The 72089-nt window shown below is 44.5% G+C and overlaps 1 protein-coding gene across 1 annotated transcript; it reads left to right on the plus strand.

Moving 5' to 3' along the window:
- The first annotated feature begins 1053 nt into the window (after positions 1 to 1053).
- Positions 1054 to 31475, plus strand: LOC148523705 (gonadotropin-releasing hormone II receptor-like). Its single transcript, XM_088473028.1, has 4 exons — positions 1054 to 1088; positions 4780 to 5333; positions 24617 to 24821; positions 31003 to 31475. Exons 1-4 carry the CDS (start codon positions 1055 to 1057, stop codon positions 31473 to 31475), a joined length of 1266 nt encoding a protein of 421 aa, XP_088329154.1. The 5' UTR covers position 1054.
- The last annotated feature ends 40614 nt before the right edge of the window (positions 31476 to 72089 follow it).

The raw sequence follows: 72089 nt of genomic DNA on the forward strand, positions 1-72089 counted from the left end.
ATAAATAGTAGATTTAACAATATAGATATAATGGTTTTAATAATAATAATAATAATTATTATTAATATTATTGCATTGTTATTATTATTATTATTACTACTACTACATTTTCTAAACCTGGAAAGTGGTTTTTATTTCTTACATGATACAATCTAGTAAGGAGCTTTAATAGCCCACAAAAGTAATATTTTCAGAACTGATATGAAAAGGGGCAATGCAAGCTGTGGCTTGATGAAGATGAATGAGTGATACTGTTTTACAGTAGCTCATTTACACGTAGCCAGAAGAAGCTGTACTGCAGGTGTCTGACATCACCATCATCAGCCCCTCTTGGAATAAATACAGCTCCTCACTTTATTCCTATTCAAGCACTGGAGATGAGTAGTTCTGCCTATTGCACTGGCTTCTACTTGAACACAATAACAATTTAGCAGCCTTCCAGTACAGATCATAAAAATAATTTTCTTTATTTCATGCTTTATCGATTACTATATATTTACATTATTATGCAGTTAGAATGGACTATTTTATCTTTGCATATGCATCACTAAATGATTAATTGGAGTTTCTAAACTCTCTTGAATAGTCTGTGCCATAGCTAATGCACATTAACACCTCTCTGATACAGCAATAAGGAGACATGGAGCTGAAAGCACACACAGAATAATGATTCTGAGGTGCAAGGACAAGGAGAGGTCTAGCTGACATTTACAAAGCTACAAAGAGAGGCTGCTGGCTGCTTTTTTTCCCCTAAACTTTTTCTTAACAAAAAAAAAAAAAATAACATTCAGCTTACAAGTTACAAGCAGACCATTTATGGACAAAGAACTTCTCATGCTTAAAGAAAAAGAGAAGTCTGGATGCGAACACTTTCCTTTATTCGTCTTCGAAAAATTCCAACTTTCCTTTATGGATACAAGTTGCATATTGCCCTGTTTTAATTCATTTTAAATACGTTTTATTGCACAAGTGGAATGATCCATCCTGTGAATTAGTGTGTAAGTTCCTTGTATACTTTTAAAATCTGTAAGAGAATTACATGTGATACTTCTGTATGGCATTGGCAATCCATCTGTTTCCACTAAAAGGTAAGCCTAACATTCATATTGCTACTTTTACTATTATTATATTGTCTCGGTAATATTCTGCATTGAAGTTTATGTGGCCACATATTTTTTACTTATTGATCATTCAGAAATGTAAAAAAAAGCTGGAAAATAAAAGAATTGTCACATTCTACAGGGGCTTAAATTGTTTATTTGTGATAGCTGTATTCCAGTAAGTAACATTTTGTTATACACATTTATCATGAGTGAGTATGATGAGTATCATACAGATTTGATTACAATTAAATGTTTTACCATGCCCTTTGAAGTATTAAAAATGAAATGTAACTAAGGGGCATATGTATCAAAGCTTGATGTGAGATAAAATTGTAAGATATATATCACCAACCAATCAGCTTCTAACTTACATTTTGCAGGCTGTGTTTAAGAAATGATAGTTTGGAGCTGATTGGTTGGTGATATATATTTCACAATTGTATCTCACATCAAGCTTTGATACATATGCCCCTATCTGTGGCATCACCAGGAATCTTTAGTTTAAAAATATCACCCCTACATTTTGAATGCTCTGTGCTATAAAAATATCAGCCGCAGTGGCTGACGTTAATATATACACATGAGACTATTCCTGCAATGCCATGTAATGATAAATGCTGCATTGTGGACAGTCCTTTGAAATGTTTCTAAAGTTCTGCTGCTGTAACATATTATTTTCTAGTAGGACAAATGACTGTACTTTGTTCTAGTTGGACTAGTCCTTACTACTGACAAATGTAATTATAAGTCTAAAATCTTGAACAGCTTGTTCCATCTTGATTGCCTTGGAAGGATAGAGTGTATTGTGTATTTTATTTATAAAGATAGTGAATCTCTAGTTCTCATAAACAGTCTATACACAAATACCTTTATCTGTGTTCAGCTACTCTATATGATTATTCATGCAATTTATTCAGTCTCTGACCTCACTTCAATGTTTTTTTAGTGAATCTAAATTTTGAGCTGAATTGCAAGGCTAAGCTGTGCTGTAGATGTAAGTGGTATAACGATTTACAACTGATGGGCGGATTGAATTAGCGGCGATAATATCGGCCAATTTTTGCAGAGTTTTTCGCCGATATTATTGCACCAGCGAGACTGAAACAGGCGAAAAGTTTTCTCCATCTCAGACCAGGAGAAAAAAATGCAAAATCCCTATTTTTGCCTAAAAATGTGGGGACTTCTTTCAGAACCCTTTGGACACTTCCCCTAATGAAAAATTACCCCAAAAATTATTCGGAAGTTGCGTACTTTGTTGAAAAACGACTGTGCAAATTTTGGGTGAAAAAAAAAAATCGTTGAAAATTATAGAAAGCTATTTTTTTTCCAGGAAATTACTGTTCCACGTAAATTGGGGGCACGTTAAAATGGGTGCAAGTATATTTTTGTAGCGCAAAAATGCAATTTTCTAAAAAATCAAAAAAACGCCTGCTGCGACCGCATACAAATTTTAAGACACTTGACGCATCTTTACCACTCCCCGAAAAAAAACATTTTCAAAAAAGAATTTTCACCCAAAATTTGCGCAGCCATTTTTCGCCAAAGTACGCAACTTATGAAAAATGTTTGAGGTCATTTATCATTGGGGGGGTGTTTTCACTGCTAATTGAATACGGCCTTATTCTTTTACTAGAATCAGGAGTACACAAGTAATTGCAGATATCTAACAACATATGTACAATAATTCAGAGGCAGAGGCGTATGTATAATGGGTGCAGGGTGTGCAGTGTACACCCTGCACCCATATTATCTAAATATACTTCTCCGAGGTCCGGCATCGGGTCTCTCAGCTCTGATCAAAATGGCTGCCACGGCTATTTTTCCGGCATTTTGCGCATGCGTTGTGAGGAAATCGCCAAGAAAATGCAGTAGACTCTACTGATTCTGCGGTAGCTGGCCAGCCGCATCAGAGAGGAAGGGGCCCGTGACAAGGGATGCACACTGGCCCCCTCCTCTCTAAAGCCCCCCCGGTTCAGAGGATGTTAGCACTTGTGCATGTGGACATCTTTCTCCATACTGTTATTTGGGGGCCTATTCATCATCACTAATGGGCTCGTTACACATGAGGAAACTCTAGGTATTACATGTTTTATGTCACAAGCTCATTCATTATTAGGGGCCCAATAGGGCTGCCTAGTATTCAGTAAAAGAGTTTGCTTGAGAGAACCAACTCCATCTTCAGATGATGCTGGTTCTCAGAGCCCAGCTCCTTCCTATGGGAAGGAGGTTGGTGGGCTGTGAGGAGGGATCCAGGTGGAGTCGGCCAAACGGGCACCAGTAAGTATCGCTGCTACGTCTGTAGCAGTGATACTGATCACAGGGAAAGCTACTTTTGGAGGAGCTATTCCCGCTAGGGAGCAATACTGAATTGCTCTGGTAACTGAGTACTCAGCACCGGCCCCCAATGATAGATAAAGGAGGCAATTATGAAATAAAACTTGCTCAATTAATGAAAAAAACAGTATTACCAAATGTGTGTCATAAAATAAAGATTAATACACGCTTAGTAATTCTAATTGTTAAATAAACTACACAATATATAAAAAGATCACTTACAACATGCAAAAACAGACATGGCAGAGAAAAAGGCCTTTTTGCACTTTTCGATGCCATTGTTATGTCTGTGCTGGTGTATATGGTGGCTTTGGAGAGCAGGCACAGAATACAGTTGGAGAATGAACAGGCAGTCAGTAAAAGGTAATCGCTAACATAGCACTCAGTGTAAATGAGCATGGAGAGTGGAAATACAATACGTATGTATATACAAGTGTAACATTAAATGAATAGACCAAATGTATGAATGACACCTAGACCCCTTATCCTTTCAACTGGAGACACAAATGAAATATGTATGACTCCACATCACCTGTAGATGTGGACGCTTAGCTCTGGAGCATACTCAGTTTGAAAACACTCAAGATTTTGCCTCAAAGCTCTGCAATAGCCCCTAAGTGTCAATAACCATACCACCCAAAATTACAATAAAGAACGGGAAACAATAAGCCCCATCTATAGTCCACCCAATCCATAGCCAGGTCCACCCAAACTAACCGCATTTGTATTCACATGAGGCCATGCTTCTCTGACTCCAAAGATTTTGATAGCCCGAACAAAATAGTGACTGCTGTAGTGTTCTGTACATCATTCTTACATATAACTACAGAAACATAAGTCAATATTAGTGCATGTGATGCCTCAATTGGAGATTGCATTGCCCTATTTATTTTCTAGTGTTTGATATCATTGAATTCTGCTTGGTCAGGAGTACATAGTGGTATATGACATTAGGAAACTCAAGGCAAGGGAAGGTCCAAGGGGGAGGTCCAATGGACTAGTGTGTGATGTGACAAGCCTGACATGAATTGTGTCATTGCATAGAATTGGGCAAGGCTAGGATGATGCAATTTGCATAGAATCACGTCATCATGGCCCCATCTACTTCATAAGAAAGTGAAGTGTGATTTGGGAGGCTACCAGACATTCTGGGGAGAAGGTAAGTCTGAGCTGAAGACAAACCTCTCTCGAGTAATTTACAATCTCCAGGACTCCTGTAGCCATCTCTCAGTCATACTTACTTGATGTGTTTATTTTTATTCTGTTCAACTACTTTATCTCAATGTTCACATTTCCAAGGTCTTTTATATTGAATAGTTAATAAAACTATATTTTTCTTTAGAAATGAATATCATGAACATCACAAACAAAGTTCGTAGGAAAAGCTGCAGTAATGCACCCTGGCTCAGCAGCTCATGTGAAGTGGATCTAAACATATCTTCAGCTAACGTAACTCATGATCATTCCCAGCTACCTACCTTCACTCCAGCCGCAAAGGCACGAGTGGTCATCACTTTTGTGATTTTTACACTCTCTGCATTCTGCAACTTGGCTGCTCTCTGGTCAACTACACGGACAAGCAGAAAGAGAAGGTCACATGTGCGAATCCTAATCCTTAATCTTACCACGGCTGACCTGCTTGTAACGTTCATCGTCATGCCGCTGGACGCTATTTGGAATATCACTGTGCAGTGGCAGGCTGGGGACATTGCTTGCAGAATACTTATGTTTCTAAAGCTTCTCTCTATGTACTCATGTGCATTTGTCACTGTGGTAATCAGCGTGGACCGTCAGGCTGCCATTCTCAACCCATTGGCCTTTAACGACGCCAAGAAGAAGAACAAGATAATGCTGTCAGCTGCTTGGTTAATGAGTGTCCTGCTATCACTGCCACAGGTATAGACATTTATAGCTTAATTATAACAGGTATAGACATTTGTAGCTTAATTATAATAAAAAGATGGCTAGCAATCACTGAATCATTAATGTGATGTAGCTATGCCTAAAAATAAAGACTTGTGTAAATGGGTAAACTCATACTTATCATTTTAATTTGATCTCAGTGGGAGAGAGGTACAGATGGGAGGTGCAGGGGATCACACTGTGCACTGTCCTGATATACAACAACAGGGGCAGAGCCATGATGACACAAATCACCATGTATTTCGTCATCAATTCACATTGACAGGATCCATTTTCTATGAAGTGGGCAGCAACTGGGAGACTACTCTAAACTCTCAGTCGTCCAGGAGACGTCCTAATTCATGAGTCTCCCTGACATACTGGTACAGTAGGTGAGTATGGGCCGTAAATTTCTCTGATAAAGGGATATTTTTTGTTTGTTACTTGTTTAAAGGGGATGTAGTCAGGATACCCTACACCCACATGCCGACATGGAACTAAAGATAGGCATTGAAATCCTGATGCTTATCATTACCCACTACTAAATCCCGACACCCGGCTTACGGAACAAAGGTAAGCCGGGTGTCTTAGCGTGTAGCCGCAGGGGGGGAGAGTTAGCTCTATCGACCCCTGGGGGAACTTAGGGTTAGGCACCACTAGCAGGGGGTTAGGGTTAGGCACCCCCCCGGGAGGATTAGGCTTAGGGTGCAGGGAGGGGGGTTAGGTTTAAGCACCAACGGGGGGAGGTTATGGTTAGGCACCACTAAGGGAGGGCTAGGGTAGGGAGAGGGGAGGGTTAGGGTACCTACCTTCTGCAGTCAGGATTTTGACCCATCGGGCTGCCACTGTCGGTATTTCATCCGCCGGCATTACATACTTGTTCCGTTTAAAGTCTACTATTACTGTAAATTCCATTTGAAGAATGATCACTGAAAAGCTCCGGTATATAATATATGATAAGAGCACAAAGTCTGCCTTTGTCTCCAGCCCTGAGTTTCAAAATTCTGGATCTCCGTCATACAAGGCCTGGAGGGCTCTATCCCTTATGCTACCTATGGCATTCCAAACAGTACACAGAATTACTAATACTATAAGTGCAGTCAGACACTATCACAGATATCCCAGCTAATTTGGAACAAAATTAGGTAGATTTCTACTGTGGTGTTTCTGTATTATGTTCATGATATTTTATGGTTCCTAGAGACTAATATTAGCACCCAATGTGGATCTATGTCTGGTATTTGAAGTTTATTCAAGATCAGGTTTTAAAAACTTCACCATGGAAATTTCATATATTGCTGTATTTTTCCTTTTTTCAGTACTTCCTTCAAGTTCCTTGTGTGAGTTGCTGCATGTAGAATTATAGAGTTTAAATGCTGTATAGTAAGTATATAACATTAGCATTCAAATTTTAATATTGTGTTCACATACAGATTTCAAGTCATTTTGGTTAGTGTAGTATCCTATTTCTGTATAGAATATAATTGTATTATAGTAATACATTACCTCCTAATTGAGCCAATTTTCGCGGTACAGTCCTGATTGGCGAGCTGCAATAAGGTCAAAGTTCATCTCAAAGTGGATAGTTTGGGGCGAGGTTTGGATGGATTGGGTCGGACCTATTTTGTCCCCATTGGCATGTGTAAATGTTCTGTGGTCTGATAATGTACAGTTGCCATGGTAAGTGTAATAGAAATATATTATGATCATGTCCAATGTTCAGGTCTTGCACCTCATTTAAATATTATGAAATCCATACACACTGCATAACATCGGACTAACTTCCAGGAAAACTGCATTTGCAAAGCAGGAGGTGCAGTTATGCCCTTATGCAAAGGACCTTGTTTGAGTTATCCCCTAAAGGCACCCATACACCTACACGATTTCTGGCCGATTGCACAATTTACGATGAGTCATAAGATGGATCTTGTGAAAATCGTGTATTATTTTAGTAAGATACGATCCGATGCGCACTCCCGCAGCTCCTATAATCGGATCTTATGATCAGATGTGCAGCACATCTTGTCCATCGTATCGTGTGCAGATGGTGCAGTTTATTTTGTTCATGCGATCCATCGTGTGTAAATTCAAGACATTTCAATGACTGTTTCCCTAATGAGCCTGTGAGACACAGAATTGATCTTACGACAGATCGTGTGCTAAGAAAAGCAACAAACAACAAACATGCTGCCGGGACTGCCAGGGAGCTCCGGGGAAATCATATGATGAATCTGATCTTATGCTGGTCGTGTAGGTGTATGGGCCACTTAACACACCCTGCTCACACCTGGTGGCATGAATGTTTTACACTGTTGGAACATGTAGCTTATTACATATTGTATCAATCTGCTCTCTGTGAAAGAGCCAAGTAACTAAATTTAGTCAGGAAAGAAAATGACTTCAATTCACTGCCTCTAATCCATTTATGTATTACTCCGCTATAAACAATCCATGCAGCTGTTCTAATGGAACATTTTCTACTTCCCGATAGACTCGGATAAAAATGTTGCTTTACAATAACATTAAAAAAGTGTCTGCAAAACTCACCAGGCAAATCTCAATGATTTTGAGCTGGAGGCAAAAGAAAAAGAGTAACTGCATCTGGACAAACCATGACACAATGCTTGGAGTGCAACTACTGTACATTGATATATTTACACTGTATATTTATATATCTATTTTGCATGCAGGGTAAATATTGGCTGCTGTTACATGTAACACGCAAATCCTGGGCGTCTTCAATTTAGATTTGAGCTACAGCACACCCTCCCAAATCTACATCTGTCTGCAACAGCGCATGCAGGGAGGGGGGTTTCTGAGTACTCAGAACCCCCTCCCCCCCCTGACAGAGAGCAGAGCAAGCACCACCATGTTATTAAGCCCCGCCCCCTTGCGACAAAATGCTATGATTCACGGGTCAATGGGGAGGAGGTGGAGCCAATTTGATGCAATATAATTATAATTGCCGAATAGCGGCATTTTGCTGTGAGGGGCCGGGGCTTATTGCAATGGTGAGTGCCCTCGCAGTTTTTTATTTATTTTTATATATATATATATATATATATATATATATATACACACACATATATATATACACTAGAAACCCCCTCTTAAAAATCCTGTTTTTCCCGGGTGAAAGTTATTCCTTTTTTGCTTCGCTCCCAATTCAGAATCAGCCTCAATGTGCACAATAACTGCCTGTAGGGTTTTAGGCCCCACTATCTACTACATTTGTAAAAGACCTTTTAAATAAATTAAAAAAATTTATTTTATGACTGTAATACCTGCTTTTAGGATGTTTATGTCCATTCATCAAGTTGAAACCAATCAGGTTACTGCAAAGGGGGGAGAGATATATGGGGTGTATATAGAAGTAGGCCTCCCAGCACCGCCCCCCTACCACCGGGTCACTCCAGGTCTTCTCTGTGTAACTCCAGGCCCACCATGTGTCACTCCAGGCTCCCCCTGTGTCACTTTTTCATAGATTATATTTTTTTATATAATACATACTTTCAACTAGTACGGACTATCTATATCTTTACTCTCATGTCACCCCTCTGTCTCTCTTCAGGCTCCCCTGTCTCTCCAGGCCCCACTTGTGTCACTCCAGTCCCCTTGTGTATCTCCAGGCCCCCCCTGTGTCACTACTCTGCATCTCTCCAGGCACCCCTGTGTCTCTGCAGGCCCCCTTTTGTCACTCCAGCCCCCCTGTGTCTCTCCAGGCCCCCCTGTGTATCTCCAGGTGTCCTCTGTGTTTTTTTAAAAAAAAACTGTGTCTCTTTAGGGCCACTTTTTCTCTCCAGCCCCTTACATCCCTCCAGCTCCAGCCTAGTCACTTACCTTATTATTTTATGGCTGCTGCTCCTCTTGCACCAGGCTGTGGCTCCTCTGCTAATTGTTAGTTCTAGGGACCCCTCACTATAAAAAATTGGGAGCCTACTCTACTGTTTCTGGGTCCCATCACATATTATTAGTGGTGAGGGTAGGCAGCAGTTGCAAACCCCTTTTACCGCAACTGCTACCTGCCTGGGACAGCGCAGGGGGCAGGTAGCAGTTGGGTAGAGGGGGTTATGGGCAAGCAGCAGTTGGTATAAGCTTGAAGTAAAGGCAGGGAGAAGTTAGAGTAGAGGGGAGTAAGGATAGGCAGTGCTGGGGGTAGAGAGGGGGTAAGTGTAGACAGAAGTTGCAACAGTGCTGGGGAATACGGAGGGGGCTATGGGCAGGTAGTGTTAGGGGTAAGGAGGGGGTAAGGGTGGTAGCATCTGGTGCAGTACTGGGGGGCAAGGAGGGAGTTAGGGAAAGGCAGTACTGGGGGTATGGAGGGGGCAAGGGTAAATAGCAGCTGGGTCTGTACTGGGGGAATGGAGGAGGGTAGGGGCATGCAGTGCTGGGGGTAGGGTGGGAGTAAGGGTAGATAGCAGCTAGGGCAGCATTGGGGGCAAGGGGGTGGTTAGGGGCAGGCAGTACTGAGGCACGGAGGGGGTTAGAGGCAGGCAAACTGGAGGTAGTGAGGGGGCAAGTGTAGATGGCACCTGGGGAAGTACTGGGGGGCAAGGAGGTGGTTAGGGGCAGGCAGTACTTGTGTTAGAGAGGAGTTATGGGTAGGCAGCAGCTGGGGCAGTACTTAGTGGCAGGCAATGCTGGGGGTAGGGAGGGAGTAAGGGTAGATAGAAGGGCAGCCTAAGGTAGTAGCAGCTGGTCCATCACACCCCCCCCCCGTCACCACCACCACCACTGTTTGCCAAATTGTAGTACCCCCTTCTGGCTACTCACCCACCACTCTTCACTTTAGTAGCAGCTGCAGGAAGTTACCCTCAGCCCCCCCCACCCACCACAGACACAGCACCAAACAGCCACTCGCTAACCTGCAGCACCCCCACCTATCACTGCACCAAACTAACCCCTACCCGTTTATTAAACTTACTTGAATTATCCTCCAGGTCAGGCAGTGCAGCAACAAGTGCAGACACCATTTTCTCCTCATAGCTCCTCGTGTAGTATGCGTGTAGAGCTGGGTGCCTGGTCCGCTTCCTCAATATGCTGCCGGGGTACGTGAGGACCACCCCGGTCCCCACGCTGGGTGCTGGGGCAATCCTCACGCTGAGTGCCAAGGCCATCCTCATGATATGTGCCGAGACCGCTTGTCCCTGTAGTGCCATGTGCCACAGCATCCAGAAAAGGCACTAAAGGGCTGCCTCCACCTCCACTTTGTATAATTCTCCCTGGCAAGGAGCCAGCAGATTGGCTGCAGCAGAGCGTATCCCTGGGGATCCACCCATTCTGCAAAAGTGAGTCCCCGGTCCACATTTTCACGTAAATACGCGCTGTAGCGCATTTGTGATCACTGAAATATTGTACTGTCGTTTGGAAGATTGCATAGTGTGTACGCTCCATATCATGTGTTCTGGGATTTAGCGAACCATTCCATCGTTTGTTACATTGTATAATGTGCACCCAGTTTTAGACCCAGAAATAATGTAATCCTCATAGGGAACATTGTACTGAAATGCAAATGCTTTCCATCTGAAATACTCATATTAATCTCACTACACAGGTGTTTGTTTGTTGTTAGTTTGCAAAGAGAAGATTGAGCTACAAGAACCCTTCCTAGAAAAATTACAAAGCAGCTTCAGCGGGCAAACCCCCCATACCCGTAACTCAAGGAAAGAGAGGAGTCTGCTGCTTACCTAGACCCACTACAGCCCTGCACACAGCAGCATGTGCTGGACTGGGGAGAGAGACTGCTGCAACAAAGCAGCAGCAGTCTCCTCTCCCTGCCTGATGTGCCACTGACTCAAGCCCCAGCTGGGCCCCTCTAGCTGGCCTTATTTTGGGTAAGTTGAGCTCCCCTTACCTTCTCGGTTCCCCTACGCATGCGTGAGTGGCTATTGCCAGGGAGAAATTCGTAGGATCCCTCTCCCGATAAATGATGCATTATGTTAGTTATTATATTAGTTAGTCCCATCAGTACTGAGTTTACATATAAGAAAGAGATACACATAGGGCTAAATAATTAATAGCAGATGCATATGGGATGTAGTAAAATACCGATGGCCGGGACGCCGTCTGTTGAAATCCTGGCGTCAGAATCCCGACACCGGATTTAACATAGGCAGCTAAATCCCGACGCCAGCCCACAGACCAATGCCGGAATCCCAACAGATGCCTTTCTGATCGAAGGTAAGCTGGGTTGCCCTTAGCTGTTAGTCGCGGGGGAGGGCAGCGTTAAGTTTTGGCACCATGTGGGTGTGGAGGTACAGTTAGGCTTTGGGGGGGAGGTTAGGGTTAGGCACCACTGGGGTGGTTGGCGTTAGGCAATAAGGGGGGATGGTTAGGTTTAGGCACCAAGGAGGGAGGGTTAGGTTTAGGCACTAATGTGGAGGGTTAAGGTGCAGGGAGGGGAGGTTTAGGAATTGGGTGCAAGAAGGGAGGATTAGGGGAAGAAGGGAGGATGCTTTCCCGACCACTGTTGGGATTCCCAGCATTGGATGCCGCTGTTCATCCCGTTGGGCTTCTGAAGCTGGGATTTCGATGGCCAGCATCCCGTCCACCGGCATACTAACTATTTCCATCTATCCATCTCTACACACACACTGCAAAGTGTTTGAATAAAAATATCCCATGAACAGTGCTGACCTACAATTATGTGTTCTTAGTCTATAGGGGCGATTCACTTAACCGCAATGTTAAATAGCCTCGGTAAAGAGTTCCCAGAGCTATTCAATTGACAGCTCTCTTAAGTCCAACTACAGGATTTGTCCACGTAAGCAGAAATCCAAATTAAGGGGGTCATTCAGACCCGCTCGCGAGCGCAGGACGCTCGCAAGCGGGTCGATGTTCCCCCACTGCGCATGCGCGATACCCGACGAGCGACGGGTTCTCCATCGCTCCGGGTCTCGCACCAAAGGGGGCGTGCTGTTGATGTTGATTGACAGCACGCCCCCTTTGGTGGGCGTGCCTGCCAGACGGAGGCGTTCCCATGGGAATGCCTACCGTCTGAAGCCGGCCCCACTGACATCACTAGTGATGTCAGTGGGAGTGATTTTGACTCTGATAGAGCCAAAATCACTCCTGGGCTTGCGGCAGCGAGACCCTACCGCAAGGTCTCCGTCGCAAGCCCGATGGTCGCGATGGTCAAGACCATCGCGACCATCATCATGAACGCTCGCATAAGCTGTTTGTAGTCACCCACAGCTATGCGAGCGGCCGGGAGGCCGCTCCATTTTCATGGAGGAGGGCCCTGTTTCAGAGCGAGCGCTCTGGTCAGAGCATTCGGCTCTGAATCAGGCCCTAAGTCCCAGCTGTGAAGCTGTTTTCCGGCTTAGCATGGCCTAACAGTCTCACGGCTGGCACCATAGTCAGAGTATGCAGTTGACCGCTACTAAACACCCAGCTTAAGGCGTAATAACTGGCATTCTCCAACTTAAGTGGTTCTTGTCGGACTTAACAGTGAGGTCAATTGAATAACTCTTGGAACTCCTTCCTGGGGCTGTTCAGCATCACGCTCCTGTGGCCGGATGCTGCGGCGCCATTTATAAATGTATTAACGGCGCTAGGCACCAGATGTTTTAAAAATTTGCTTTTATGCTTCCGCAGCCCAGATCCTCTCCAGCGGCCGTGGCAATGTGTTTAACCCCCGGTGTGCTGGGGTTAGGGGGCCGCGGCCATGAGGGAACCAGGCGGAGACTGCCACTGCAGCCCGAACTGAGTTCCGGACTGCCGGGTTAAGAGCTACACGCTGGGGACTGGGAGCTTAGCTCCCGTCGCCCCAGCTACACAGCAAGGCTGCGGTATTGGAAACCTACTGCCTGGAAGCGGGACCAAAGCTCCCGGCGCTCCAGGGCAGCAGGAAGCTGCTGCAGCTGGGACAAGTGTCCCGGACTGCAGGGCTAAGTGGCCGCCTACCGGGAGACGGGAACACTAGCTCCCGGTACCTCAGTACAGGGGGCAGGAAGGGTGGCAGGCAGTCACTGCAGTTGGGACAAGTATCCCGGACTGCAGGGCTGAAGGATACACAGGGGGACCTGGGTAGCCGGCTCCCCGCATGGCACCAGATAGCTGTGAGCTGTGAGGTGCCGGGAGATTAGCTCCCGACACCTCAGCAATCCAAGATAGTGTGGCTGCACACTGGGGGATCGGGAGAGACCGCTCCCCGTACCCCCAGTGCAGGGACGGCAGCCTGGACTTAGCCCCATGGCTGCGGACTTAGGCCTGATTCAGACCTGCTCGCTAAGCCGCGATCGTTCGCTGCCAAAAGGGGCTGGGTATGCAAATTCCGCAATCGCACTGGGTTGCGTAAGGATACCCTCTATGCCTTAGAGAGCGACGGCAGTGAGCACACGCTGGTGTATAAAGACGCCCACTTTTCTTTCTTAACACACGTCATCTCCAGGAAGTGTATGACTAATCGGTAACATCGAGAGCCATCGGAGCTGCTCGCAGCCCTTGAGGTAGCCCCTACCCCACTGCGAGCACTGCGATCAGTTCAGGCTCAAATACAACCAAGTGACGTGTTCAGTGATGCTACTTTGCTAATTATGCACACCCATTAAACTCCATTTTGATGGTCAGATACGCCTGCGTTTCGCACATCGACTCCCCCGTTCACAAGCACCTTCCCCTGTCACCACCCATAAATGGTGCTGTCACTCAAAGTAGCTTCCAGTCTGTGTACTATGAGCGCACGATTCCCAGCCGCAGTGACTGGTTCGCGAATGCATACTTTGATGCATACGCATGCGCAGATGTGAAATAAGTGCCCCTAGCGAGCAAGCCCAGCTTAGCGACCAGGTCTGAATCAGGCCCTTAGATGGCAGCAGGGGGAGCCCGCTGACGAGTGCCGTGCACTACTTGTGCTGCAGAGTGTGGGAGACCGGATGAGTAGCTCACGGTGCTGCCAGCACTGGTGTGGCTGAGAGCTGGGCATAGTAAATAAACACACATAGGTTTAAATAAAAATGTATTAAAACATATATTTCTGTGCAGCACTGCAGCTGAGCTGCAGTGCATTGGTATATAAGCCTGTTGCAGTGCACAGGCTTGGTGCAATCTATTTTAATGTGGTGTATGTAAAATGTGCTTGTATGTATTTTAAATGTATGTATTTTAAAAGTAAAGTGCACTTACCTGTGAATTCTCTGGACGGCCAGGGGATCCAGAGATCCTCCAGCCACTTCCAGAGAAATTAACTGTCCTCCAATGCCACCTCATGCCTAAAAGTGGTATGAGGAGGTGCATAGGAAGATGGCCAATGCAGCTAGCTAAGTATTTTTAGGGAGCTCCAAAGGGCTTCCACTCGGTGGGCAGGAGATGCTGCCAGGAGACCTGGGCTGCCTATCTCTGGAGCTTGGATTCAGGCTAGAGGTGGTGAGCTGAGTCCCTGGGCAGATTCCTGGAAATCGATTTTGGAGGGAAAACTTTGTCCCTTCCAGACGTGTCGGAGTTGAGGGTGTGCAGAGCTCTGCGGGTGGGCTCAGGCACTGGGGAGTGAGCACTCCCTACTGTTTATAGGGGACAATGTTAAACGTGTATGTGGCCAGCACGTGCACTTAAGGCGATTGGTTGAAAACCACAGAGCGGACTTACCCCCTGTGGTAATGTGTACTGGAGTGGCATAAAAGAGGGGCATGTGAACCCTGTATGTGTATATCTTTGTGAACATCAAGACTATTGTAACATCTCTGTATGCTGTACCCCCTTTAAGCAAAGGGGGAAGGGTCTTTTTCAAGTCTATTGAGCAATAAACATCCTTGCCTATACGACTGCATCTGAATCCTGCAACCAACAGATTTGTGCAAAACGCTATTACGTTCTCCGGCTGTTCTAGATTGAGCCCAGGTGCCTCCAAGCTCAAGCCCTCTGCCAGCTACTGTGCAGAACCTGGTCCATTGCAAGGGATCAGGAGGAGTCAGCCAACACCAATCAGGAGGTGCGGCGGAAGCTCGTCGACGCATATGCAGCATAAGCGGTTCCAAACGCCGATGGTAGAGTTTGGTGGTGGCACAGTGGGTGAAGTCAGTAACAGACGTTTACTGATGGCAAGCGGGAATCCCTGATACCCAAAGATCCAATGGGGATCAAAACCAATCTGTGATCGGACAGCAAGTGAGGTCATCCGGTCACAGCTCCCTATGGGGCCTATTCATTAACACATAAAATTCTTTGGAGGTAATTAGGTTTAGAACTTGCATGGAGTTCTACCTAATTACCGGAGGAATTCATCATTTCTCCTCCCCATAAGTATCTATTCCGAAAAGCTGTCATTTTTGCAATGGCAGCTTTTTGGGAAATAGAAACTTTTCACTGCCTGCTCTAACTTACCGCAGCTATAATCCGTGCTGCGCATGTGCTGTTACATGTGCCGTAAAAGCAGCACATGGGCTGCATGGCCTACAGCTGCGGCAATTCTGTCCCCTCAACCCCCCTCCGCTCACCTCTCCCCCTGTCCCACACTTACCTGGCACTGCAGCTGCCTCAGGCTCTGTCTGCTGTGCTGACACTGTGTTCTCCCGGCTGAGCACAATAAAGTTTAGAAAAAAAAAGTTTTTTTCTTCTAAACTTTACTGTGTTCTGCTGGGAGAACACAGTGTTAGCACAGCAGACGGAGCCTGGGATGCACCAAGAATGACGGAGGGAGCCGGCAGAGGACCTGCCCAGCTGACAGCAGGTAAGTGTAACCTGCTATATGCCACCTGACAGTGGCGTACAGTAATACCATCAAATTCCGAAAATACATAATTTTCGGAATTTGATGAATAGCATAATTTCCATATCCCCATACTAATGTCTGGGGAGTGTGGAAATTAATGCAGGCGGACTTAACCAGGAGATATCAGTGATATCTCCTGTGTTAAGTGTCTTCATGAATACTAAAATAACAGTAATTAAGGAAAATGTCCTTAAAAATTTTATTTTAGTGTTGATTAATAGGCACCTATGTGACTAATAAAACCATAAGTGTTAATATATATATAAAAAAGTGCAGTTATTAGGGATAATTAATATTAAGCCATTTGTTGGACCTGCTGGGGTCCCTGGCAGGCAACAACCTTTCCTTGTCTTACTGCTCTGTCTATTGGAAACAAGCTGATACCTCTCCTCCATGAGCTTCTCATTTAAACAAATAGAAAGTTCACAGAGGCAGTAGAGCAACTTTGGATCGGAAAAACAATTGGTGACACCAGCAGGTCCATGGAGCAGTGCATCTGCAATAAGCTTGCCCATTCTGGTGACAAAGGTAGGTATATAAAGACTCTTATCACAAATTGTCTAACGCTGATCCATGTGATCAACAATGGTTGGGGCGTGGCCTAACTGTCCATCGGAGCGGACGTGTTCCTCCAGAGGTCCTGCAATCCCCTGGGATATCCAACCTTCCCTCCGATCCATTACCTTCAGCTGGGTCCCTGGTGATCATTGCTCTTGCCTCCGTGCCCCGGGCCCCCGCTCCCTGCAAAAGGTGCCCTTCTAGCGGCACCCCCGGCGTTGCGGCCTACCCAACTACTTGAAGCCGCGGACTTTCCTAGCCGCCTGGAGCCGGTGCCGCGGACCGGAAGTCACGCGGGGACCGCATCGTGGCCGCAGATCTTGTTGCTGTTTGGGGGCTGCTGGCTACTGGAACTGCCAGGCAAGATCCCACATATCCCCAGAGGGCTCCTGCAGATACCCGCGGCTGGACCCGCGAATCGCGGGAAGCCGCCATATTAGCTGCCCTATCTGCCAGTGACAGTGGAGAACACAGGGAACAACCAGGGCACCTTTCTGTCATAGGTGCAGCAGCCTCACGTAACTCCTATAACCCTATCCACACTGGAAGTCTTCTATGCTACCAGGGTTGGAATCACTGCTCCAGCCTATTATTTGGATGTGGTGCTGAATGTGTACCCAACCTCCCGTGACCCGCTCCCTGCAGTTGGTGCTGACGAGACTACTGTGGTGACCCCCGGACCCACCCGCAGACCTGCAATACAGGCATCACCAGGAACACCTCACATCAGCGCACTCCTGGACACTGCGATAGCGGATCTCAACCTCCCTCCGCACCCTATCCGAGCATATCCTGCTGCTTACTGTCTCCTTGCAGGGAATCTGAGAGGATAGGTAGTTGTCCTCCAACAACTGCTCCTGGGGCTGTTCCATCCTTACCACACTGATACCGCCTTTATCAGACCCCCCCCACCGCACTACTCCCTCGGTCCCTTGCCTTCAGTACTAGTGGATTGACTTTTTTTTCTGTGATGTTTTTCTGGAGGACGTCTCCTCTGACCCCTGGGTGCTTGGATCCCACCCCCTCTTGCCGTTATCAGTAACATATTATATTGGTGATACCCAGTTTCCTATTTCCCTGGAATCTTATTTTCTCTCAATGGAAATAGCCCTCCTCCATGGTTCCTGCCTTGGTCTCCAAGCAGATGTCCGCTGCCAAACATCCCAAACAAGGAAGTGGTGATATCACCCAACACTTCAGAGGCGTTAGGTCCTCCCAACAAAGGGGCCCTCCCTCCCCTACTGTGGTCGCTATGGATAAAGAAGGTCCTTCACCTCCTGCCCCGTCCACTAAAGAGGACATTTTGGCCCTTCGCTCTCTTATTACGGAGTTTAAGGACTCTCTTGAAAACAAACTTGACAAAGCAGTGGCCTCCATCAAATCGGATATATCATCACTAGCCACAAGAACTTCCAAAATAGAATCTCGTCAGGACAGTTTCCAAAAAGCTCTCAACGAAACTGGCAGGGATCTGGATCACATTATAACTGAACTCTCAGACCTCCGCACAAAGAACGAAGACTTAGAAAATAGGGAGCGCATAAATAACATCCGCATATGCAACATTCCAGAAACAGTGTCCCTGGAAGCCCTGGAACCTTATCTTCACAATCTCTTTTCCTTTCTGATTCCGGATCTTGGAGAATGGAGAATACCCTTGGAAAGGGCTCATCGCGCTCTCCGGCCTAAAGTAAGAGATAACGACCCTCCCCGAGATGTGATTATGCGTTTCCTTAGTTACAAGGATAAGGAACTTGTTCTGGCTCCAACCCGGGGTAAGCCCCATATTCTCTTCAATACTGTTCATCTCCAATTCTATCAAGATCTTTTTCCCGTGACGATTGCCAAATGGAGAGATTTTCGGGATTTAACCAGAGCTCTACATAACAGGAAAATCCGGTATCGCTGGGGTTTCCCTTTCAAGCTCATTGTTGACCTGAATGGCAAATCGGTCCTGATCAGAGATCTTCGAGAGTGCAAGGACTTATTAACCCATCTAGAGGAATCTGGTCCCACTCCTGAGAATGATTCTTCTGATTCGTGAGCGATCTCCCTCCTATACTCTGATTATGACCTTGCTGTTTTTGTTCATTGTTTTTATGTTCCTGTAGCTCTTCCAAGGACCTGGTAATGTAATATCTAAGTATTTGGTTTATGATATTAGTAGATATATACGGTCTAGTGCTCTCCAATTCAATTACCAATATGTTATTTTCTGTTCTGTTCCTCATTTTGTTTCCCTCACCCCCCCCACCCACTTTTCTTCCTCTCTATTTTATTATTTGTAACTGATATATTAGAATTATCTCCAGTGGCAATGTTCTGATAATGGGGGTCATTCAGACCCACTCGCGAGCGGCAGTACGCTCGCAAGTGGGTCGATGGTCCCCACTGCGCATGCGCACGACGGAGGGAGCTCCGTCGTGCGCATGCGCGAGACCCGGCGAGCGAAGGACTTTCCATCGCTCCGGTCTCGCACCAAAGGGGGCGTGCTGTCGATGTTGATTGACAGCACGCCCCCTTTGGTGGGCGTGCCGGGGGCGTGCCTGCCAGACGGAGGCATTCCCATGGGAACGCCTACCGTCTGAAGCCGGCCCCACTGACATCACTAGTGATGTCAGTGGGAGTGATTTTGGCTCTGATAGAGCCAAAATCACTCCAGGGCTTGTGGTTGAGAAACCTGACCACAGGGTTTCACTCGCAAGTCCGATGGTCGTGATGGTCAAGACCATCACGACTATCTTGTAGCACGCTCGTATATGCTGTGGGTGGTGACCCACAGCTATACGAGCATCCAGGAGGACGCTCCATATTAATGGAGGAGGGCCCTGATTCAGAGCAAGCGCTCTGGTCAGAGCGTCCGGCTCTGAATCAGGGCCTATGATCTCATTGTTTTATTTTTATAAAAATTTTTGTCTATGCAATATTTAGTATTCTATTATTAATGGTTTATGATATTATTAGATGTTGCTGATTTAGGCTTCTCCAATTAATATGTTTTCATTTTCCTCCATATATACCGTTTTGCTACCCTTTCTCCAGACCCCCTCCTTTTTACTATTATTTTCCCTTCTCTCCCCCTCAGCACCCAGGGGACATTGCAGTCCCTCAAACATCTCTCTTCCTTTCTATATAAACCATTAGGTTTTAAATTATTTTTTCAAAGTAAATTATTTTTATTTATTTATTTTTTATTTTATTTTATTTTTCTCCCCTAGAGGTGCCACAGGCTATTTTTGCCTGCGCCTCTTTGGACGATTTTGTCCTAGTTTCAGTGTACTTCTCCCCAGTTTTTTGGTCGGGTTTCCGTACTCATTCCCACCTCCTTCTTTGTTCTTACTTTTTCTTTTCGGTCCCATTCACTTTCTCTTTTCAATTCTTTTCTTATTTTTTTTTTCTCTCTTCCAGGCGAGCCGTGGATTTTGTTTAAATATTTTCTGCACATTAAATTTTTACCTGAGTTTTTGTTTTCTCTTTTCTTTTTTATCATGCCTTTTACTATTGCTTCCATGAATGTCCGAGGTCTCAATACCCCCCAGAAACGTTCGCATCTGTTCCGCACCATCCGTAGTCTTAAGACCGATGTTGTTCTTGTACAAGAAACCCACTTCCGAACCCCTGACCATCCATCCTTGCTTTCTAAACAATTTTCCAATGTATACTACTCCTCCAGCACGACCAAACACAATGGAGTTGCGATCCTAATTAACAAAACTCCGTCTACACTGACTCAGACGGTCGTTATATTATTTTAACTGGTAGATTGGGACATATAGATGTCACCATTGCTAATGTCTATGCTCCTAATGTAGGTCACCAGCGCTTTTTTAAGTCCTTTTTTAGCTCATTGCATAAGCAACGTATTGGATATCTGTTTCTCGGCGGAGATTTTAACTGTGTTCTGGACCCTGCTTTAGATAAATCTTCCTTCCAGACACTCAATGAGACGCTATTAAAAATTCCTCACTTCCGAGCAAAGATCACAGATATTTTGAAGGACTATTTCTCCCTTAACGTGCCTGAATCTGGATGTTCTCCAATTACCTCTGAAGCTCATAAATGTGTCCTCCGGGGTCATATAATCAGTTATGCCTCACACAGGAATAAGGAACATAAACAGTTGGAATCTCTTCACAAACGTACCCCTACGGATGCCGTTTACAGACGATTGGTTGTAGCGAAGTCTGCACTTAACACTATTATCTCAGAGAAGATTGAGAAATCCCTCAGAAGATTAAACCAGCGCTTTTATGAAAAAAGCAATAAGGCGGACACTTTATTAGCCAATCGCCTGAAAGCTTGCAAATCTCTTCTAGCAATTCCGGCACTCAAGGATCTCTCTGGATCTCTTCAATATAATCCCCTTAAAATTAATTCTATTTTTAAGGACTACTATACCCACCTCTACAATCTTAAAAATTGTGACTCTCCCCAACCTGCCCCTTCTATTCCTACTTCTGAGTATCTTTCTTACTGTGCCCTACCTCAGATTGATTCTGTCACTGCTGTGGATCTTAGTCTTCCCATAACTGAAGAAGAATTGATTATTGCCCTTAAAACCCAGAAACCCTCAAAAGCACCAGGTCCAGACGGACCCCTTTTCTTATTATAAGGCCTTTCAAGGTTCTCTCACTCCCTACCTCACGACCTCCTTTAATCATGTCTTTGAGGGCAGCTTCTTTCCTTCAGATACCACTAGAGCCAAAATCTCGGTCATTCCAAAGCCAGGTAAGGATCCCCAACTTGTGACTAACTATTGTCCAATATCCCTTCTAAATACAGATCTCAAACTTTTTGCTAAAATTCTAGCAAACCGATTAAACCCTATCCTCCCTTCTCTCATCCACCCAGATCAGGTGGGCTTTGTGCCAGCCTGCCAAGCACTCGACAATACTAGAAGAACAGTAGACTTAATCCATCACGTCAATACCCTTAAGCTCCCCTCTCTACTTCTTGCCCTTGATGCCGAGAAAGCCTTTGATAAGGGTCTCTTGGCCCTTTATGACTGAAACTCTACTTGGTTTTGGCTTCAAGGGCAACTTTCTCCAAGCCATTAAAGCTCTCTACTTCAACCTCTCCACTTCTGTTCTAGCAGGAGGCCTTCTTTCAGACCCCTTCCCTATCTCAACTGGTACCAGGCAGGGATGCCCACTTTCCCCACTTATCTATGCTCTGATAATAGAACCCATAGCCTGTAGGATTCGAGCGAATATTGATATTTCTGGTATTTCTATTGGCAATTCCTCATACAAACTCTCTCTTTTCGTCGATGATGTCCTTCTCACCCTCACCAATCCCCTGATCTCTCTCCCAAATCTCTTCCAGGAACTATCTTTATATGGCCGCTTGTCTGGCTACAAGGTAAACCATGATAAATCTGAAGCCCTGCCTTTCCATATTCCAAGTGCATCCCTGGACCTCCTTCGTCTTAATTTCACTTTCTCCTGGAGGACAGATTCTATTAAATATCTTGGAATCCGTCTCCCAAAATCTTATCACAGTCTGTACAAAGCAAACTATCCCCTCTTATTCCGTGCAATTGAGCAAGATATTTCTCGTTATTTCTTGGATAGGACGCATAAATGCAATAAAAATGAATGTCCTTCCCAAACTATTATATATTTTTCAGACCCTTCAGGTCCCTGTACCCCCCCGTGTTCTCTCTTCTCTTCAAACACTCTACGGTAAGTTTATTTGGAACAACAGAAGACCTCGCAGCCGGAGGGAGATACTTATCAAAAGTTCAGTAACAGGAGGTCTTGGCCTTCCATAACTACTTAAATATTATCAGGCCTCCAGGCTCAGCCAACTGGCGGCTTGGCACTCCCCCAAAGGTACCAAACGATGGGTCGACCTGGAGTCTGAACTTTGCAAAGTCACATCCGTTTCTTATCTCCCCTGGCTTCTACGCAAACATAGGCCCACCTCAGCTCTCTCAGTTCCCTCAGCCATTCTTACTTTGTCTACTTGGGACTCTCTTTCTTCTAAATTTGCTCTGTCTACCTACCCCTCGCCTCAAACCCCTCTGTGGAATCATCCCTCTTTTCCCCCTGGCAATTCACCCCATATGGCTAACACCTGGTCAAAGATCGGCATTACCCGTTTCCGTCACATCATAGGTAATTTTGCTCCGCAAACGTTTGCCGACATTTGCGAGACACATTCACTCCCGCAAATCTCTTTTTATCAATATCTTCAACTCCGTAACTTTGTTACCTCATCCCTTCCACCCTCTCATTCTCAATGCAATCCCACGGTGATGGAACGCCTTTGTATTTACAGTTCTGCTGATAAAGGCCTCATCTCTCGTATCTATCGCACCATCCTTATCCAGGAACATCCACCTCTGGCGGGCCATGAACTTTCTTGGGAACTGGACCTAGGTATCTCTCTGGGGGATGAAACTTGGGAGGCCATCCGCCTCAATATATCAAAATGTTCCATCAGTGTTTCCATTAAGGAGAACTCATATAAGTGTACACCCGATGGTATCTTGTGCCGGAACGTTTTAACCAAATATATCCCGCTTCCTCCATTATGTGTTGGCGAAACTGCGGTCAAATAGGCTCCTTTCTCCATATTTGGTGGACGTGCCCTAATATCGTTCCCTTCTGGTCGCTTGTTCAATCACTTATGTCCTCTATAGTCCCACTATGCCCCCCCCCCCCCCTTTCCCCAGACTCGTTGCTCCTATGTGCCCCGGTATGCCAGCTATCCAAATTTGACAATAAAATTATTTTATTAAATAAAATGATGGTATATTTCCTGTGCGGCTAAATATCAAATCGCTAGCACCTGGAAAAACCCTTCCCCTCCAACTCAACAGGCGCTCCTCAATCGTGTTTGGTTTGTGTCCAAAATGGAGTATATTACTAGCCTTCAAAATAATAATGTGGACAAGTTTCACAAAAACATTTATGCTCTATTTTGGTGATAGTCTAATATAAATATATATATTTATATATTGATTTTATTTTTTCTTTTCTGTTGCCCATCTCCCTTCCCCTTTATTTCTATATTTAGTTATTGTTTTTCTCTCTCCCTTCTCTTTTTTTTCCCCTCTTTCTCCTCTTAGTCTTTCTCGTCTTTAATTTTTGTCCATTTATGTCTGAAAAGTTTTTGTAGTTTTCTTATTAATTTTCTGAATGTATTTATAGGATTTAAAGTTATATTTTGATACATTTTTCACGATAACTGGAGTTTTTTGGCTCCCATAACCAATACTCTGGTGTTTTATAATAACAATAACTGTTACTATTTTCGGTTTTAAGTTTATTTTCGGTTTTAAGTTTAAATTTATTGTGTTTATATGTTCAATAGTTGGAAGGAAAGAAGGACAAGAAATATATGGCATAGCAATGTGGTTTGGAAACTGTACCATTTAATTGTCTTTTTCTTTTTTCTGTTTTTTGATGATTCAGGATGTATATGTTTGCCTCTGCTATGTATCTTTGTCTCACATTTTGACAAATAAAAAGATCTTAAAAAACACAATGGTATAGGGATGCCTCCGATTTGGTACACTTAGGACATGCTGAAGAATCAGTGATCCCAATAATGTGACAACGTGTAGGAGATAGGTATCCCCTTTAAAATATTCAATAAAACATCTGTCAGGGCAGAGGTACCTTAAGAGAGGAGGGGACCCGTGTGCATTCCTCATCCGGGGCCCCCTCTTCTCTCCCCGGTGGTTTGGGCCTGTGTTCACCGCATACCCTGCACCCATTACAAATACCCTGCACCCATTACAAATACGCCCCTGGGGCTGGTAGCTGAGACATAGTGAATAGAATACTGAGGTGTACGATGGTAGCTTCACTAAAAGTGGGGATTTGTTTCTGCTATCTAGTAATACCCATGTTAAAAAGGCGTAAGATTAATTTTTAATAGTAACTAAACCAACTTCACCCATAAAGATATATATTTTTTTAGTTTTAGATGGAGTTAAGAAAAATACTGGTTAGTATGATTTGGAGTACGGATAGTTAATTTGTTTCCCTTTTTCTTCTAGCTTTTTCTGTTTCATACAGTAACTATCACTGAACCACAGAACTTCACCCAGTGCACCACCAAAGGCAGCTTCCCTGAGCACTGGTTGGAAACAGTGTACAACATGGTGAGCTTTGTGTGCATGTTCCTGCTTCCTCTGCTGATCATGATCTCCTGCTACTCCAGGATTCTGCTGGAGATCTCGAAGCGCATGAGCAAGGGAACACGTGAGTTCTAGCCACACTGAATGCCAGTTTTTACAGCAGTGCACTTGTGATGCATCTAGAACGCCATGGTTAAAGGACATACATTACTGTTCGTCTTTATGCTCCCACAAGGTATAACATCCATTGCTCCATTCTGCAGACACTGGCCCTGATTCAGAGCCGGATGCTCTGAGAGAGTGCTCGCTCTGAATCAGGGCGTCTTTTTTTTTTATGGAGCGGCCTCCTAGCCGTTTGCATTGCTGTGGGTTGCCACCCACAGCTAATGCGAGTGGCCAGGATGATGGTCGCAATGGTCAAGACCATCGCGATCTTCAGGCTTGCGACTAGACCCTTGTGGTAGGGTCTCGTGGCCGCAAGCCCCAGAGAGCTTTCGGCTCAAACAGAGTGGGGCCGCCCCCAGACAGTAGGCGCTCTCATGGAAACACCTCCGTATGGGCAGCCACCCCCCCGGCCCGCCCACCAAAGGGACGTACTGTCACTCAACATCGACAGCACGCCCCCTTTTGTGCGAGACCCGGAGCGACGGATTGCCCGTCGCTATTCGGGTCTCGCGCATGCGCACGACGGAGCCGGCTCCATCGTGCGCATGCGCTCTGGGCCACCATCGACCCGGTTGCGAGCGCTCAGCGCTTGCGGCCAGGTCTGAATCTGGCCCACTGTTAGCACTTTAGACCAATACAATCCTAAATCTTTACTAAGGTGTGCAGAATTAGAACATATACAACGATTCAACATACAGTATAGTCACTATTACAGGGGTTTTGCGATATCTACCTATAAGAAATGCACAAATACAGGTGATGCATGTTGAGCGACAAAGGTATGGGCTTTCCCATATTAAGTTTTCATTACAATAGTGCTATGTGCAGAGCCATAACTAAAAATAGTAGCACCTCTCCCCATCTCTTATTGAATTTGTTCCATATTCTTTCCGCCACCCACCCACATATTTTATTTTATTGACGCTTTGTGATCTTCCTCTCCTCCAGCCCCTCTCTATATGTTCTCTCCCCCACCCTATTCTTTAATATATATTTCTTGCATTCCTGTTATGAAATATTACATCCTATCTCCTTGCAAACTTGCAAATTGCTCTAGTTTTCAAAGGGGGTTCAGCATTCAACTATTATACACTACACTGCACATTTTTTTTTACTTGCTCAGCTAGTGGTTTGTCAAAGCAAATATTGTATTTAAGTAACAGAGAGGGAGCTAGTATATAGGAACTTAAGCAGATAGTGGAACTACAGTACGATTACAACATTGTAATCGCACAGTCGTTCCCCATCCCCTGTAGTGCCTACACTGAATGATACAGTCAGGTGCATAAATATTGGGACATTGATAGAATTTTCATATTTTGACCTCTATTCACCACCACAATGGCTTTGGAATGAAACAAACAAGATGTGCTTTAACTGCAGACTTTCAGATTTAATTTGAGGGTAATTTCATCCAACTCAGGTGAACGATGTAGGAATTACAACGGTTTCTATATGTGCCTCCCACTTTTTAAGGGGCCAAAAGTAATGGGACTATCAACTCAAAAGCTATTTCATGGACAGGTGTGGGCTATTCCCTCGTTACTTCATTATCAATTAAGCAGGTAAAAGGTCTGGAGTTGATTCTAGGTGTGATATTTGCATTTGGAATCAGTTGCTGTCGACTCTCAATATGAGATCCTAAGAGCTGTCACTATCAGTGAAGCAAGCCATGATTAGGCTGAAAAATCAAAACAAACCCATCAGAGAGATAGCAAAAACATTAGGTGTGGCCAAATCAACTGTTTGGAACATTCTTAAAAAGAAAAAACGCACCGGAAAGCTCAGCGCTCAGTAACACCAAAAGACCCAGAAGACCACGGAAAACAACTGTGGTGGATGACAGAAGAATTATTTCCCTGGTGAAGAAAAACCCCTTCACAACAGTTGGCCAAATCAAGAACACTCTCCAGGAGGTAGGTGTATATGTGTCAAAGTCAACAATCAAGAGAAGACTTCACAAGAGTGAATATAGAGGGTTTACCACAAGATGTAAACCATTGGTGAGCCTCAAAAACAGGAAGACCAGATTAGAGTTTGTCAAAAAAGATATAAAAAAGCCATTACAGTTCTGGAACAACATCCTATGGACAGATGAGACAAAGATCAACTTGTACCAGAGTGATGGGAAGAGAAGAGTATGGAGAAGGAAAGGAACTGCTCATGATCCAAAACATACCAACTCATAGGTGGCTTCCTACCAGAATTCCTACCAGAATCCTCGAGCCTTGAGGAAGATCAGAGTACTGACTGAAACGCATTGGAGGTATTGGTGTTAAGCAGCTATCCTGACCAGACCAGAGGAGGACGGTGCTATTTACATCGAAAAGGTTGGTGTATTACTGCGGGCAGTGAGACTACTCTTATATGCACAAAAAACCACTGGATTCTGGTAGGAAGCCACCTTCAACTTTTTTTGGATATATCAAGCTGTGAAACATTGCCATATTTTAAAATCGTTGGGATTTCATTATCTGGACACACTCTATTAAATATTCTTATTTTCTTTGGAAAATTGTCTCTTTTGTTTCAAACGTGACTCTTTTTTCCATTTTATTATGGATATGTGGACAGTACATATCTGAATGGATTATATACATTATAATTCGGGTTAAGCTATATATACACCCTTATATATTAATCTCCTTTGAATTATTGCACATTTGAGTGGATTTTTATACGTCTGCACTAGATTGTGTTTTATGTTTTATGTTCCCACATATTCATCAACATTGGAGCACATACTTCACATCTATTATATAAAGTATCCACTACAAAAGGAATTGAGGTTCAAAAAAATCGGAACATCATAATTAAGATAAGTAAATTTTATATTTTAAAGTGAGCGCAGAGTGGTATTCTCCAAATATTTGTTTGCACTATTGTACGTTTGGTGAGGATAACACCAAGGAGATTAATACTATTCTTTAGCAGCCTTCTTAGCGCAATTATTGGCAGATATCACTTTTCATATTCGAATACATACGAGAAGTAATTCTTATCTAATGGCCAAGCTCACTGCTCAGCAGCCCACTTAGGGCCTAATTCAGCAGTGCACGCAAGTGAACTGCTGAATGCAGATTCCCGATGATCAGGAATCTACATAGGCACATGACCCATTCTGTGCATGTGCAGAACGGGTCTGCGATACCGCATGCAGACTGCCAGCAGACTGTCAGTGATTGACAGTCTGCTGGCGTTTGTTAGCTGGGAGGGGGCAGCGATGGCCTCCGTTTCCCGAAACGGAGGCATGTCACCGCTGTTGGGTGGGAGGGAAGAGGCCAGGATCTCCGTCGGCTGACAGAGATTTCCTGGCCACTTACTCTAATCTGCGGCGGCCCCGCAGCCGGCCGATGGTCCGTAGAGTATCCGATGCTGCATTGGACAATGCAGCTTGGATACGTAATGCAACAGGAGGCGTGATACACACCACACACCCACCCCAAACGCACACCCATCTTATCCCACACACCCAGTACAGACCTACCTGAACCAGAATCATATGTACATGCCACATTAATCCCCATCCCGCATCGGGACCCCCCACAAGTCATGTCCCCTTAACTCCCCACAACCCATAACTGTTCGCCACCCTCCCCACATCCCAGACATGATTACTCAACAGGCACGAGTACACCCCATCACCATTCGCACACACCATCGCCTACCCCTTCAACCCCCCCCACTCCCTGCCAGTATATACACATGTTCCTAGCAACACCAACACCCCACCTATTTCAGCCCTCTACCAATTATACACTCATTTAACATGGCCCCGGACACCACGCACAGGATCAGAGGCACACTAATAAACATCACTACATCAGTTACATCCAGCATACATAGACAGGCACACTCACCGATTCCACAGCATCGGTAAGCCCTAGCGCACCTAACACCCAGTGACACACACCATGTTTCCTGGTCAGTCACATTAACATCCGTCCCACCAATATCACCACCATAATACACCTCAGGATAGACCGCTACATGAATCCAGATCCCCTTCCACACGCGTTACCATAGCAACGCCAACAATGCAGCAGCCCACTTACACCCCGCTACCATTGGATACCACCACCATGTGACCAACAATGTGACAGGGTAATCCCGATCCCACCGAACATGACATGTGTATCCATGGATACGCAGGCATCCCGCACAGCCTGGCCTCGCACCACATCATTGGCCACCACAACCCCCATGTGACACATACGTCACTAGTTAACACCGATCTCACCCCTCCTATATTGTCAGGTCCCATACACCACCCCCCCACACACGCATGATTGGTCAGTCACCCGCACGTGACCTCTGACACACCAGGTAACCCCCTTTAAAATACGTAATTCTCAGCACTTCAGTAACTCCTTGAGAAAGGGCTCGTGGACGAAATGCATTGGAGACCAACAAAGCACACCTACCACCGGCACTCAAGCCTAATTCACACAGCCCGTAACTGCACTTACTCCAGGCAGCAGGCAATCCAGTAAGCAACACCCGGCAGATCCTGCCTGCCCCAACAGTGACTCTAGACTGACCCCACGGGACCGTGGGGTCGAACCACATTGCGGCCCTCCGCATCAAACCACCACCAAGTTACCCCTACCCAGTGACACCAACAGCTGCATACCAAAGGGCGCCCACCCGCCAGGCACCCCGCGGGACAGCGGAGGTATCACAAACCACCTTGCCGATATCTGGGATCAGAGCAAGTACTGCTCCAACAGTGGACCACACTTCACCTACCGGTAGGTAAGCTTATCCCATATACAGTGCGGGATGCCGCCAACTGTTTGAACTCCTGGACATAATCACCACTGAATACATCTGCAGAACACAGGTCCAGCAGAGGAACGTGCAGGAGTAAGGACCGCACATAAAGGAGCCCCCTGAAAGGGTCTACCCACTTCCCAACCGAGGCTTGTACAGAGACAATATTCTCATCTCCATTACTGAACAGATCCACTATCTATCGAACCACCTAGGGAAGCATTGTGCCCTGCCCAATAAAATAGGTTTGGATTCCACACCCAGTGTCTGCCTCTTCATTCATTCACTCACACACACCCACTGACTCAGACCTCTCACGTCTCATCATCAACACTTCCCCCATCCTCTCCCCCACAATCCCTCCCCGCACTCCCCCCACAACACCCCACCCTATACACAGCACAGGAGTGCACGTATACCCCCAATTTACCAAAATCCATTAGCAGGCTCCGGTACTCCTGCTCTACGTTGCTACCCTCTTCCGATCCCGTCCCCCCTGGCATCCCCTCCCCCCCGGAATCACATAGGACCCCCTACCCCACCCCTTCACCACCATTTAAAGCGCGGCCCAACATATTTTCTTGTCTGTATCTCCATGTTCTGCATAGGAAAGCTTTCGCCAGAGGTAGCTGACGACACCTGGCACCAGCTATCACTGGCCTGGCAGCTTCTAACGGACTTAGGGCTTTCCTCCATTTCATAAACTCACCACAAAACCTCGAGCTACATATACAAAAAAAATCTCAATGCCCTTTACATAATCTCTTGATATTAAAATAGCTCAGCATTCTGTATATTACTGTGAAAGGTTTGAGATGTCAAATAAGTGTTTGGCAGCATAATTGAGATTTGACAAATTATTGATGTGCACATACGCAGGCAACCAAAAAGAGAAAAAAAAACATTGTCTACATCAGATAAACAATTTCCCTGTTGTCACTTGCTTCTCACAATTTCTATTGCTTGAGTAGTTGTGTTGCATTTAAATGAATCTGGAGGATTCAATTTGTTTTCTTGTAGCACAAGATCTAACTGGAAACAGAAAATTCCCATTCCCAATATATGCTAGAAAAATTTAATTTCTTACCTTAAATAAAAAACAAAATTTAACATGCTAATATATCAGCCACAGCATACAGAATGACTCCAGAGTCTAGATAATGCAGATCTAAGTAGCAGAAATGTTTCTTCTTATAGGCATCATACTGAAATGGCATGCATTTCTCAGTAAGTTAGACAGTCTCTAATATCTTGGGGATGGATTCGCTCTTAGCTCTGACTTAATTGCTATATTAATATTTTACAGTTGTAGGTGTTATGATGGAAATGTAAAAAAAAATATTTATTATTGTTTTGCTATATTTCAGTTTCCTCTAAAGAAGTTTACTTGCGGCGCTCCAAAAACAACATCCCTAAAGCACGGATGAGGACTCTAAAGATGAGCTTTGTCATTGTTGGTTCGTTCATCATCTGCTGGACCCCTTACTACATCCTGGGCTTGTGGTACTGGTTCCATCCTGAAACAATGAAAGAGAAGGTGTCACAGTCTCTCACACACATCCTCTTCATCTTTGGTTTGGTCAACGCCTTGTTGGATCCCATCACCTATGGACTTTTTACTATACAATTTCGGAAAGGCCTTCAGTGCTATTGTGGAGGCAGAAGGACAGCAGATCCTGACACAAGCTCCTCTGTGACTGGGTCATTTCGATGTTCAATGTCCTCTTTTCGTGTTAAAAAGATGACAGTTCTGAACCAGGAGTTGCAAGTACTGCAGTCTTACAACGGTTCTACAAACTCAGAGTTTAGGACAAATGGCCTCAGTGGCAGCTACGTCTAAGGTCTTCTACAGAACTCCAGATCGGACTTCCATCTAGTACACTGGGATTCACAGTGGAACACTAATAAGAACATGCCCTGCAGCATACTCTTAGCATAGTGCTTTGTACAGAGTTCTCCAACTAGATGCAAGATTATTTCTGCAACATAAAGATTCCATAAATGTTTTATGTGCTGTGAATTTTTATCTTTTAATTCCAGATATAGCCACATTTTGCCATGAACATATTTTTATTGCCTATATGAATATATATATCACATGTAGTTGATGGCAGGGCTGCCAACAGATTTTTACTGGGAGTTGTGGCCAAATATGTGGTGTCATGGCCACGGCCCTATTAAGAGTTCAAGGCACTGGTGTACTGCTGAATGAGGCGTGGTCACGCTATCTTGGCAGGCACCAGTCCCCATACAGGCCCAGGTTCTGTGTTCCTCACCTGCTCTCTCAGCAACCCCTCTTGATAGTGGCCACTCCCCAAACTGCAAATTTGCAGAACAGCCGAGGCACAGAGTAATAAAAGAATTTGCCAAGCTAGATGGTGGTTTTTGCGGTGGGAGAAAACATTACACAAGCCGATAGGAGGAGTTGGATGGAGTAAGGGCTGTTCCTTGCTCAGTAGAAAGCAGACACAGCATCTAACTTTGCGGAGAAGGGTAAAAATTAAATTTCATGATGCATAATGAGATTCCTGTCATTTGGTCATGGTGTGGAAAGGGTGCATCTTTAGTAACATGCCTTGCTGTTTTGAAGAGATGGCAGAGATCAGTTCTCATCATATTATATAATGGAGGTTACTTGCATCTTACAGTTGTACAGTGGTACATAAGTGCAGGGGCGTATCTATAGTGGGTGAAGGGCATGCGTTGAACACGGGCCCCTGGGTCCAAGGGAGACCACACTGCACACATTTATTCAATACTTACCTCTCCGGAGTCCCATGTCAGCGGTAGCAGTGCTGTGCAATTCACCGGTAAAATGGTGCAGTGCCCATTTCCCGGCGTTTTGCGCATATGCAGTAGGGAAATCACTGGGAAAATGGCTGCCGTGCCATTTTCCAGTAGACTCTGGCATAGCACTAGAATCTACTCTAGTGCCTGGAGTCTGCTGCGCTCAGTGTGCTGCCGGCCACCAGGTAAAGAGAAGGGGGTGCCAGATAGAGACAGCACACAGACCTTCATCTCTCTTAATACAACCATACATAAGTGTATTCATAAGTTTACTTTGCCCAGTGCAGAAAACACCTTTGAACACACAGGGGCTGATTCTGAATTGGAAGCAAAGCCAAAAAAATAAAAAATGCAAGGAACTTTGTATCTGGAATAAACTATGTTGCAATGCAAGGAATGCGACATTTATAATTTTGTATGCAAGGTAAATACTGGCTGATTTTACATGTAGCCCACAAATACTGGACAGCTTCATTTTTACGTTGCAATTTACATTTTAGTTTGGAACGCCCCTCTCATATGTAAGGCTGGGTACACACTAGATGGCATATTGTGCCTAAAAGTGATCAACGATATGTCTTAGCGACCACCTTAATATCTTGTGGTAAAATAAAGCTAGGTGGCATTGGTGAGCCACTGAATCTGTGCTGGGATGGTGGGATCCACCCAAACAAGATTAAAAAAGGGATCTGCAGCCCAGAGGATACAGCCCAGGTAGGGCTGTGGAAGCCAGGCCAGGATGCCAGTGAAGGCCAGGTCAAAGGGCCAGAAGGCCATACTTGCTAGAAGCAGGCAGGGCTGAGACTTTGTGGGAAGTTGTGTAAAGACTAGCTGCCATTATAGGGCTAAACAGGAGAGGTAGTGCCCTGAATGGGGACTAGGTTGTTTCTTATTCTCTGTTACTGTATGCTGAATTGCTGATGATATTAAAGTAGCATTTTGTTTGTTTTAACCCAGACAAGCTGTTTGGAGAAACTTATTTGAATACTCAAATACTGCACCACTGAACACTCTACTGTGCAAAATACCCCAGAACATCACATGACAGAAATGGACTGTCTTGATTGTTATGATACTTTTTTATTCAAAGAGTCTATCCTTAGGAAGTAATCCTCGTATCTGAAATCTGATCTTCTGCTGAGAGAGTCTTTGAAAACGTCTGCTCCCGACGGCAGTATCTTGGTCAGCAATGTCCTGCTGCAAAGCTTTCAATAGCTCATTGGGTATTTAGTCAAAGCAACTTGTTCTATTGATTAACGTATTTGAAATGAAGAGAAATTGGAAAGTCTCGAACTCCTGGGGACATTTACAGTCTGCGATGTTGCTTCTTTAATTCCAGACATCACAAAAAGTATGCAAGATGAAGATTCTAACCTCTTGCCTTCTGATATGGGGGAAATTGTTGAAGTTCTTAAATACAGTTAAAAAAATATGAATGCGGCTATAGAGAATGTTGGGCTAGAGGTTCATAATAATTGAAGTGGAGGAAGAAGCACAAAAGACTTTATCTGAAAAATGATAAAATTAAGAAAATTGATGCTATGTTTGAAAGCACAATCAAACAACAGATGGAGGATTAACATAAATCTATATATATAATTACCATAACGTCAGGAAAAAAAGAAATGCAGGAACTTGGAGGATGAGACTACCAGAAAGGGGTGTGACCACACTTATCTGCGGCCCAGAGGATACAGCCCAGCCAGGGGGCAAGGCCAGCGGGCAGTGGTGAAACTATAGAGGGTGCAAGGGGTGCGCTTGCTATGGGGCCCGGCAGCTTAGGGGGCCCGCCGGCCCAGCAAGCAACCCACTGCACCGTGCAGCCTTCCCCCCTCTCCACCGCTATTAAAACTTTGTGGCAGGCGTGCCAGGAGGGGGGGCGAGAACCGTGAGTTACTCGCAGACTATGCTTCCATTCCCATTCCCTGATGCTCCGCTGATGAGCTACTGGTAATGGTCTCGCGAGATGATGACATCATCATCTCACAAGTCTCTCTCCTCTGGGAGGCGGGCAGGGAGTGGGAGAGGATCGTGTGGTGCAGCAGCAGTAAGCGAGGAGCAGCGTCTGAGACAGTAAGTAAGTGACTGTCTGTCAGTCTGTGAGTGAAAAACTGTGGTGCGCTGCCTGCTCATTATATATATAATTTGCCCAGTAGTAAGACAGATATTATATAAAGTAACATATATGTGTATATATATATATATATATATGTACATAAATTATATTTATACACACACACACACACACACACACATATATATATATATATATATATATATATATATTTATATATATATATAAAAATACATGTGTAGAAATATGTATATATATATATATATATATATATATACATATATATATATATACATATATATATATATATATATATATATATATGTTAATGACTATGATGGAAGATGATGGTGGGATGTGAAAATGATAGGCTGAGCATGTTAATGTGTTAAAATGATAGGCAACACTAACCACACCTCTTGTACAGCACTAGCAATACCCATGCTGGTGGAGACCTGGGTTGGAGAGGGACCCTTAAAAATTTTGCTATGGGGCCCACAAAGTTCTAGACTAGCTGCCCTTGATAGCTAGGGCTGAAGAAGTGAGGTAGTGCCCTGAACGGGGGCTAAGTTGTTTCTTATTTTCTATTACTGTAAAAGCACCATTTTGTTAACCCATACAAGGTGTATGGAGACCCTAATTTTAGGACCCAAATACTGCACCACTGACCACTTTACTGAGCAATATACTCCAGAACATCACAGTGTGTACACTCAATTGATTTTTTAACAACATACAGTACAGATATATTGCATCAGCGGTGCTGCACAGCAGATGCAATATATCTGAAAAATATGTCGTTGATATAGTGCAGTATGTATGGTCAATCAGACTACCGCTCCATAGGTCGGCTGCTGGGTGTAAATTGCAGAAACATTTGGCACAGTTCAACATAATGATCTGACGGTGTGTACAGAGAAATGATTGATTGGTCACTATCCTCTGAAAAAGACATATGATTCGGATAACAACAATAATTGTGTATGAACGATATGGTTTGTGCTCGATCATTAGGAGGAAATCGTCAGGTTGGTTGGTCGGCAGTTACATAGTTCAAGTGTGTACCCCACATAAATCTCTCTGCACATTTTAAATCTTCCCCAACTGTTGTGCAGCATGGTTTTGGCCAACTGCAAAGTTACTCGTTCTTTTTTGTTTGCTCACAATTGAGAATTAGCCTGGCAATGTGCCACATGTAATGAAAACAGCCATACATGAGACTGAAGCAAGCTGTGTTTCAGGAGAAAAATGGAAACATTTTATTTAGTGAAATTCGTGGTACAAACGTGTTACCTGGTCTCACTATAATACATTTTTGCACTGATTTTTCCGCCTCTTTACACACCCAGGCAAACTGCTAGTCACTGAGACGCCTGCCAGGGTGAGCAGCTGGCACTTTGATCTGCACTGCAGCACCAGCCTCATCTACACATTTCTGTTTATTTCATAATTGTAAGGGTATTCAGTCAATAGATCGACAGTCATTATGTAAACACTGAATATGTCGGCTGCATTTTCCCAATGTATTCCATTGTAAGACTTTTGAATCTTAAATGAATCATATGAATGAAGGGACAATGTATTTATTATATTTGTCACTTTTGGGTGCTTCAATGTTTTTATTATATTTGGCACAAATGCACCTGAAGTAGAAGTAGAACTAGAAGGTGCAAAATGCATTCCATTATACAGGACGAGACCTGGTTTATAAGACCGCTATGCAGGCAGAAAGTCAGGTCCTGACAATATTAATGTCACCCTAAATACACCTGCTCAACACCTGCCAGGTGACTTGCAGACCCGTAATGCAAAATTAAATATAATTATTTTGCCATGAACAAGTACAAACTTTACAGTCACTTTTACCTTGGCCTGTTTGTCCATGAGGATTCCCATAAATATCAAGTGCCTTTGCAGTAAGCAATTGGCGTCACTTTTGCATAGTTTTAAAGGTGCCTTATAGTCATCACCCTATGAAGTTAATGAAGTTATCCCATCCTATAACATGAGATCTAATTTTTGCATTTGTACCATCACTACAGTTGCTAACATCCATTCTGCAAAGAATGTCCCTTCTATCAGAAGTAGCAGATTTTTGTACTTCTGCAGTCACTTTGTGTTGACTCTAAGGGGCCTACTTATTAAACCCCAAAAAGCCGTAAACTAATTAAGGGTTTTTGATATTTATCAAGAGCTACTACCGGTAGCAGCTACCACAGAATACAGTATTACCGGCGGTAACCCACTCCTGCGATAGCTTCCACAAGCAAAGCATGGGGAAGCTACATATTGTCGATTACTATTGTCATTTCAGGATGGTGACAGTGAGAAGCAATTTAGGAAAAATGCTTTATTACTAAAATGAAACTTTTTTCTATTAGTAATGAAACATAAAAAATTTCTATTTTTTTTTACAAATTATTTATTTTGCAACTTATTTTTTTTAGTGGAATCTGCACTGGAAGCCCAAGTTCGGTCAAACATGTGCAGGATGGAAGCTTACTTGGTGACTGTGCTGTAATTCTGTGCTTTCTGCCCAGATACCTAGCTACTTTCTATTGATAAATTAACGCGAAATAGAATTTCTATTGTCGCAGTCACCGGCAATCAGTGGGCAAATGTCACATGTCAAACATCGACATTCTGAATCTGTTGATATCCATATCCTGTCGATAGTCTGAACGTCAACATGGTATACCACACCCTTTTGGTACAGTATTAATATTTTACCCTGTGCAGGGTCAGTGTAATGGTTTTTTTTTTTATTCTTCACCAACATTTTCCTCCAGCGGCTGAATTTAAGTTATCTGATCACATAATTAAGCAACATCAGATAGAGGTCCAACAGTGACAGTAAGCCAAAAATGGGGGAACCCTAGATATATGTATCCATTAATAGTTTTGCCTTCAATCAATAAGCCAACTGCAATCTCATCTCACCTGTAAGGCATAAGTGTCCCAATGTTATGACTGCTTTCATTAATAACTGTATTTCCTGACATTTTGCAGATTGCTGAATTGTTTTTAATTAATTGCCATCAAAGTGTTCTGCTAAATAATTTGCTCCTGGTCACTAAAATAATGATTTCTGAGGAGGCTTGGGTGCTTCCAGTAATGTGTTTTTAAACCTCAACTGTGTATTGTCATTGCAGAACTCTATTGATTTTTAAGAACTGTTGCAGAATGTATTTCTGACTCTGAATCAATAACTTTTCCTGTAGGTCAAACTTGTGAGCCTGTACATCTGCAGTGTCCCTTCATAGGATAGAATATTACATGGGGACAACAGTACCGTGGGGTCTATTTACTAAGCCTTGGATGAAGATAAAGTAAACGGAGATAAAGTACCAACCAATCAGCTCCTGTCATGTCACAGGCTGTGTTTGAAAAATGACAGTTAGGAGCTGATTGGTTGGGATGTTTATAAATATACCCCTATGTGTCATAGGGCCTCATTCTGACCCGCATACAATGATTATATATGAGCAACTGGTTGATGTTTTGCATCTGCGCATGTTTCTAACGGTGGGTACACACCTAGCAGATATATCTGTAGATGAAGGTCGTGCATATACACTGATCGACCATCGTCTTCCAGGCAGCCGCGGGTCCCGCTGGCCGGGGGCGTGTCCGCCACCCTCTCTGCGGCTGCCGCTGCATGTGTACGGGAGGTCGTCAGACCACCCGTACACATGATGTGTCCTATAAACAAAACTAGCAGTAAACAATTTTATACAGGGCATCGGTCATTGAGGTGAATTCTTATATCTGCAGAATCAGCTATAGAAGATACCGTATTACCCAACTAATCTGAAGCAATGCTGAAATGCAAGGCAGTGACTAGCTATGGGTGACCGGTGTGTCGTACAGAGCACAGAGGCTCTGTGAGCGGCACCATCGCCCTTCCCCAACCTTTGCACCTGACTAGCCAGGATTGCTGTTGCAGCACCTGCAGAGCGGGCACCCTGCACTGTAGGCCACCCTGTCAGTGCTGAGGACGCCCGGTCAGCGCTGCACTTATTAGAGCTGCTGGTTACGTCCTATTCCGTGTGATGTAATGACAGCATGAGCAACGTCATGACGCTGCACGCTCAGTGGGCGGGGCTGGCACAGGGTTGGGGCTCTGCTGAAATTACATCACTAGTTATAGAAAATATCATCGCTAAGCAGCTGCTAATAAGATATGTATTAAATTACCTTATACATTTATTACTGTCATTTGTATAGAATATTTGGAACTTTGTATTGCATAGGATAAAGTTAATACCTCATTGTTTTATTAGATATATTAGTTACTCTGGTGATAAATCTGTACAGTACATTTGCCTCACAGCTCTACATCCTATTGTAGTTGTGTTCTTGTATTGTTCATTAAAGTCCTTCTGTAGCGTGACTACTTGTGTCATTTTAACACAGATCGCACAGGACATATGTTTTATCTTACTTATCTCTATGTAACCATTTACCCTAGTTATCAGGCACCACACTGTACACAGAGTGGGTGTACATTAGGGATGGCTACGGGATGTAGGCACTCAGGATCCCGGTGGTCAGAAACCCAATGCCAGCATCCCGCCAGGGTTAGGATACCAACACCTGTCAGTCGACATCCTAACCCTGCCTGTCTCCCTACTCTAAGCCTAACCCTCCCTCCCTGGTGCCTGACCCTAATCCCCCCCCCCCCAGTGCCTGAACCTAACCTCCCCCTCCCTGCACCCTAAGCCTCCCACCTTTAGTTCCTAACCCTCCCACTAGTGACTAACCCTAACTCCAAACCCTAATGCTAACCCATCCCCTAACTCCACTACTTACCTTCGGGATTCTGACAGGTGTCGAGATTCAGGCATTCTAAGCGCCAGCATCCCTGCGGTCGGGATAATGACCGCATCCCGGACATTATAGCAGCCTGTAAGCACAAAACCTTTAGTACCCCACTCTAAAATGCTGTGATTCATGGCATCACAGAATGGTTGGCGGAACTTAATCACATGATTCACCGCAAAATGTTGGGAAAGTGGGGGGTCCCAGGAGTGTGGGCTACTCTAACAAGAGTCTAGAACAGCGGTGGCCATGAGGCTCTTCTGAGCTTCTAATGTGGCTCCCGGCTCGACAGACCCCCATTGTTACTGAGAACGCTGGTCTCTAAAGCCATCAGAGGCTAAAGAAGCCTCTGATCGCTTCAGAAGCCAGTGTTCCCAGTAATGCAGTACGTGGGTGACGTCATGACGTCACCCGTGATATGAGGAGCCCGCGCCTCTGCTGGATCCAGTTAGATCCATCAGGCGGCGGAAGCAGCAGCAGCGACGGCGCGGCGGGACTCGGGAGCCCTGATGTCGTGGAGCGGTGCCAGCTCGAAGGTAAATTTCTTCATAGGGGGGGAGCTAGTATTGGGGGCACGACTACAGGGAGCATTGCAGGAGGGGAACAGCTACAGGGGGCATTGCTTAATGGGCACAGCTACAGGGGACAGTGCAGAAGGGGCGCAACTACTGGAGGGCATTGCTTAATGGGCACAGCTACAGGGGGCATTGCAGAAGGGCCACAACTACTGGTGGCATTGATTAATGGGCACAACTACAGGGGGCATTGCTTAATGGGCACAGCTACAAGGGGCATTGCAGAAGGGGCACAACTACTGGGGGGCATTGCACAATGGGCACAGCTACAGGGGGCATTGCATAAGGGCCACAACTAATGGGGGGCATTGCATAAGGGCCACAACTAATGGGGGCATTGCTTAATGGGCACAGCTGCAGGGGGCATTGCAGAAGGGGCACAACTACAGAGGGCATTGCAAAATGGGCACAGCTACAGGGGGCATTGCATAAGGGCCACAACTACTGGGGGCATTGCTTAATGAGCACAACTACAGGAGGGCACTGCATATGGGCACAACTACAGGGGGCACAGCATAATGGGCACTGGCATTCTCAATGTATTTTATGTGGTTCTGGATTTCAATATGTATTTTATGCGAATGTGGCTATTTCAATGTTTTCTATGTTGCTCTGGCTTTTTCTTTCACTTCAACAGTGAAAAATGTATATTGGGAAGATTATGTAAAATGTTTATTTTCAATGTCCTGGGCTCGCCCCCAGCATGACTAAAAACAGGGGTGTGACTCAAGGTCATGCTCCTGCAAATGTCATACCAAAGGCGTGCGCACAAAAATGGGGCATGGCCGTGTGAAAAATAAGCCACGCCCCTTTTTTGCGCATGCGGTCGACTCTTTTTATTGACTACATATCTTTTTTGGCTCTTTGCCTCCGACTGGTTGGCCACCCCTGGTCTAGAGGAACTCATCAAAATTCTGAAGTCTTAGGTGCACTCCAAGGGAGTAGACATACTGTATATGGAGGGTGCCCTAATGGTGTTGATATTATGAAAATTATAGGCACCATGACAAATAGACAATCAGCCTGTCTGTAACAGATGATCTCATTGCCTGTATATGTAGCACAAGTACAGACCTATTGATAGATCTTATCCCCTAAGAACTTGTTTTGAACCCGTACTGGAAATTTTTAGATGAATTTTGTGTATCCTATTCCTAGGGGTAAATTTACTAAGAATCGAGATTGGTCGAGATGTCAATCTCTGGTGATTTAGGGTTGAGTTTCATCTCGCAAATTTACTAAAGGTAAAGTCGGGTGAGATAGAAAAAAGATTTCTCTCTTCTCACTCGTAAAACTCGGGTGAGATAGCTAACTCGAATCAACTCACCATCAGGCAATTCGGAAGTACTTTTCACCTAAAATATACATCTCTCAAATTTACCAAGAATCGGAATGACAAGCTTGGGTGAGATGACAGCAAGCTCTCTGCCCAAATCACTTTTCAAACTCTCCAAATCCTGAGCTGCGAGTTAGCCTGAAACATATACAAATCATTGCGATTTGTGTATGTTTCTGCCTTTAATTAGTTAAAAACAGGTTCAATTATTTTAAAAAAAAAATGATGTGGGGTCCCCCCCAAAAGCATAACCAGCCCTGGACCTATCCTGGTACCTAAAATTACGGGGAACAAAACGAGTAGGGTTCCACTGTAATGTAGGTACCAGCACCAGGCTGCAGGGCCAATCTTGGTTTTAAATATAGGTGGAAAAAAATTGCTATGGGGTCCCCCTATATTTAAAACCAGCACCGGACCCAAAACGACTGGGGTGTAATGCCATAGCCAGGAGACCCTATTACTGGGTCTCCAGGGCCAAAGTATTATCACCCCAAGCCGCTCAGGCCAAGCCGGGGATCTCAGGGGAGGTGGGACCCCCTAAAATAGGGGTCCACCCTCTCCCAAAAGCCCAGGCTTGGTTTGAAGCTCGGGGCTCTTCCCCGCTCCCCTGGGCTGTGGGTACGGGGGTAATAATGTGTAAAATTAAAGAAAACCGGCACCCGTACCTCCACTGTAAAATAAATAGATAAATAAAGACATAACACACACACCTTAGATAGTACAAATTTAATACACACATACTGTACCTCAATCACACATACTTACCTGTACCAGCCGGTCTGTCCACTTGTCCCAAGTACAAATCCGTGTGCATAGCCCTGCAAAAAAGATCCTATACTCACCTCCATCCGGGCGCTGCTCTCCGTAGCATCCACGATCTTATTAAAACAAAAAAATGACTTACCCGACGAAAAGATGTAAGGTTATGCTGTTACATATACTTACACCTCGCGAAATGACAGATGACGGAAATCATCTGAAATTTCTCACGGTCCGCAAGCCAATCATCGGCCGCTTTACATGTAGTGGCCACTCATTGGCTGGGACCCATGTGGAACCTGGAATGTCAGGTACCTCACATTAACCTGTACATAAATAATACACTCATCATATTCAAAGATAACTAGGTTGCCAGGGGAGCATGCAGGTCCTAGACTCATATCCTACATTAAACGACTAACATATTCCTAAAACCATCTGCCAATTTCTGCAATGATTGACGAAACTGTAAATCCTTATGCCAAAAGAAAATAATATGGAGGGAAGGAGTTTATGTGCATTACTAAAACATCCGAGGGGTAGATTTAGGAAAATTTATAACAGGAACTGTGAAGGTGTTACCTAGAGCAACCAATCAGATTATATATATCATTTTGTAGAATATACTAGATGCATTTTAGCTATAATCTGATTGGTTCCTATGGGCAACACCTCTATTTTTCTTTTTTAGAAGTTTTAGTAAATCTACCCCCAAAGCTTAAAATCTATAAATCCATTCCTAAAATAATCCCCTATTCCATAACCAGTTTAAAAGCGCTAATTGATTTGTCATTATCTTGTAGGATACAAAGAATGTAAAATACTCATATCTAATAAACAATGCAGTGAAAGTATCTAAAATACCATACTAAAATCTGGATCTCAGGCAGCTGAATGATTTGCCAAGAAACTTCAAACATTTGTAAATGGGACATGAAGGGAGTAGTAATATCTTAAGCTGGCCATAGACGCTACAATTATCGGGGCGATCCGCCCGATATCCGCGGGTCGCCCTGATAATTGTAGCATGTGTGCGGGCGACCGAGAGTTAAATATTGCTCGGTCGGGTATGCCGGGTTGTCCAGCATGCCCGTCCGATGCGATATTTAAGGGTGAACAGTCGGCCGCATCAGGCTGTGTATGCCCAGCCACGGCCGACAGACAGACATTTCCTGTGCTCCTTCCCATGGAAGGAACAGGGAAATGTCTCCTCCCCCGGGGGCGGAGTGCAGATGTCGGGCTGATGCACTGTGAGTAATCTCACAGTGTATGTCGCGGATATCTGCGGCTGGCATGCTACCAGATAAAATGTCTGTCGGGTGACAGGCATTTTATCTGTACGTGTATGCCCAGCTTTACTGCTATAATGGTCATTAATCTCATTTGTGACCTGCAAACTTGCACAGCTTCTATATTTCTGCAAGTGTGTCTATTAGAGGATAAGGCACATGATGCATGTATGTATGCTTTCCAGTTGTTGAAACTGCTTATGCAAAATCAATTAATTTAGTCTGTGGGTCTGTGGATCCACCTGAAGAGTGAAGATGCCTCTACATAGTCTAACCTGCTACCACTTAAGGACAGAGATTAGTGATTCAGTTTTGTGAAAACCGAACACACCCGAATTTTGGAGCTCTGAGTCGAACAGAGGGCCTGATTCAGACCCGTACGCTAAGCATACGTATGCATCGCAGTGCGCATGTGCAAACCAGTCACTGCGATCGGGAATCGTGCACTCGTAGCACAAAGACTGAGCGCTACTTTGAGTGACAGATAGTGCCGTTTGTGGGTGGTAACAGGGGAAGGTGCTTGTGAACGGGGGAGTGGATGTGTGAACGCAGGCGTGTCTGGGCATCTAAATGGTGTTTTAGGGGTGTGCATAATTAGCATGGAGGCGTCATTGTACTCATCGCTTGTTGTATTTTAGACAGCACTGATTGCAGTGCTTGCGGTGGGGTAGGGGCTACCTCAAGCGCTGCGTGCAGCTTCGATGGCTCTCGATGTCACCGATTAATCACACACTTCCTGGAGATGACGTGTGCTTAGAGAGAGAGGTGGGCGTCTTTTATACTGGCGTGCGTTCGCTCTGCCATCGCACTCTGAGGCATAGAGGGCGTCCTTCCACAAGACAGTGCGATGGTGGCATTACCATACCTGGCCCCTTTTGGCTGCGTTCGTTCGTGGCTTAGCGCCCGGGTCTGAATCAGGCCCAGAGTCCCAGCTCAGGTCTTCCTGTAAATTGGATCTCGGATCTAAAAACCGTATCTCGCCTGTTTCTGATTGCATGTAAGTCCATTCCTTGTGAATTCAGGTGCCAAAATTGGTAAAAAGCGACTGGAAATTAATGTTATTGGTGTTATTGATTTTATTACTACTATAGAAACAAAACAGGTCCATGTTACATGACTTTAGCTGTTTTTATTTATTTTTTAAAGAAATCCAAAACCGAATCCAAACCAAAACCCTTGAGGGTGGTTTTGTAAAAACCTATAACATTTGAAGGCAGTTTTGCCAACACCAAAACACGGGGGCCGCACACATCTCTACTATAGAGTCACCTCCTTCATTCATTTCAGCTTTTACATTTGTCTCCTAAAATACTCCTCAATATCACTTATGTGTGTTTTTATTTGATAGGTAAAAATGCGCCTAGAAAAGTGCCATTTTCCCAGACAGCATCCTCATGTGCCCTCTCTGTTCCTTTATCTCAGATAAATAATCTCACCAAGCAAAAAGTAATCTCATCTTTGCAGATAGGAGCAAACATAGGAGCACTCGTGTGTCTCATCCACACAGAAGGAAACACTGCTGGTCTGCCCAAAACTTTACACCTCTGCAGGTACTTCAGTTGTGGTGCACAAACATGTGGTCTTACCTGTAAAAGCTCAGGGGTGCACTTACGGGGTTTTCTATGTCCCTCTTTTGCTGGAAAAATACTTCTTGATGTCAACAAAAGGGTTTTCCCTGGGTTGCAACATACAGGATAGACAGACCTGTCATAGGCCTGATTCGGAGTTGATGTATAGTAGTTGCAATTACGGCTGCTTTACTTTCTTGGAAATAAATGTGGAATTTAGGCTATATTCAGGCTATATTCAGAGTTGGCTGCCTCTATGTGACCCACGCCAACCCCACCCACCTGGCATCGTCGTCGTCAGCATGCACGCACGCACCAGCCACTTCCTTGGTAAAATAGATACAGTACAGCTGAAATCAGACGGATCTCTGCATATGTTCACATCTGAATAGCCAGCAATTCCGCCAACACATGCATAGCATACTTATCCTACGTTTCCCAGTAACACCCACTCAGCTCCAAGTGGAGATCAAACTAAGATCTGTACAACTCTGCATCCCCGTAATTGCTGTAAGTTGTGTATGCAGGCTGAGACACGTGCACGGTTTGCATAAATTCATGAGAAGTGTACGCAAACGTAATTGTACGCAGCTCTGAATGAGGCCCATGGGACTCAGCTGCAATGCCACTGAATACAGCACTGGATACTTACATTAGTAATAACAAAGACATTTGTTTACAATGGGGAGAGCCGGATTAAGACCTCAGGCAATATACTGGTTTGCCCAACTTCTCCTTTCTCTCAAAATCCCATTGGCCCATTTGCTATTGGGATATTGAGCTTGATGAATAGGACCCATAATACAGTATATCAATATCTTCCTATTCTGTTCCTCAGCAAAAATTATTAAAATCGAAAGACTATGCTACCTGCCATATTCATAATCAGTTACATTTCAATGACGGCATTGGTTATAATTGTGCCTTCACTTGTCCATGTCACTTCTGGTTGGCAACTGGCAAGCACCAGGACTCCATCAACTTTTGAAGAAGAGAAAGGAGAAGGTAAGGGGTGAAGAGAGCATAATAGGAAAAAGGGTGGGAAGAAAGTGCCGGGCAAGGAGGAAATGAAGCTGGGTACACACGTAAAGATTTTCTGTCCAACCATTCAACTAGTTGTCTGGTTGGAATGAAAATCTGGTAACGTATGGGAGTAACTGATGATCAGCAATGTGCTCCTAAATGCCAGAAACAGATGAAAATAGTCGGTCAGACAAGTTTGTTAAATGTTTGATCTAAACAATTTGTTCACACAACTGTTTTTGTCCATTTTCCAGCATTTGGGAGCAAATTGCTGATTGTCATTTGCTTTCATATCTTACCAGATTTTCATTCCAACCAATCAACTAGTTGGATGGTTAGACAGATAATCTTTATGTGTGTACCCAGCTTAAATTTGTGAGGGCCCAAGGGAAAAGAAGGTGTTGGGGCAAATTGTAGAAGATGGTTGGGAGATATATATGATAACATGGGTAAAGAGAGAAAGACTCATAAAAGGGAATAAATTAAGAAACACACACAATGTGGAGATGGGGGCATTAAAGAGGCAAAGGTGCTTATATAAAGAGACAAATAGATGGGGATAGAATAGGGACAGAGACACACAAAGAGAAGACAGATGCATAGACACATAAGTGGGGGTGGGGGAGGGGACACACAGGGGAGTGATAGAGGGAATCATACCCTGAGATTGGGATTAAAATTTAGACAATGGAACAAAGCAGGGGGAGGAGAAGTGATCAGGACCTGCAGACCCAGTAGAGGAGGAGTAGAGGAGGAGGTCAAGGGGCACAGAAAGAAGTCTACCCCCTATGTAAACTGAGTAGCTGCATGCCGCTTCTATATGGCAATAGGTAGTATGTTTGCCAAATATGGCGATCCCCCTGGCAGAAGTTCTACAGGGAGAGACTGGCAGAAGCTGGGCAGAGAGAGACAGAAGCTGGGCAGAGAGAGGCAGGAGCTGGGCTGGGAGAGGGGATAGAGGCAGAAGCTGGGGAGAGAGAGCCAGGAGCTGGGCAGGAAGAGGAGATATAGAGAGGCAGAAGCTGGACAGAGAGAGGCAGAGGATGGGCAGAGAGAGAGAGAGAAAGAGAGAGAGAGAAAGAGAGAGAGTTGTAAAAGGTGAATGAGACTGAATCTATGCATAGAGGTGGGTGCTTGTGGCAGGCAGGAACTGTGAAAAGGGTAAGGAGACATGCAGTTGATGTGCTTGGGGGGTAACAAGCAGGAGTTGTACAGAGGGGGACAAACATATCAACAAGTCACCAGAAGCAGCAGAGTTAACAGCCGTAGTTGTACAGGCCAGGTTAACCTGTCACTCAAACAAAATTCCCCACTGTGAGGTATTCCTTTTCTTATCTTAAGGGACCTATCCATTACATGACTTTTGGAACGATCTGACCAAAACCAGGAGGTTTTGGTCGCATTGTTCACAAAGTCGTGTAATGGATAGCCAGCAAGGACCAGCGAAGTGCGTGCACACTGGGTCCTTGCCGACCCCGACTATCTACGGAACATGATGGTCAACCTGATGATGCTCGTCAGGTTCCCCATGTTCTGAGATAGGAGGTCGGGATCCTGCACTGAAAGACGTTAAGTGAATGTCATTCAGTGCGGGCACCACACCTGGCGACCTGAAGGACTGAACGCTAGACGTTCAGTTTTTCAGGTCGCCTAATGGATAGGCCCCATTAGTTAGATATATTGATTTATTCTTTCATTCAAGGGGAAGCAGCTACCAGACCAAATACAGGAGAAATCTAGATGAACTCCCTATTTATTACAGGAGGTCACCTCTGGTTATACTGCTGTTTTCCCAAGCAAGCTAAAGCATACAAGTGGGGTGTGAGGGTTAGAAGCACCAGGTACACATTAAATCATTGGGCAGTTTGTCCAGCATGCGTTTTGGTCAAGGCTTGCTCCATTGATTAATTTGCCATCTGTGTGCAGTAAAATGTTTCAACATTACTCACACAGTGGCATTCTGGTACCAATTTCAATTGAAGGTCTTCATCATGAGGAGGGTGAGAGTGAAAATATTTATTGAGGAACTTGTTGCTATTACAATACCTATATTTTGAATAATAATTTACAATTAATAACTTTGTATCCCAGTCGTAAGACGCAAGATTTTGTGGCTTCCATAAGTGAAAATTCTGAAACTAGTTCTCGTACAGACATAGTTTTAATATTAATTGTTCCTACCAGGGGCAGCACTAGACTTTTCTTTTAGGAGGGGGTTTAAGTATTAATCCTGCCCCTGTCCATATCTGTTCCATCCTCCTCCCACTTCCAGTCTTGGCCCCTCCCATTTCAGGCAGTGACCTCACATCACAGCTTTTGGTCCATTAATTTTCTTTTTACTTCTTCTATCCCTTTTATTTTCCTTACTGTACAATTTCCCTCTCTTCTCCCTTGTCTTTATGACCCATCCTAGGCACTCTGCCCCTCTCCCCAGCGGCTCTATGAGGCAGCTCGCCCTCTTATCTCTCTCTTGTCTTTACAATTGATTGTCTATATGACCAAATATGTATTTTATACCCATCACCTCCTCCCCTAACCCCCTATATATGTTATGCCTATCACTCACTTCCTTCACCCTTTATATATGTTATGCCCATCGCTCCCTCCCCTTGCCTTTTATATATTTTATGCCCATCACTCCCTCACCCCTTATATATTTTTTGCCCATCACCCCATATTTGGTTTGTATGGGTTTATATAATGCTTAATAAAACCCAAGCATGGGAAATATATCCCAGTGTCACTTATTTGTGTCATGCACTTTAATTGTCTTTTTGGAAGCCTGCATTTGATTTATTACCCCAAACAGGAGACATCCCTCGGTGCTGTAATGAAAGAAGGCTTAGGCAGCCATGGGTTTGCAGTTGTTGCTAGATCCAAGTTGGAGAAAGGACCTATGATATCACAACCACGTGATCGCTACAGCAAGACCGGTCCACTACCAGTGTTACTATCCATGTGGACATAGAGGGGGAACATGAACACTTTTGGCCCCCATTCCGAACTTTGCTCCTACCCCTTTTGTCGTGGGTCACGTGGTTGTGACGTCAAAGGTCCAGTACACCACCTCATTCTAGACCTAACCATGGGTTTGCTGACTATTCCTTCTGCTGCAGTGCCTCATGGGATTTGTAGTTTATGTTTTGCTGCTCGGATTCTGAGCAGTAAAAGATAAACCACAAATCTCATGCCTTTCCTCTGGCCAGCCGGGTGCTTCAGGCTGACAGCTGTGTGCCTGCCTGTATGTGGCTGCCGCAGCCAAGTCCCGACTGGCGCCCGCAGCTCATCCTGTGCCCAGCCTCTACTCTGCCCACCCCAGAGAGCTGCACTGCTCCTACCGACTCCCTTCAGAATCAGTAAGTGGGCATTGCTGGGGCTGTGTGTTACGTTGTGTGATCACCCTGATCACCCTCCCCTGGATCTGCCACTGGTTCCTACGGTATCCTTTATATTTTCTATAATTCTCCAATTCCTTATGTATATCTCAACCAAGCTATCAGTTACTGTACCTTAAACAAAGGCCGCCAAGCCTCGGACAATACCCGGAGGGTCTTTAATTTGGCTGAAATGTTAGTTAAAAGAAAACAAGAAGTGCTCCTGCTTTCCTTAGACGCCGAAAAGACGTTTGATCGCCTACACTGGGGATTTATTACAACTACCGTAACTAAATTCGGATTTCAGGGAGAAATACTCTTTTCAATAACTGCTCTATATAGTAACCCGACTGCCAAAGTCTTGAGCAATGGTTTTTTATAATCTCCATTTGCTATTTCAAATGGTACAAGGCAGGGTTACCCCCTCTCACCTTTGATGTATGTGTTAGCTATAGAGCCATTTGCCACTTCTGTTCGAGCTATGCCCTGTTTCCCAGGAATTGCTGTAGCCTCCACGTCACACAAATTATGTTTATTTGCTAATGATGTTTTATTATTTATTACCAACCCAGAGACTTTTTTGCCGGTTTACATGAGGGTATAGATAGATACAGCAGGGCATCTTTATATTAATTAAATACTACCAAGACAGAGGCATTACCCTTCTATATATCCAATAGGATGCTTACACATCTTCAAAGTAAGTATAAATATCAGTGGAAGAAAGAATCCATTTTATACCTTGGTATTCATATTCCAAATAATGTTACTAATATTGCTGGGATTCATTTTTCTCCTATTATATTACATGTTGCTGATCTTCTTAAAAATTGGTTGAGCTTTGAAGTCTCCTCGCTGGGTAGATTGGCAGCTTTCAAAATGATGGTCCTACCCAAGCTAATGTATCTGTTCCGCACAATTCCCTATTTGATACCACAGCGCTTTATAGCTCAAATACATAGACTTATTTTGCAGTATATGTGGAAGGGTAAAAAGCCACGAATTGCCTGCAGCTGAGTAACGCGTCATAGAAGCCGAGGCAGCCTGGAAGTCCCTGACCTCTTGACATATCACCATGCATGCTTAGTAGCCCAGATTAGTGACTGGGCCCTCCCTGTCGACTCAAAACCTTGGGTTGATCTGGAAAGAGCTCTGGGTCTCATTCAGACCCGCTTGCGAGCGCAGGACGCTCGCAAGCGGGTCGATGGTACCCAAATGCGCATGAGGGAGCTCCGTCGTGCGCATGCACGAGACCTGGATAGCGACAGCCAAGCTGTCGCTCCGGGTCTCGCACCAAAGGGGGCATGCTGTCGATGGTGATTGACAGCACGACCCCTTTGGTGGGCGTGCTAGGGGCGTGGCTGCCAGGCGGAGGCGTTCCCATGGGAACGCCTACCGTCTGGGGCCGGCCCCACTCTCAGTGGGAGTGATTTTGGCTCTGATAGAGCCAAAATCACTCCAGGGCTTGCGGCAGCGAGACCCTACCGCGGGGTATCCATCATCATGGATGCTCGCATATGCTGTGGGTGGCTCTTTGGCTTTAACCCCATCTACTATTTTAGCCAAAATGTTGTCAGGCAATGCTAGGGGTGCTATTAGATTTTGGTACTCCCTATATATAGAGGACAAGACCCCACAAAATCCTCTGGACAACTACGGTGGGAAACAGATTTACAAATTGTATTCACCATCCAACAATGGGAAGAAATATATCTAGCGGCCCACAGGTTCTCTAGATGTTCTAACCATTTAGAGATGCATTTTAAGCTATTACATAGATTGTATTTTACACCTGAAAAGCTTCACTAGATATGGCCCTCCCAGTCAAAATTTTGTTGGCGGAACTGTTCGGAGCAGGGAGATATCTATCATATATTTTGGAATTGTCCAATCATCCGTAATCTTTGGCATGAAGTATTTGTTTTAGCATATAAAGTTCTATATACCCAGGTTCAGGAATCACCTTCCATAGCCCTTTTTCATATATCCCCCAGAGATGTCTAACCCTGACAAATACATTCTAGGTCATATATTGATTGCCACTTGAGCAGCTATAGCACAAAATTGAAGAGTCCGTTTCCACCACCCTTACAAAAAATTTTAGGTAAAATTCACCATGCTTTCCAAATGGAAATTTTAGGTATCCCATACTCCTCAGTGGCCTCCTCCCCATTGGTAAAGTGGCTCAACTGGCAGGAATTTGTCACGAATGGAGAAGGCGCCACGCTGCTTCTTGACGCTAACTGAATTCTATGTATGAGCTGTTTTTTATTTTTTATGCTGTGTATGTTAATATTATCCTTATACTGGGTAAAGTGTTGATAATCGGGGCTTAATGCCTTGGTGCCTCACTGCCCCTCTTATTATTCTGTTATTTTACAATTTTTCTGTGGTGTCTAAATATGTTTTTTTTTATATAAGGTATTATGGATATGTTAAAGTTTTTCTTTTTCAAGTATATTGTAACCAAGATGTCTATTATATTGACAGTAATGTCTGATTCCTCCCCCTGTCCTTGTATTTTTTTTGTGTGTTTGTTTTTCTGTATCCCTCCCTTTCCATATTGTTAATGGAACTAAACTTTAATAAAAACTATTGATGGCAAAAAAATTCCTTTTTTAATTCTGACTATAAAACTCACTATCCGTTATTTAATTCATAAAATGCTGTTTATTGACAATATTTAAAATGTTAAATCATGATAAAGTTAGTACTGTACATGTATGCGATGGGGATGTGTGTGCCAACTTCGACTTATTGATGTGCATGTGATGGGCTAAGATGACATAGAAATATGCAGGGGCTCATTCTGAGTAGACGCAGTCGAGGTCATGCTTGCGTCTTTTGCCACAGTAGCATCTGTGACTTTATGCTAATGCCGCCACAAAGCCTTTTCCTGGTGTACATCCGTTTTAGGACTGAGACGCCAACTCTCATCAACTGTAGATGCTGAAATAATGCTTGGTGCATCTATAGATGCCACCATCGGTCGCACCATCAAAACCTGTCCTAGCCCTATGGCAGGTGCAGTTTCTCCATCTGAGTATGGCCTCCTGTGTGAGCAGTTGAGCGTCTGTGTATGCAACTGCTTTCAGCGACACACCCGTGACACGCCTGCGACACTTCCATAAGATGCAACGTCTCCATGCGTCTGTAAACCCCCCCCCATCCCGTTACCTCCCAGTCGCTGCCCAGGAATTCCCAATATATTTTAGACACTGTGCATCCAAATCTGTACTGCTCCTCTGTATGAACACCATCGGGACACATGCGCAGTGTGACTCAGACAAATGCGCAGGCGAAAAGCATTGCACCACTGCGTCCAACATTGATGCTGCATCTAATTCAGAATCAGGCCCAGAATTTGATGACAGATAAAAACCATTTGACCGATCAAATCTGCACATTTTGTATCCCCGTAGGCACACATTTGGGGGCCTCCAGTTGCCCAGAACCTCTACCTATGCGACTGACACTCTAATTGGTCCTGCAATTTTCTTCTCACTAATAATAGGCCTGCTACACTTAAATAGCACTTAGACCAGGTGCACCACATGTTGGGGTATGGCCCTAATGTTTGAATATGCATGAATAGCAGCGAAACTTGGGCATACTGCCCACAGACATGTGGCCCATCTTTATGAGCCCTTGTGGCCTAGTGCCCAATAGGTAGCATGGTACTCGATAGTACAGATGGTTTCGCAGTCTTGCTAAACATTACGGATGTGTGGTAAGTAAAGTGGGCATCCTTGTGCAGTGCTGCGATGGGATAGCGATCGCAATGAATTAGCATACTATCGCCGTTGAACTCCGAGTGTAATTGCTATTGCATTTGCAGTTGCGTACGGTAGTGAATCAGGCCCTATATACAAAGTATTGAGTAGTACTGTTAAATCACTAGCAGTTTATCTATTTGCTATCCAGAAGGACTCTCTTTTGTTCAAGGATGGCTAACAATTTATAAGGCAGATATTATAGTGCCATCGTCTTAATATATTGTTGGACATGGTTTGCTGGAAAGAGCTATGAGGAATAATGTCTTTATTTTGCTAAATCGATTTACTGGACTGTGCAAATCAAGACAGTATTGATACAATGGCATATGTGGAATATGGATACAATAACAAAGCTAATGACACCTAACAGTTTTGTTGCAACTGCCTGTGTGTAATATTGCTACAATAACTGAACTAATTATATCTGCTAGAATTGCCTCACTCTTTATATTGAAGAACAGATTGTTAGAAATTATAGGAATTGCTGCTTTATGGACAACTAATCATGCTGAAACAACTTGTGTGAATTGCTGCTATACAAACTAAGAAGTGGATCAGAATCCTGAATAGTAAGCTGGCTGGCTGACATTATTGAAATGAAAAATACAATGTTCCAAGCGCTACTTTCTCTGAGGTATATATAAAATATATCTTTTGAGAAAGGCTCTGGGCCGAAACCCGTTAGTGTGACTGAGTGGATCACTGCCGTTGGGTAACCTAACCGGACTGCGAGGTACCATTGGGAGGTGAATCAAACCCGAGTACTCATTCACTGTCTCATGTGTATTTATCCTGCCTTGGTTTGAAGGCCCATTCTGGTACACAGTCATTTTTTATATATCTTAAATTTTAGAAAATTGTCAGAGTTACACTATGGGTTGTTCCCTGTTTAACTTTTTTTTGAGGAACTGGTGGCTTGAATAGGATTGACATCCTTCGGGTGGAGATAGCAACATCCATAAGAGGACTGACCCTATAGTCCTAGATGTAAGTAGGAGAAGGACAAATTTCTCTTTATTGATTTGCATTTTTCCGACACTATATTCTCTCTTTTTTTGAGGGACAATTGAAAGAGGATTCTCTAAGAAGATTGACTTCTGGAACTTTATGTTGGAGACTGAATTTGACTTTATACCTTGGTGTATTGTATATATACCTCAGAGAAAGTAGCGCTTGGAACAATGTAGTTTTCTTTGTCTAACATTTTATGTGATGGGGACCGCATTGGTACCAAGCAGCACTTTCATTGTTGTGAGCGCAGCAGTCATATTATATTTTGTATAGTTATTGAAATTAAGTTTCTCTGTCTGGATTTTGAGTAGTATTGGATTAATACACAAAGTGCAATAATATCAATGATCTTTTATTACAATTATTACATGTAGTATTGTTGTTGAGATTGCTTACAACAGGTCTATATATTTTATTGTTGCTAGTTGAAACACTGGCCGTGTGTGTTGTATGTATTTTAGATTGTGTGTATGATAATAAATGTTATAATTTGTTTGACAGCGCTTCATATTTGTATTTTGTTTTTTATTATGGATGACCTCGGCAAGCACAAATGAGGCACAGAGGGAATAGCTATTTTGCACAGGGTGCCTCACTGTGACAGTCTTTCTCAGTGGGGTCTACAATGCTCTATCTGGGAAGCAATTGGGAAGCCGACTGCCTATATACCGGCAGCCGGCTTCCCGACTGTCTTATCCCGACAAGGGTGAAATGCCGGGCGTCTAGATGTAGACGCCCGCATTTCCCCAACGCCGGGAGACCGGTGCCCGGCATCACGATCGTAGTGATGCCGGGCGCCACGAGCGGACAGCCGTGGGGGGGAGGGTTAGGTTTAGGGCTCCCAGGGGGGACTTAGGTTTAGGTAGCGGGGAAGGGAGTGGTTAGGGTTAGGCACTTAGAGGGGGGATTAGGGTTAGGCACTTGGGGGGGAATTTAGGGTTAGGCACCCCTAAGGAGGGTTAGGGGGGTTAGGTTAGGTTAGTGGATACCTACCTATCCACGATTAGGATTTCCAGCGCTGTCGGGCTTCCGCTGCGTCGTACTCTGCTCCTGTCGGGCTGCCGCTGACGGGAATATCATACCCGTTCCCTCTATCTGGTTTCTCAGTTTACTGGTTGCGATTTCTCTCTTCAGTTTCAGCATCACTCAGGGCCGTCCCAATCTATACTCTGATTATGCATGCACATACAGCGCCAGCCAGCAGAGAGCATCATGTTCACTGCACGGAACTGCCTGGCCAGCACCACTCACCGTGCTCCCTGCACGGAGCCACCCAGCCAGCGGCACCATGCCTCCAACCTGCTCTGGTGAGAAAGAAGGGAGGAGGCGCCAATGTACAATTTTCTAGTAGTAGTTTTGCAGTCATGGACTGCCAAGCTTTCAACAGAGATTTTGCAGGTCAAGCTACTGCAGTTTCAAAAGCGCATCCCTGTTGAGACCAATTCTGAGACTTCTGTTCTGTCAAAGGGTGTAAAACCCAAAAAGTCCTAGTACAAGTGCTTGAAGTGTCACAAGATAGTACAGAAGGCCTCATAATGTCAAACAAGTGAACCAAATGGTACTTCGTCATAAGAGCTTGACATTAAGAATGAGTCAGCACTAAATGTAGCAGATAGTCACCACAAAGATTTCTGGTACAGGGATTCTAGAGCTACGAGGCACTTCAGCTACAATGAAAGTTGGTTCAAGTCACTAAAGTCGTGTGTTCCTGTAAATGTCAGGGGAATAGGAGATAAAGTCCTGAATGCCACAAAAGTCAGGTCAATTACTGTGTGCTTGAGCATCAAGGGAGAAACAGTTGTCCCAGACATGTACTATTTGTACCAGATCTAGGAACCAGTTTTATTGCCATCAGTGTGTGTATCCCCTCTATTAATTACATTTACCTTTGGTGATCGGGACTCCGGTGATGTCCTCCGTGACTCCAGTCAGCTGATTTTTTTACTATTTTTATTTACATTTTTTTTTAGCAGTGATCAGTGTGTGGCCTATTTAGACCACACAGCTGATAACTGGGTTTGGCTCTGGGCAGGGGCGCCGAGAGGGGGGGGAGCGGGTACAGATTACCCGTGCCCGGGCTTCCTGAGGGGCCCGGCGGGGGCCCAGGTCCGGCGCCGCCTCCCCCCCCTCCCTCACAGCAGCCCAGCACACAGCAAGTGCTGAGCTCCAGTGGAAACTGCTCGTGGCTGCTGAGCAGCAGCCACAGCAGTCTCCTATGCCTGTGGGGGGGAGTGATCACGCTGATCGTGCCCCCCTGGCTTTGAGCAGGGCTGAGGGGGCTCAGACTGCCCCCCCTCCCCAGCGCGCAACACCGTGAAGCGTCGCTGCAAAAACTTTTCTTTTTTTTTTGCCGGGAAGGGGCCACGCCTCCCGCGATTAGGCCATGCCCCCTATTATCCGGGCCCGCCACGGCTCTCAGCGGGCCTGGCTCTGGGCTCTGCTCTGCCTGTTAGAGTGGAGCAGGAGTACGGTAACTAGGGGAGACCCTGGATTATGCCACCTCCAGGTGGCGTTATTATCACAGTGCTTTCCCCGGGATTTTTTCACAATTTATTTTTAGTAACTTGCACACAGATTGCATTTCCCATTACAATTATGGGAAATGTGATCTGATTACTAAAAATAAGTGATAAATAGGGTTTGGAGTAGAATTTTATGAATTCTACTCCAATTGCCCTTTAGTAACTTTAGGTGATAGTTACTAAAATAATTTGAATAGGGTGTCTAAACACCCCTCTTCACTTTATTTTAGTAAAAATAATGTCAATAAATAGAGCCCATAGTGTTTCATGAAACAACTTCAACTAAAGATGAGCTAGGTACTACAACACCACAAAAATTTGTGATGCTAGACATGCCGACAGCTGGAAACGTGTCAGAAATTGAAACCACAAATACAAGTGATCAATCACAGAGCAGGAGTTCTAATAGGAGCAACAAATGACAATTTGCTACAAGATACGAGGAATTTGATAACTTTAGGCCTCATTCAGCAAGGATCGCTATTGCTAAAGCGTATGCAGATGGCTTATTGTTGCATACTGCCATGTGTATGCATCACAATGCGTGTGCACGAGGCACAACTGCGATCACACTGAGATCAAAGAGACCTGTCGCTGTACCAATGGTACTTTCATTCAGTTATCTTAAATGTGAAGTTGGCTGAAGAAATTTATATGGAACCACTGGAACAGTACAATGTAAATGCATTTCCAGGGGAAAAGTCTGAAATCATTGTATGGGCTAAAACAAAGTGACAGCTGCTGGTACATCAAGTTTGGCAGTGTATTGCTAGAAATATACTTTATATGCTCCAAAACTGATCACTGCTTATACTACAAGTGAAAGAAAAAAAGGGTATTCATCATAGTTGTGTTTGTGGATCAGGGGCATTTTATGAGAGGAGAGCTTGGTGCCAGAATCTACTACGCATGCGCGGGTCTCTGGGAAAATGGCACCCACTCATTATTCCCGGGGACATCGCTACTGTGCATCCGCAAGTCATCCGGAAATGGCCGCCAACAGTTCCGCAGTGATTTTTGCAATCACACTGTCAGCTTTGCATGTGACAAAAGGTGAAATCAGTAGCTGGTGCAATTGATTTGTCTTCCAGCACACTACACTACGGCTGGTCTAAGCACATTGCCATAAGACATCATTTCATAAGGGATTTGGTAGATACAGTCAAGTGCATAAATATTGGGACATTGACAGAATTTTCATATTTTGGCCTCTATTCACCACCACAATGGCTTTGAAATGAAACAAACAAGATGTGCTTTAAGTGCAGACTTTCATATTTAATTTGAGGGTAATTACATCCAAATCAAGTGAACGGTGTAGGTGCCATACACATTCCACTACCACCACTGAGTGTGATGCCGCACACCACTGATGTTAACCGACTCCTGGCTGGTTCTGATGTACCATATGTGCATGCATCGCATGTCTGCTGCATTAACACTGTGTTGACTGTCCTGTGTTTCTACCTGGTAAATAAACCAATCACTAGTTAAGCTAATCATTGTATGGACTGACCTCCATCACACACCGCTGAAACCTATCGTAGGTGCCAATACGTTTTACTCAACAAAAAGTACCCCCCCCCCTGCACCAGTGGCTGTTCTAGGGTTGGGTAAGCAGGGCTCTCGCCTCAGGGCATTGCCACAGTCACCCCGCTGTCTAATATGAAAGTGCCCATCCGCTCTTGCTTGCCGCCATTATAGTTATGAACTGCAGAGGTGCCATTCCCCCCCACTGGGAGTCCCAGTCTCCCAGAATGCCGGGGCCGGACGGGACATCGTCACGCATGACATTCTAGAAGCAGCCACGGGAGAGAGAGGACGGAGGTCAGGCCACGTCCCTTGAGTTCAGGGCGCCAAAAGAAACTTTTGCTCTGAGCTTCGCAAAGTCTAGAACCATCCCATTAGATCCCATTGGGCCTGATCCAGAGTCACACACTTCTGTAGCTGCTTTTCCCTATGGCGGTGGCATTGTACTCACTTTCATATGCTAATGCAACAGTCCGTTGATCTAAGTTACAAATCTGCGCATCTGAAAGTGCAGACCACACACTGTTCTAGCATCTGCCGATGCAACCGACATACATCATTAGTATCAGCACTTACATCGGCCCCATGCTAGCTACAAGAGATTCATCTGAAATAGATGTCTATTACCTGTACACACGACTTTGTATAGCACAGAGCTGACTGACCTGCTGCAACCTTGGGAGCTCTTCTGACACGCAGAGCTGCTTATGCAATTGCAGTGACTAATTTATGAACGCCCATGTAACGGCGTACAAATTTACAGGCACCCCGTTACCACCCCTAAATGATGACAACCTGTCACTCACTCTGCGACGTTTTCCTACGTGCATCCGTAATTGCTGAGCACGCACATTGCGGCTTATACGCATGCGCTATGGCAAACAATCACTCGACTGCGTATGTAATCGCCTTTGCATAAGTCTGACAATTCTGTTCTTATGAATGACTTGTTTTTATGTATGATTCTTTTTATTTTCTGAATGACTTGTTATTCCGCGAGCTGTCATGTGCTGCAGTCCTCCCAAATAAACAAAAATGTATTTGACATTTTTGTGTTTTTTTTTATCTTGTAAGAGGAAAAAATGTTTCCCCCTCACAATACACTGTATTTATTTTTTTCTGTTTTCACAAAGTAAATGTAAGAAATAATGAAAGTGTGAAATAATATTTCACTGTACAGTGACCCTGTCTCAACTATGGCAGCTACCTTGCCAGTAATGTTAGTAGCCCTAGTATGCTGTAAGGACAGCTGTTCTTCAGACTCAGCAGAGGGCCTGATTAGGATAAAATCTATTTTATTCATTAGCCTCTGTGTGTCACCAAGGGTCTGCAGAGTGAGGTAAGGTCAGATTTCTGATAAAGCCTGCTGTAATCACATTTGGTCAATTCATGTCACCACTGCTGGGATTCATTTCAGCTAACAGCAGTGAAAAGCTGTTGACCAGAATCTGTGAAATGTTGTGCGCATTTTAGTCAATACAGCCGAACTTTGACTGTGTAATAATTTGAAAAGTTCTTTGTGAAAATGTGATTTGTGTTCTGAAATTTCGAGTCCCATTACCCATGTGCATAAGTGGGTTTATGTAGAGCTGGAAGCATTTGTACCCAGAATGTAAGCCTGGAAAGGAAGCGTTCAAGTGCATTTATGTTTATGTGCATATGTTCCATCAGATGAATCTTAACATGAGTCCACACAGAGCCCCCAGATGATAGTAAGTCACACAGTGCCCCCAGATGACAGTAAGTCACTCAGTGCCCCCAGATGACAGTAAGTCACTCAGTGCCCCCAGCAACACAGTATGCCACAGTGCTACTGCTACTGGCCTCACCTAGTCTACACCACTGCCTCTAACATTGCATTGCAGTCCAATTTGTCTAATACCCATTTACAAAGTTCCATCCTTCAATAAAGGTTGTCTTCATTCTGCTGCAACAGTTGCATTTTATATGGATGTAATTTGTGCTTTTTCAAAATGCGCATTATGTTTCTGCTGACACCGCTTTCTGTAGCCAAACTATTTGTGCCTTTCTGGGAACACCTGCAATACCTTTGTGTGCTTTTCTGGGTACTCCTGGCAAATGTCCCCAGCACAACGTTGTTTGTACTTTCCTCAGTTGATGTACGAGGACAACCATTTCTTGGCTGGTCTGTAACACTCCCAGCCTTCTTGAACTTCTGAATAAGTTTGGCAACAGTGTCAGTGTGTGATGTTCTTGCCATGTTTCCTGTTAAAGTCTATTGCAACAGTTCAACAGATTCTTGATCCAACCATCAGCATGGAATTCTATATGTTCTTCTTTTGAAAAAGGCATTGTTAAAGGGCATTAGTATGGAGACTTTTGGACCACCCTGTAGTGTATTCAATAGATTACATTGAACATACTATTATTATTGCATGTAATTTGTAGACTGTCCTTTTCTTTGGTATATTATATAGTGTACTGAATAGCAAGGTGCAGGGGAGGCGGGCACCTTGTGGCTGTATACCACATAGCAACAGCACTGCCAGTTCCACTCACTTTAGTTTTGCCCTTGGAAGTAAGCATGTATACCTACACCCTTTATTATTGCAGAGACAGCATAGAGATGTGGATTGACAGTGTTAGTAGTAAATATAAATGTTGCATTACCCTATTCGTACACAAACTATAATAATTTAATGTATGTCATATACACAAGAAAGAATAGTGTCTTAGTATTTATTAATGCAAAAGATGCAATTACCAAAATAACATAATTAAATACAAACATAATTACTAGCTCAAATAAATTAAATACAAACATCTGTTGTTTTCTCCTTTAAAAATCAAATTGGAATCTGCTTTACTTCATCAATTCGAAAGTATTGCAAATATATGGCTACTACTTCATATAATATTCTTATAATATTATGATTCATTACGGATCGCAACTGCAACAGGTTCCACAGATCGGCCGATAGTGCGTACTGAGCATGGATATGGGCCGCAGTGCACGTGCTTGAGTTAGCATTGCAATCGCCTGCAATCACCTATGTAGATACAAAGCCATCGCAGACGGGACATCAGCGTTTAGGGGTGGTGACGGGGGAATAGTCGGAGAAATGCAGACGTGCCTGTCCGTTTGAACGCTGTTGCATGGGCGTGCATTAATTAGCCACTGCGACGGCATACACAGCTTGTGTACTCACTGCCTGCGACGAGGTTAGCAATTTCTGAGTAAGGTCAGGCCTGTTGTAATTGTGCGTGAGAGGACGATGTTACTCAATGTTCCCGATGTATACAGAGCACTGCAAGGTATTACGGATGTGAGATAGCGGTAGTGGGTGTCTCTATGCTGGCAGCATTGCTATTGCATTCATTAGCATATTTTCACAGCAGACCTGCGTGCGTAATAGCAGCTGTGATCGCAATAGTGACCCGTAGTGAATCAGGCTCTAAGTACTAGAGGTGTCATTTGCAGTCAGTCAGTCAGAAGCAGCTAGTGCAGCTGATCATCATCATTGTGTATTAATGCATCAGCCCTCCAGCACAGCAAGAGATTTGCCTCCCGACTAATGTACAGTATGCACACAGAAAAACATGAAGTATTTGAAAACTACCCCATCATGCCTGGTAGAGTTGAAATAAGGAAAAATAAAATGTTTATGGAGGCTAAAATACTAGTGACTGTCATAGAACACAGAGAGCATCTTAGTGAGTAGTGCCCCACATTGGTGCCCCAGTTTCTAAATGCTAACAGTGGTGCCCACAGCCCTAAAATACCCCACATTAATGTCCCTAGTTCCTACATTTCCCCTCAGTAATGCCCCCAGTTTTTAAAATGTCCCACAGTATTTCCACCAGTTCTTAAAATAAATTCCCCACAGTTGTACCCCCAGTTATTAAAACAGAAATATATTACTCAATATGACCTTGAGTTATATACAAGCTAGGGAATTTAGGACCTGATTCAGACCCACTGGCTAGATGCGTTTACACGCTAGATGCGTATGGAAATTCTGCAAGGCAGGCGATCGCACGGCAAGGCATTAGCATGCCAACTATGTCTTAGCGTGCGATCACATTGTGTATGCAGATGCCCACCAGCCTGTCTTAAGACGCCCATTTGCGCACATCACATCCAGGAAGTGTATGCTACCATCAGTAAAATCGAGTAACATTTGATGCGATCGCAGCACTTGTGGTTGACCATACCCTTCCGCAAGCACTGCGAGTGAATACTACCATGTGACGTGTACAATGACGCTGCCTTTTAATTACGCACGCCTCTGAAATGGCGTTAAGACGCTCAGGCGCGCCTGTATTCGTACCTCCACTCCCTTGTTTCTAGTGGCCAGCCCGTCACCACTCACCGCCCACAAACAACTTCTCCTGTCACTCATTCAGCCGGCCTGTCCATGCGCAGCGAGCAAACGCTTCCAGATCGCACACACTGGTTCGCGCACGCGCATTACGATGTGTACGCATGTGCAGAATGCAAACAATCAGCTGACTGCGTGCAAACGCATCGTAGCGAGCGGGTCTGAATCAGGTCCTTATTTCCTTCTTCATTAATGCTTCAAACCAAATTCTATTGTTAAAAACATGAATAGTAGTTGGTATGAATTGGTTGCTGAATGTATTCATCATACATTTTGTTGGTCATTAAATATGAAAGCTATTATACTGGAGCATCAACTCAGATTAGAGATAAATACACCTAAACTAATGGATTTATTACTATAAAATAAAATATATAGATATTATTTATCTAGAGTTATGAATGTATGATAAATAATACGTTTGGAGTTTAAAATTAAATTTGTTTCTGTTTCTTAATGTTATCTGCATGTGCTGCACTTTAGATCAGCTCTGTGACCTACATCTCACATAATTATCTCCCACAAATATTAAGCTACTAAAAATTTTTAGTGTTGCTGAGTTTCATCACAACTAAGGACAGGATATTTAGATGATCTACTAGATTACCGTTTTAGTTCAGATGCTGGACACAGTGAGAGTAACTGTCATTATTGTGTCCATCGTTGTACCCAGGGGCGTAACTAGGCAGGGCCGTATCTATAATGGGTGCTCCGCACACCCTGCACCCATATTATCTAGTACATACTTCTGCGAGGTCCCGCGTCAGGTGTCTCAGCTCTGCACAAAACGCCAGAAAATGTCCGCTGCTGACATTTTCCTATCATTTTGCGCATGCGCAGTGAGGAAATTGTGCAGCCGCCATTTTCCCAGTGACCTTCTCATGCGCAGTAGACACTGAGCACAGACTAGTGCCCAGAGTCTACTGATGCTGCGGTTGCTGGTCAGCTGCGTCAGACTGGGGGAGAGAGGAGGAGGCCCTGGACAGGGAATGCACACGGGCCCCCTCCTCTCTTAATATGCCCCTGTAACTAGGTATTTGAAGATCCTATGGCAAATGTTTGTAAGGGACCCTATGTACCACCCAGTGGTGAAAAATTAATATAACACATGTAACTTTGACAAGGAAGATGGGCCCCCCTAAGCTCTGGGCCACATAGCAGCTGCACCCCTTGCAGCTATGGTAGTTACATACAGGGCCGCCATCAGGGGGCGACTGCCGGGCCTGGAGTCCCGGGCACGGACACTGGCATAATGGGAGGGGTCCCGCGCTACTCGATTACTCAAAGGCCTCCTCCTCCAAACTGGGAACCCCCCGCTGATGGACGATTCCCCCTCCAATCTGTGATCGTAATGGGAGTGGAGCCAATGCAGGGCCTAATGATGCGAGGTGCCCGCCCCCATTAGCAACCTGCTGTTTCATCGGAAGTGTAGGTATGTATGTGTTTTATCATGTGTATGTGTTAGAGCGTATATATGTGTTTGTATGTTAGTGTGTATATGTCATGTGTATGTATGTTAGTGTGTACAGTATATACAGTATGTGTTAGTGTATGTATACTGTAAATGTGTTCGTGTGTATGCTGTATATGTGTTACTGTGTGTATGTATGTGTTCATGTGTATATATGTGTGTTATATATAATATATACATGTTTGGTTTATACTGTATATGTTTAATAAACACACACACGCATATAATATTATATATATATATTAGAAACACCCCCCACCAAAAAAAAAAAAAATCATGTGTTTGCCGCTGGCCCTTGTTCAATTAAAAAAAAATTTCCCCTTTGGAGTCGGCGAGTATGAGTTTACGATGTCACTCCACGCCGCTGGAAGAAAGAGGTCAGAGGACTCGCGGAGTGTGAGGAGCAGCGCCAGCCAGACCTGGAGGAGAAGAAGCCAGAAGGAAGGAGCATTCTTCAAGGCAATAAGGTAAGTCATGAAACTTAGCGGTAGCGGGGGGGAGGGGGGGCCCAGGGACCCTCTCTATTTTGTCAGTCCCGGTCCCCACAAATTCTGATGGCAGCCCTGGTTACATACATGACTGTAACTACTTTGGTGATTGCCGCATCCTTCTTTGTGATAGCAGCTGCTGTTGAACATGGAATAAAACTCATCAGAAACCAACCTCACGAGTTCTGTGAGGTTGGTGACCTTATTCCCAAGCAGCTTCCGACATAGGTGCCAGAGCCAGCTCTAGCCAAATTAATTCCCTAGGCAAGATTTTGGGTGGTGCTCCCCTCCCCGGGGGATCCTGAAAAGGAGTGTGGCATCACGGAAGGGGTCCTCACCCAGCACAGCACCCTCTTATCCCAGCACAGCACGGTATCAGCACCCGCCCTCACCCACCACCCCTATCCCTGCAGAGCATCCCTCTCCCATCAGTGAGCACCACAGCACCCCGGCCCTCTACCAGTTCCAAACTTACTTTACTTGAGCGCAGCCTGCAGAGCTGTCCGACTCAAGGTACTGCAAGCCGCGTACGGCAGACCCGGATTTCCCGTCTCAGCCTGGCAGGCTGCAACTGTGTGTGAAGGAGGCGGAGCCCAGAGGCATAAGGTGAGACTCACTACTCCGAGCTCCACAAAGGCCCATGGTGCAGCAGCCCTCCTGTGACTATTACTTAAAGTCCTGAATGAGCCTCTGTCCATGCGCAGAAGCTCATTCTGATTGTGTGATGCCTCAGAGCAGGCCCAAGGCTAACCATTACCCGTCGTCCAGGTGCTCCGCACCCCTCAAAATGCCGCCGGCTGTTCTGCCGCAGCCCACTCACTGTTTGCTGCTGCAAGGTCCGATTGGAGCGGTCAGCTGAGCTCCCATCGTAGACGCGGTGCAGTGGCAGTAGCAACTGCCGGAGTCTCTGCCCAGCTGGCAAAAGGTGCCCCAGCCGTGCCTGCACCAAACCTCCACCAGGCCTAGGCAGGCTTGGATGCCCCTAGGCATTTGCTTAGGTTGTCTATGCCTAGGGCCGGCTCTGGTAGGTGCAAATAGTTTTTCTGTTGCACAGTGGTACATATCCGATTATTTTAAAGTAATCAACAAATACACCATGGGATAAAACTGCCAAGGCTTTTAGTTTCCAGTAGTAATCAAGATACTAAAGAATAACACTGGGCTATGCACTGTTACTCCAAACTGACAGGACCATCAACAAAGGGACATTCAATTATGATAAATAGTGAAGGACAGTTATGAATGACAGCCAAAACAGATTTAGGCGCTCCAAAGAGTACTGAAATATGCAGATCTATAAGCAGCTCACCACTTGGGGATAGGCAAACCCCAAAACACTAATTCAGAAGAAAAAAGAAGAAATACAGATGTGGGAGCGCTAACATTCCGTAGAATAAGTAAAAATCACTCACATGTATACGGTGATGGCAAATTAAGTATTAACTTCACATTTATGATGTATCAATGGACATGGATTAATTAATAATAAAGAAAAAGTATGATCATAAAAAACATATAATATACATGACGCTAAAACAATCACAGATATAAAACTTTAATAATCCGGCAATGTAAAGGTTAGAATGTAAAAGTAATCAATTCAGCTGCTAGCCGATGAAAAACGTCTCATCTCAATAAGTGATATTCAGGAGAATGTTGAAAGTTAATATAGCAGATATTATTGCTTAGACGGATAAAGTCATTGTATATTCAAGGATGGTAAAAACGTAAGTTCATTGAGCAAAGGTATTCACAAAAGTTCCAGTGACTGCTGGTAAATAAATGGTTGTGCCAAAGGAAATATGATAAACTCTGGTAGCTTACCCGCTGAGTGAATGACGTAGGGCCTGATTCAGAGCCGGACGCAAATAGCGCTCGCTCGGCCTGAAAATAGGGGTGGCTATTCAAATGAACCGTTCGCTGTTTGCGGTCTGTTCACGCCTCTAGGTCTGAACGAGCGAACAAAACTTGCGGTCGTTTTTTGGGAAACTACGTCCCCTGGCCGCTCGCATCCTACGTCATGTCCGCTATTTATTAGATTAATCGAGTACATCGAACAGGGTATGAGCTGCTCGCTATTCTTGTGGTTGGTTTTTGCAACCACAATTTTGCGAGCAGTTCTGGCTTAAAAAAAACCCAGTGACGTGGTCAATGACGCTGCTGTTTTAAATATGCACACCCATAAAACGCCCGTTTTGACCTTTAAGCACGCCTGCGATCGGATCTCCACTCCCCGTTTTCAAGCACCTTCCCCTGTTACCACCCACATACGCCTCATTCTGTCACTCAAAATAGCAGGCATTCGCTATTTTGCGAGCACATGAATTTCGACCGCACTGACTGGTTCGCGCATGCGTATAACGATACGTACGCATGCGCAGTTGGGCAAACATCGCTCGGAGCGAACGAGCTGCCGCTTACGAGTGGCTCTGAATCAGGCCCATAGTTCGTAAGCTGAGCAGCAAGGTAAGTTCCACTGTGTGCACACTCGTGAGTCCCGGCGGGAAAGATGAATGTAACAGCAGGAGGGGCGTCAGTGGCGGTGAAGCTCTTATAGTGATGCGGCTAGGATCAACATAAGCCGCGTCTGCTCAAGCGATGTCTCACTGAGCTGAGCTGAAACCCTGGAAGATTTTTCTCAATGTTATTATTCCCAGTGGCAGAGTGGCTGCAATGAGCAGATTCTGTAACAATAGCGAGGCCCGCCAAGAGCCGTGGCGGGCCCCGGTAATAGGGGGCGTGGCCTAAGCATGGGAGGCGTGGCCACGCCCCTTGCCGAGAAAAAAAGACTTGGGGGCGCTCTGAGCCCCCTCAGCCCGGCGCAAAGCCAGGGGGGGCGCGATCAGTGTGATCGCTCCCTCGCACAGGCATAGGAGACTGCTGTCACTACTATGCCACTATCTATACACATATCACTTAGAGATATTGGGTCTCCATAATAAAATTATAAACATAGGGATGTTCTATTTATACTATTACATCATCATTTTTCCAACAATCTGTCTAAAGATTTATTTCCAGCTCAGCTACAATAATATCTGAGGTTTTTTGGATCATTCATTTATTATGGTTAATATAAATATGCTATCCATAACATCTATTTTATCTTTTCCTGTTTTTATCTATTTTTGTATCCACTGGATGCCCCTTATATATCTGATTAATAATATGGTGTCTATGATTAGATTTATGTAATTTTTCACATTGTGCAATTAACTAATGTTAATGTAATTTTCAATTATGTATTTTGTATTAATAACATTGTTATTTACTTTATGCAAATTATTCAGTATTTTGTAGTTTTTATTTATTTTTTTCATTTATATTTATTTTGTTTTATTTTATTCTGCAATCAACAATATTCAACATCATTATTCATACATATGCATTTTATTATTTTTATCATTTATATATTTTTTCCATTATCATTCTTACTTTTTATATTTTTTCTTATTATAATAATTTTTTATTTCATTTTATTTTATTTTCATCATTTTTTGATCTTACCCACTGGAGATATATTACTGTTACTTTTATGAGTCTGTTCAATGTGAACATTCTATATCAAAGTCTGCTGCCATATAGTATCATTCTCATAATAAATTTGCTACAAATGAGCATTTCACCTGCAATGGATCATCATAATTATCTGGGCACATAAGATTGATGCATCTGAGTGGGAACTTTTACCTCTGAGGAGACGGCCAGCTGATCAAGGCCGAGAAACGCGTTAGTGTTCCCACTCTGATCTGCTACTGTTACAGATTCCACTAATTGCAGCCTCTCCGCCACTGGGAGTAATAACATTGAGGAAAATCTTCCAGAGTTTCAGCTCAGCTCAGCGAGACGTCACTTGAGCAGAAGCGGCTTATATTGATCCTAGCCGCATCACTACAAGAGTTTCACCGCTACTGAGCCCCTCCTGCTGTTACATTCATCTTTCCCGACCAGGACTCACGAGTGTGCACACAGTGGAACTTACCTTGCTGCTCAGCTTATGAGCTACATCATTCACTCAGTGGGTAAGCTGCCAGAGTTTATCATATTTCCTTTGGCACAAACATTTATTTACCAGCAGTCACTGGAACTTTTGTGAATACCTTTGCTCAATGAACGTAAGTTTTTACCATCCTTGAATATACAATGACTTTATCCTTCTAAGCAATATTATCTGCTATATTAACTTTCTACACTCTCATGAATATCACTTATTGAGATGAGACGTTTTTCATCGGCTAGCAGCTGAATTGATTACTTTTACATTCTAACCTTTACATTGCCGGATTATTGAATTTTTATATCTGTGATTGTTTTAGCGTCATTTTATATGTTTTTTATGATCACCCTTTATTATTAATTAATCCATGAATGACAGCAACTGACTGGTTTAAGAGTTCTACTGTGACTGTTTCATGTTATCACATCTCATTATTACAACCATACTATACTATATATAATTTGGTTATAGATTTTATACAAACAGTCAACTAAACCAAGCTTAACTGAGTCTTTATTTCTTTGTGGTTTCATTAAATGCAAATATTGTCTGGCACTGCATAAATTAATATAGATCTTTCAATATTCTTTGCAGACCAGTATACAATAGTTGACCAACATAAAATAGTCATGACAATGCCGGTTTTAAGTATACTTTAATTATAATTACACGGTTATTACATACTTGCCTACTCTCCCGGGACTGTCGGGAGCCTCCCGAAAATCGGGTGCCGCTCCCAACACCCCGCAAGATTAGGCAAGTCCTCCGGAAATGGCTGCTGGTACCCCGCAAAACCCTGCGCCACCCACAAAAGTGGGCAGTCCGGGGGTGCGATGACACGTCACCAATAATATTGGCATTATAAGGCGGGTGATGGGGCCACTATGACGCGATCGCGTCAGCACACCCCCGCTCCACCTACTTGAACCACCCCCACCCTCCTTTCTGGACGGACTTGCCAGCCCCATCCTGTATCCCACGCTACAATTGACAGCAAGTATGGGTTATTATGGTAACTATCACATACCACGGTATTAATGTATTAATACATTAAATATTAGGAGCAAACAACCTGCCTCTATGTAAGGAATCGGTATGTTATACCGCCGGACCTTAGCCCGGCAGATGAAATACCGATGCCGGAAGGGCGGGAGATGGAGATCCCGACAGGGTAAGTATTAACCCTATCCATACCCCTCTCCATTCCCTAACCCTCCTTTAGTGATGCCTAACCCTAACCTCTGTGTGTATGTGTGTATATATATATATATATATATATATATATATATATATATATATATATGGATTTCATTAGAACAGGAATTTAAAGTTAAAAATCAACTTACCACAAGTTGTTACCATGCTGCGACTGCCTCTGGGCACGGGGAGGGTGTCCTCAGGCAATGTCACTATAATGGAGTGTGATTGCCACCTCCAGCTCTTCATAGGAGGCTGATGCGTCAAGGAGGGGGGCAGGGATGGATTCGGAATGCCGGGACAGCGCGGGCGCAACATCATTCTTAATGACATGACATCAGTGTACTTTATTATTATGGTGCATGCGCACTGCGCAGCGCACTCCAGTGAGGGAAGGGGTCACCAGGGAAATTACCCTGGCGGGCCGGCGGCTTGTTTATTTGTTCAGCTGCACCGCACCGGCCCGGATGGATGGCGCAGCCTCTATTTGTTAATGAAAATTAGCAGCCGTGGCCCCCCCCTGAACCTCGGGCCTGGGACTGGGGAACTGAGGCAGGAGAGCAGTCCAGGCAGCACTGTACTACAGTGGCACACACTCGGGGCGGGATCTCGGGAAGGGGAGTCACCCAGCCCCATCCTCCACCAGCGGTGCCGTGATAGAAGGGAGGAGAGAAGAACACAGACACACACAGCCTGCTCAGTGCAGGAGGAGAGAGATGACTGTGCTAGGAGGGCGATCGCTGGATCCGCCACTGCCTCCCCCCCAGTGCCCAACCCTAACCTCCCCCCAGGGGTGCCTAAACCTAACCCCCCCTCCCTAAACCTAACCTAACCCTTCTAGGAGGGTTCCTAACTCTAACCTCCCCCCGGGAGTGCCAGATGCTAGCTCCCACATCCCCTAGCCTAACCCTCCTGGGGAGTGCCTAACCCTAAGTTCCTGAACATAACCCCCCCCACCCGTGGCTAACAGCTCCCAATGCCTGGCTTACCTACATTCAGTATGCCGGGTGTAGGGATTTCGGCGTGGGGCTGGTGATAGGCATCGGTATTTAGACGCCTATCAGTCCCATGCCGGGCTTTCACTGTCTGGAAGCCGGCGGTCGCCATTTTGACGGCCGGCTTACTGACTACATCCCCCATGTAAGTATTTATTTTTACTAGTCAATCACCATTTATCAATGTTCAAAAGGGACACATCATTTTTGAACTATAGATCTAATTTTTGTTTTATATATATTGCCTATCATTATGATAATTTCTAAAAGGAATACTAGTTTGTTAGTTTACCCTAGTGGGTACCCTCATAAGCATGGGGACCATGTGTTTGACCCCTTAGGAAAACCGGATTATCCAGGGACTGGTTACCTTGGGGTCCCAGTGCCCGCTCACTGGGTACATGATCCTGAATTTCAACTTTCACTTACTATATGTTCCTTTTATAAGGGTAATTTGTTTATACTTATTCTGTATATTGTTTTGTCTACTTATATACTCCCTCAATTTGGAAGGTAATTTGTTTAATCAATTGGAAAGTATATGCATTTGAAATAACTGTTTACATTTTTATCACTAATTACTGTCCTCAAACCTGTGTTTGAAGGATAAGATCTCTATCTTACATGTGTGTATATTACAGGAAGATATACACCTATCTTATACCCCTTTCACGCTGCCATCAAATAACCCGAGTTACTGCACATGAAAGCACAGCAACCCGGGTTACTGCGCAGTATGAAAGGGCTCAGTTGAAATAACCCCAGTTGAGTGAACCGGCATTTCAACCTGGGTAACGAGCAGGGTTGAATACGAGTTCAACCAGGCTCGTGGTGCGGTGTGAACTAGTAACTTGGGTACCGTTCACTGCATAGAGAGAGCCGGCGCTTGGAGATGAGATCATCTTCAAACACCGGCTCAGCAGCGATGGTGGTGACGTCATCGGGTCGGGCCGCCAGTCTGAAAGGGATCTCAGGCAGGTAACACCCGAGATCGATGCGTGTACAAATCCGGGTGCGACCCGCCAATAGCGATGTGAATTTTAATATATTAAAATTCAGAGTATACCTCGCTTTTACCTGCACTCTCAGCGTATGGAACGTACTCAATAATTCTATTGTCATTTTCTCATATGATATTGGGTATTTCTATAATATCCTCACATTTACCGTGCTCTAGATGCCCCATCTTTTGTCCCTATTCAACTGTTTTTTTTTATTTCTTTAGCAATTTGTGGTCTCTTTTTGGTGAAAGGGCCTGAATTTCCTCCTATCAGTTGCAGAGTTTTCCCTGGCCCTGCACCCAGAGTATTCACCATGTATTATTATCTAGTGTGAGGTGGGCAGCAGCCAGCACTAGGATCAAGTGTCTGATCCCAGCGCCAGAAGTACAATGGTGCCGGGCAGCTGGCGCTGGGACCCAATGTCGTCTCCCAGCATCGGAAGCTTGTAGCTTGTGGCCCGGTAGCATTGAAGCGGCATCTGTTTGATCGCAGGTCGTGGACCGGCAGCCAATCACAA

Source organism: Taudactylus pleione, unplaced genomic scaffold (genome assembly GCF_031769625.1).
Source record: "Taudactylus pleione unplaced genomic scaffold, aTauple2 ptg000129l, whole genome shotgun sequence".
Taxonomy (NCBI): Eukaryota; Metazoa; Chordata; class Amphibia; order Anura; family Myobatrachidae; genus Taudactylus; species Taudactylus pleione.

Excerpts from the sequence above, each read along its gene's own strand:
- LOC148523705 (XM_088473028.1), top strand. The coding sequence starts at position 1,055 with ATGGCATTGGCAATCCATCTGTTTCCACTAAAAG. Across the intron at positions 1,089-4,779 it reads CCATCTGTTTCCACTAAAAG|AAATGAATATCATGAACATC; the intron begins GTAAGCCTAACA and ends ATTTTTCTTTAG. Across the intron at positions 5,334-24,616 it reads TCCTGCTATCACTGCCACAG|CTTTTTCTGTTTCATACAGT; the intron begins GTATAGACATTT and ends TTTTTCTTCTAG.